Here is a 72,089-nt window from a genome sequence, read left to right as displayed (position 1 = left end):
TGTTTAGTCTACCCATGATCACTTGATATATGAAAAACTGATTAAATCTCACTTTATTTGTGTGGAAAGTATTGTGTAGTTGTGTTCATATAATTCCTGAATTTGACTTGGCAGGTAGATTTCCAAATATTTTTTGTGGTCTAAATTTATTTTTAAATGGAATTTCACTTTGTATCACTTGCTGCTAAACTTTGTAGGTAATATATAAAAATGCTGATGATTTATTTGGATTTACTTTGTATTCTGCAACAATGCTAAAGTTATGAATTGTTTGTAATACTTTCTTTACTTGATTCTTTAGGATTCTCTGTGTATACCATCACATCATCTGCAATAATATGATGGCATATTGCATATTTATATTAGCAATTATAATTCCTTTAATATTTTTTTCTTATCTTATTGCCAAAGGTATTATTTCTAATACAATTTCAAAGACAGTAATACCATTACTATTCAATGTGATAGTGGGCAATCTTTTTTCATCTTATTGGGAATGGTACTAATTTGTCCCCATTACATATGATGCTTGCTGCTGATTTTAAATAGATGCTACTTATCAATTTAAGGAAAACTTTATTTATTCCTATACTCTTTAGTGTTTTTAATAGGAAAGGGTGTTGGATTTTGTCAAACGCTTTGTTTACATCTATTGAGATAATCATGTGATTTTTGTTAGTGTGATTATTGATATAGTTAATTATGCTAAGTGTTTTCCTAATATTGAGCCTGCTATAAATCTTACTAGGTCATGATATATTATCTTGGGAATGACTTGTTGTAATGGCTTTGCTAATATTTTATTTTTTCATCAATATTTCATCAATATTCACTAGGGAAATTGGTCTATAATTTCCATTCTCTGTTTTGACTCTACCTGGTTTTGTATTCAGCATCATATCTGTTTCATAAAAGGAATTAGGAAGGATGACTTTTTTCCCTATTTTCCCAAATATTTTGCATAGTATTGAAATTAGTTGTCCTTTAGATGTTTGGTAGAATTCACATGTAAATCCATCTGGCCCTGGAGGTTTTTTCTTAGGGAGCTAATTAATAGGTTCTATTTCTTTTTCTTTTTCTTTTTTTTTCCCCCTAAAATGGGGCTATTTAAGTAATTTGTTTCCTCTTCTGTTAAACTGGGAAATCTATATTTTCGTAGATATTCCTCCATTTCACTTGGATAATCAGATTTATTGAAATATATTGAGCAAAATAACTCCAAATCATTGCTCCAATTTCCTCTTCATTTTTGATACTAACAATTTGATTTTCTTCTGCCTTTTTTCTTATCACATTAACTAAAGATTTGTCTATTTTGTTGGCTTTTTCATAAAACAAAATCTTACTTTTATTTATTAATTCAATAATTTTCTCACTTTCAATATTATTTTAAAAGGTTTTTATTTTCAAAACATATGTATGGATAATTTGACAACACTGACCCATGCATAGCCTTGGGTTTCAGATTTTCTCCTCCTTCTTCCCACCCCACCCCAGATGAAAGCAATTCAATATATTGTTAAACATGTCAAAATATGTGTTAAATACAATATGTATAAACATAGTTACATAATTCTCTTTCTACACAAGAAAATTCAGATCAAAAAAAAAGTGAGAAAGAAAACAAAATGTAATTGAACAAAAACAAAAAGAGTGAGAATGTTATTTTGTGATCCACATTCAGTGCCTACAGTTCTGTCTCTGTCTAGGTATAAATAAATGGCTCTCTTCATGACAAGATCATTGGAACTAGCAACAATCATCTCATTGTTGAAAAGAGTCACATTCATCAGAATTGATCTTTGTATAATATTGATGTTGTCCTTTACATTGATCTCCTGATTCTGTTCATCTCACTTAACATTATTCCATGTGAATCTCTCCAGGTCTTTCTCAATTGATGCTCCTGTTCATTTCTTATAGGAAAATAGTATTCTATAACATTTATATACCATAACATATTCAACCATTCTCTAAATGATGGGCATCCTTTCTGTTTCCAGTTTCTTGCCATTACAAAAAAAGGCTGCCACAAGTATTTTGGCATATATGGGTCCCTGTAGGTCCTTTTCCTTTTCTTAACATATCTTTGGGATATAGTACCAAAAGAAACACTGCTGGTGCAAAGAGAGACACAGTTTGATAACTTTTTGACCATAGTTTCAAATTTTCTCTCCAGAATGGCTGGATCCATTCACAATTCCAGCAACAATGTATTAGTGTCCAGGTTTTCCCACATCCCCTTCAACATTCATCCTTGTCTTTTCCTGTCATCTTAGCCAATCTGTGTACAGAGCCAGAATTTTAGAGAAGTACATTTGAAACAAGGTATTAACATAGAGGAATTGATGAGACAATGGTTATCTAGTTTGCATATATACTTAGTAATTAGCATTGTGATGTAATGGTTCTCTAAGTTTACATATAATCAGTATGCTGTTATGATGTAATTACAATAAGGTATATAAGAGCCAACAAGGAGTAGTAGGGAGACATTCCATCTCCCACCAACTTTGTGTATCTTCTGTTTCCCATTCCTCCACTGAGACCAAGATCCATATAAAGGTCCCTCAGAAAGCTATCCTGGCCCCATGCTATGGAGACAGACTGTGAAGGAGATAAAGACTTTGCACTTTATTTCTGACTATTGTGGCAATTATTCTGTGGAAACAAAGGCCCATTCGGAGGACCTTCAGAGAGCTAGCAAGAAATGTGTAGTGATATCTCAGCATTGTCTAAATTTGCATTTTTCTGATCAATAGTGATTTAGAGCAGCTTCTGATATGATTAGAAATAGTTTTTATTTCTTTATTGAAAAGTATCTGTTCATATTCTTTCACCATTTATCAATTGGAGAATGGCTTGGATTGGTTTCTTAAAAATTTGAGTCGCTATAATAAATATTTTAGAAATAAGGCCTTTACCAGAACGCTTAAAGGTAAAAATGCTTTCCCAATTTATTGTTTCCTTCTAATCTTGTCTCTATTAATTGTATTGGTACAAAAACTTTTTATTTAATATAATCCAAATTGCCTATCTGGTGTTCAATTATGAGTTGCAATTTGTCTTTGGACACAAATTCCTTCTATACAGATCTGAGTTAAACTATCCTATGTTCTCATAATTTGATTATAATATTACTCTTTATATCAAAATTATGAACCTATTTAGATCTTATCTTGGTATGTGGTGCTAGTTGTGGGTCGAGTCCTAATTTCTTCCATATTAGTTTCCAGTTTTCCCCAGCAGTTTTCTCAAATAGTGAATTCTTATCCCAAAAGCTAGAGCCTTTGGGTTTTTCAAAGACTAGGTTGCTATGGTTATTGCCTATTTTATCCTGTGATCTTAACCTATTCTACAGATTGACTACTCTGATCCTTAGCCAGTACGAAATGTTTTTGATATCCACTGCTTTATAATATAATTTTAAGTCTGGCCCAGATAGGGCACATTAGCATTTTTTTTTTCATTAATTCCCTTGAAATTCTTGACCTTTTGTTCTTCCAGATGAACTTTGTTGCTATTTTTTTTTTCTAGATCTGTAAAATAATTTCTTGTGAGTTTGATTTGTATGACACTAAATAAGATTAACTTAGTAAGTAGTATTGTCATTTTTTATTATATTTGCTCAGCCTAAAATGAGCACTTGATATTTTTTCAATTCATTATATATGACTTCATTTGTGTGGAAAGTGTTTTCTGGTTGTGTTCATATAGTTCCTAAGTTTCCCTTGATAGATAGATTCTCAAACATTTTATGCTATTGACAGTTTTTTTAATAGTTTTTATTTACTAGATATATTAATTTTTCAGCATTGACAATAGCCAAACCTTTTGTTCTAATTTTTCACTTCCTTCCCCCCCCCCCAGATGGCAGGCTGACCAATACATGTTCAATATGTTAAAGTATAAATTAAATACAATATATGTATACATGACCAAACAATTGTTTTGCTGTACAAAAAGAATAGGACTTTGAAATAGTGTACAATTAGCCTGTGAAGGAAATCCAAAATGAAGGCAGACAAATTTAGAGGGATTGGGAATTTTATGTAGTCGTTCATAGTCATCTCCCAGAATTCTTTTGCTGGGTGTAGCTGGTTCAGTTCATGACTGCTCTATCAGAACTGATTTAGTTCATCTCATTTTTTGAAAATGGCCACATCCATCAGAATTAATCATAATATAGTATTGTTGTTGAAGTATACAACGATCTCCTGGTCCTACTCATTTTACTCAGCATCAGTTCATGCAAGTCTCTCCAGGCCTTTCTGAAATCATCCTGTTTGTCATTTCTTACAGAACAATAATATTCCATAATATTCACATACCACAATTTATTCAGCCATTCATCAATTGATGGGCATGCACATAGTTTCCAGTTTCTGGCCACTACAAAAAGAAGGCTTCCACAAACATTCTTGCACATGCAGGTCCCTTTCCCTTCTTTAAAATCTCTTTGGGATATAAGCCCAGTAGTAACACTACTGGATCAAAGGGTATGCACAGTTTGATAAGTTTTTGAGCATAATTCCAAATTGCTCTCCAGAATGGTTGGATTCTTTCACAACTCCACCAATAATGTATCAGTACCCCTGTTTTTTCACATCCCCTCCAACATCCTGCATTGTCTTTCCCTGTCATTCTAGCCAATCTGACAAGTATGTAGTGGTATCTCAGAGTTGTCTTAATTTGCATTTCTCTGATTAATAATGACTTGGAGCATCTTTTCATATGGCTAGAAATGGTTTCAATTTCTTCATCTGAGAATTGTCTGTTCATATCCTTTGACCATTTATCAATTGGTTTGATTTCTAATAAATTAGAATCAATTCTCTACATTTTTTGGAAATGAGGTTCTGAGGGGAACCTTTGACTGTAAAAATATTTTCCCAGTTTCTTGTTTCCCTTTTAATCTTATCTGTATTAGTTTTGTTTATACAAAAACTTTTCAATTTGCTATAATTAAAGTTTTTACTTTGTGATCAATAATGATCTATAGTTCTTCTTTGCATATAAATCCATTCCTCTTCCAAAGGTCTGAGAGGTAAACTATTTTATGTTCCTCTAATTTATTTATAATCTCATTCTTTATGCCTAAATCATGGACCCATTTTGACTTGAGCTTGTTTTATGGTGTTAAGTATGTGTAAATGCCTAGTTTCTGCCATATTAATTTCCAATTTTCCCAGCAATTTTTGTCAAACTTTGCATTCTTATGCCAAAAGCTGAGGTCCTTGGGTTTACTGACAGTTATTTTGAATGGAATTTCTTTTTATATCACTTGCTGCTGGACTTTGTTGGTAATATATAAAAATTATGATGATTTATGTGCATTTATTTTGTATCCTGCAACTTTGCTAAAGACTTGGATTGTTCCTAATAGTTCTTTTTAGTTTATTCCCTATGGTTCTCTAATTATACATTTCATCATCTGCAAAGAGTAATAATTTAATTTCCTCATGATTTACCATAATTCATTTCATCTCTTTTGCTTCTCTTATTACCAAAGCTAACATTTCCAATACAATATTGAGTAGTATTGGCCTTGTTTCACTCCATATTTTATTGGGAATTGTTCTAGTTTGTCCCCATTAGATATGATGCTTGCTGATGGTTTTAAATATATGCTACTAATCATTTTAAGGAAAAATCCATTTATTCCTATACAATGCTTTTAAGAGGAATGGGTGTTAAACTTTTTTTTATTTTTCTGCATATATTGAGATAATCATATGCTTTCTGCTAGTTAAGTTATTGATATAATGGATTATGTTGACAGTTTTCCTAATATTGAACCAGCTCTGCATTCCTGGTATAAATCCTATTTGGTCATATTGTATTATCCAGGGAATGACTTTCTGTAATCCTGTTACTAATATTTTATTTAAGATTTTTGAATCAGTTACATTAGGGAAATTAGTCTATAATCTTCTTTATTTTTTTATTAATTTTGTAATTATGAATTTTTTGAGAGTGTATATGCATGAGTAATTTTTATGACATTATCCCTTGTGTTCATTTTTCCAAATTTTCCCCTCCCTCCCTTTACTCCTTCCCCTAGATGACAGGCAATCCCATACATTTTACATGTGTTACAGTATAACCTAGATAAAATATATGTGTGTAAATCCAATTTTCTTGTTGCACGATAAGTATTGGATTTCAAAGGTATAAGTAACCTGGGTAGATAGAGAGTACTGCTAATATTTTACATTCAATTCCCAGTGTTCCATCTCTGGGTGTAGTTGTTTCTGTCTATCATTGATCAGCTGGAAGTGAGTTGGATCTTCTTTATGTTGAAGATATCCACTAGCATCAGAATACATCTTCATACAGTATTGTTGTTGAAGTATGTAGTGATCTTCTGGTTCTGCTCATTTCACTCAACATCAGTTCATGCAACTCTCTCCAAGCCTTTCTGAATTCATCCTGCTGGTCATTTCTTTCTTTCTTTCTTTCTTTCTTTTTTTTAATTCATTTTTCCAAATTATCCCCCCCCTCCTTCCACTCCCTCCCCCCGATGACAGACAACCCCATACATTTTACATGTGTTACAATAAAACCTAGATACAACATATGTGTGTAAATACCATTTTCTTGTTGCACGTTAAGTATTAGATTCCGAAGGTATAAGTAACCTGGGTAGATAGACAGTAGTGCTAACAATTTACATTCACTTCCCAGTGTTCCTTCTCTGGGTGTAGTTATTTCTTTCCATCATTGATCAACTGGAAGTGAGTTGGATCTTCTTTATGTTGAAGATATCCACTTCCATTAGAATATATCTTCATACAGCATTGAAGTGTACAGCGATCTTCTGGTTCTATTCATTTCACTCAGGATCAGTTGATGTAAGTCTCTCCAAGCTCTCTGTATTCCTACTGCTGGTCATTTCTTACAGATCAATAGTATTTCATAATCTTTATATGCCATAATTTACCCAACCATTCTCCAATTGATGGGCATCCATTCAACTTCCAGTTTCTATCTACAACAAAAAGAGCTGCCAGAAACATTTTGGCACATACAGGTCCCTTTCCCCTCTTTAGTATTTCTTTGGGATATCAGTTCAATAGTAGCACTGCTGGATAAAAGGGTATGCAGAGTTTGATAACTTTTTGGGCATAGTTCCAAATTGCTCTCCAGAATGGCTGCATTCTTTCACAACTACACCAACAATGTATCAGTGTCCCAGTTTTTCCACATCCCCTCCAACATTCATCATTATTTGTTCCTGTCATCTTAGCCAATCTGACAGGTGTATAGTGGTATCTCAGAGTTGTCTTAATTTGTATTTCTCTGATCAGTACTGATTTGGAACACTTTTTCATATGAATGGATATAGTTTCAATTTCATCATCTGAGAATTGTCTGTTCATATCCTTTGACCATTTATCAATTGGAAAATGGTCTGATTTCTTATAAATTAGGGTCAGTTCTCTATATATTTTGGAAATGAGAGCTTTGTCAGAATCTTTAACTGTAAAAATATTTTCCCAATTTGTTACTTCCCTTCTAATCTTGTTTGCATTAGTATTGTTTCTACAGAAACTTTTTTGTTTGATGTAATCAAAATCTTCTATTTTGTGACCAATAATGTTCTCTAGTTCTTCTCTAGGTATAAATTCCTTCCTCCTCCACAAATCTGAGAGGTAGACTATCCTCTGTTCCTCTAATCTATTTATGATCTCATTCTTTATGCCTAAATCATGGACCCATTTTGATCTTATCTTGGTATATGGTGTTAAGTGTGGATCCATATCTAATTTCTGCCATACGAATTTCCAGTTTTCCCAACAGTTTGTTTTTCAAATAATGAATTTTTATCCCTAATGTTGGTATCTTTGGGTTTATCAAACACTAGATTGCTGTAGTTATACCCTTTTTTGTCCTTTGTACCTAATCTGTTCCACTGATCAACCGGTCTACTTCTTAGCCAATACAAAATGGTTTTGGTGACTGCTGCTATATATTATAGCTTTAGATCAAGTATACCTAGACCACCTTCATCTGACTTTTTTTTTCATTAGTTCCCTTGCAATTCTCGACCTTTTATTCTTCCATATGAACTTTGTTGTTATTTTTTATGGGTCACTAAAATAGTTTCTTGGGAGTCTGATTGGTATAGCACTAAATAAATAGATTAATTTGGGGAGTATTGTCATCTTTATTATATTTGCTCGGCCTATCCACAGGCACTGGATGTTTTTCCAATTATTTAAATCTGACTTTATTTTTGTGGCAAGTGCCTTGTAATTTTGTTCATATAATTCCTGACTTTTCTTTGGTAGATGTTTCCCAAATATTTTATGCTCTCGACATTTGTTTGGAATGGAATGTCTCTTTGTATCTCTTGCTGTTGCAATTTATTGGTGATGTATAAAAATGCTGAGGATTTATGTGGATTTATTTTGTACCCAGCAACTTTGCTAAAGTAGTGAATTATTTCTAATATTGTTTTATTAGAATCTCTGGGGTTTTCTAAGTATACCATCATATCATCTGCAAAGAGTGACAGTTTGATTTCCTCATTACCTACTCCTATTCCTTTAATCTCTTTCTAGACTCTTATTGCTGAGACTAGCATATCTAATCTATTACAATATTGAATAGTAATGGTGATAGTGGAAACCCTTGTTTCACTTCTGATCTTTCTGGGAAAGGTTCCAGTTTATTTCCATTACATATTATGCTTACTGATGGTCTTAAATATATGCTCTTGAGTATTCTAAGGAATAGTCCATTTATTTCTATACCCTCAACTGTTTTTAGTAAGAATGGATGTTGGATTTTATCAAATGCTTTTTCTTCATCTATTGAGATGATCATATTGTTTTTATTAATTTGATTATTAGTATGGTCAATTATACTTATAGTCTTCCTAATATTAAATCATCCCTGCATTCCTGATATAAATCCTACTTGATCATAGTGTATTATCCTGGGGATGATTTTCTGAAATCTTTTTGCTAATATCTTATTAAAGATTTTAGCATCAATATTCCTTAAGGAAATTGGTCTATAGTTTTCTTTCTCAGTTTTCGATCTACCTGGTTTAGGTATCAGTACACATGTCTGTGTCATAAAAGGAGTTTGGCAGGACTCCTTCATCACCTATTTTTTGAAAAAGTTTATATAACATTGGGGCTAGTTGTTCTTTAATTGTTTGGTAAAATTCACATGTAAATCCATCCAGTCCTAGGGATTTTTTTTCCTGGGGAGTTGATTAATAGCTTGTTCTATTTCTTTTTCCGAAATGGGATTATTTAAGCAATTTATCTCCTCCTCTGTTATTCTAGAAAGCCTATATTTTTGAAAGTAGTCATCCATTTCACTTAAGTTATCAAATTTATTCGCAAATATTTGGGCAAAGTAACTCCTTATTATTTCTCTAATTTCCTCTTCATTGGTAGAAAGATCCCCCTTGTCATTTTGAAGACTAACAATTTGATTTTTCTCTTTCCGTTTTCTGATCAGATTTACCAAAGGTTTATCTATTTTATTGTCTTTTTCATAAAAGCAACTTTTGGTTGTATTTGTTAATTCAATAGTTTTTTTTTTTTTTTTTTTTTTTACTTTCAATATTATTGATTTCTCCTTTTAATTTTAGTATTTCAAGTTTAGTTTTTGGTTGGGGATTTTTAATTTTTCTAGCTTTTTAAGTTGCAGGCACAATTCATTAATCTTCTCTTTCTCTGTTTTGTTCAAATAAGCCTCTAAAGATATAAAATTTCACCTTATTACCACTTTAGATGCATACCACAAATTTTTTTATGATCTCATCATTATCATTATCTTGGGTGAAATTATTAATTGTTTCTCTAATTTGCTGTTTCACCCAGTCATTTTTTAAGATGATATTGTTCAGTTTCCAATTACTTTTTGATCTATTTACCCCTAACTTCTTATTGAATGTAGTTTTTATTGCATTGTGATCTGAAAAGAAGGCATTTACTATTTCTGCCTTCCTGCATTTAATTTTGTGATCTTTATGTCCTAATATATGGTCAATTTTTGTATAGGCTCCTTTCTATCACCCTTCAGTTTTCTCCAAAGGTCTCTAAAGTTCTATTTACCTTTTTAATTTCTTTCTTATTTGTTTTGTGGTTTGATTTGTCTAAATCTGAGAGTGCAAGGTTGAGATCTCCCACTATTATAGTTCTACTGTCTATTTCTTCTTGCAACTCTCTTAACTTTTCCTTTAGGAAGTTAGATGCTATACCACTTGGTGCATATATATTTAGTATTGATATGGCTTCATTGTCTATGCTACCTTTAGCAGGATATAGTTTCCTTCCTTATCTCTTTTAATTAGATCAATTTCTGCTTTTGCTTGATCTGAGATAAGGATGGCAACCCCTGCTTTTTTTGGCTTTACCTGAAGCATGATAGATTCTGCTCCAACCTTTTACCTTTACTCTATATGTATCTCCCTGCTTTAAGTGTGTTTCCTGTAAACAACATATTGTAGGGTTCTGACTTTTGATCCAGTCTCCTCTCTGCCTTTGTTTAATGGGAGAGTTCATCCCATTCACATTTACAGTTAAAATGACTAATTCTGTATTTCCTGCAATCATATTATCTCCAGATTATGTTTTTTTTTCCCCCTTGACCCCTGAAAAACAAATATGTCAATTATTTACTCTTTGAGCCTACTCTGATGAGAGTAAGATTCACACAATATTTTTCCCCCTCTCTAAATTCCCTCAGATTTGGTTGATTTTCTTTGCCTCTTCCTGGGATGTATTTTTCCTCTGTTTATCTCTTCTTCCTCTTTTTCTGATACTATCCCCTTCCCTTTTCTACTTCCCTTTTTTAATATTATATCAGTAAAATCAAATTATCCATGTGGACTTTCTGTATATCCACAGCAGAGATACAGTTCTCAAGAAATCTTTTTACCTTTTTCTGCTTCTCTTCAGTCTTGTACATGTGGATCAAATTTTTTTGTTTAAGTCTGTTTTGTTTTGTTTTTTTTTTCCTTAGAAACAAATGGAATTCCTCTGTTTCATTAAATGACCATCTTCTTCCATGGAAGAAAATGCTAAACTTACCTGGGTAGTTTATTCTTGGTTGCAATACTTGCTCTTTTTCCTTTCGGAATATCAGGTTCCAGACCCTTCGAGCCTTTAATGTGGAGGCAGCCAGATCTTGAATGACCCTTATAGTGACACTTTGATATTTAAATTGTTTTGTCCTAGCTACTTGTAATATGGTAGTTATGCAGCTTAGGCACAATGTTCCGTGGAGTTCTTTTTTTAGGGTCTTTTTCAGAAAGTGTTTGATGAATTCTTTCCATGCCTATTTTCCCTTCTATTTCTATTATCTCTGGACAGATATCTTTGATGATTTCCTGTAAAATAGAATCTAGGATCTTTTTTTTGTCATAGTTTTCAGGAAATCCAATGATACTCAGATTATCTCTCCTAGATGTAATTTCATGTCTGTAGATTTTCCCAGTAAATATGTGATGTTATTCTCCAGCTTTACATTTTATTTTTTTTGTTTTGTTTGACTGATTCTTGGGTTCTCAATGAATTATTCATTTTTATTTGTTCAGTCCTGATTTTTAATGAGTTAGTTTCTTCATTCACATTTTTAGTTCTTTTTGTGTATGCCCAATTGAGTTTTTAAAATAATTATTTTGCTCTGTTGAATTTTTTTCCATTTCACTATTTTTTTAAGTAAGTTATTTTCTTTTTCCAATTCAGAAATCCTACTTTCCTGTGATTTTTTAACCTTTTCTAATTCACAAATTTTGTTTCCCTGCACATCCTGTGAATTCTTTATTTTTTCCAACTCAAATTTCAGGACATTGTTATTCTCTATCATAGCTTCTTTTTCCTTTCCCCATTTTTCTTCAAACTCTCTTAACTTTTTAATAGTCTCTTCTAGTTGAGAGTTATGTGATGGTGGGCAAGTATCATTCCCCTTTAGAGTGTTTTCTGCAGACTCTCTGTTGTTAGCTTCTTTGGGGTTGGATACCTGCTCTTTCTCTGTGTAGAAAGTGTCACTTGTTCTCTTACTCTCTTCTTACTCCTTATTAAAAATCTATTGGGGTTTGCCCTTGGGGCAAGAAGTTTATTTATTTATTTATCAACTTCCACTCAGACTGGGATGCTGTAGAATGCAACAACCCTGTGCCTGAAGTAAGAGAGAGCTCTGGGAGAGGGTGTATCTTCTCTGCCATCTTGGCTCTGCCCCCTTCTTTCTCTTTTTTAATCCTACCTGATTTAGATATTAGTACCATATCTGTATCATAAAAGGAATTTGGTTGGACTCTTTTCCCTATTTTTTCAAATAGTTTATATAGTATTGGAATTATTTGTTCTTTGAATATTTGCCAGAATTTGTAAATCCATCTGGCCTTGGAGATTTTTTTTCTTAGGGAGTTGATTAATAGCCTGTTCTATTTCTTTTTATAAAATGGGGTTATTTAAGTAATTTATTTAGTCTTCTATTAACCTGGAAAATCTATATTTTTGTAGATATTCCTCTATGTCATTTAGGTTATTAAAATTTTTGGCATATAGTTGGGCAAAATAATTCCTAATTATTGCTTGAATTTCCTACTTCATTAGTTGAAAGTTCTCCCTTTTCATTTTTGAGACTAACAATTTGACTTTACCCTTTCCATTTTTTAATCAAATTAACTAAAGGTTCATGTAATTTTTTTCATAAAACCAACTCTTAATTTTATGTATTAATTCAAATTTTCTTATTTTTGATTTTATTAATCTCCCTTTTTATTTTAAGAATTTCATATTTGGTATTTAATTGATTTTCAATTTGTTCTTTGTCTTGCTTTTTTAATTGTAAGCCCAATTCATCGATTTTCTCCTTCTCTATTTTATGCAAATAAGCATCTAGAGGTATAAAATTTCCCCCTGTAGCCACTTTGTCTTTTTCTCACAAAATTTGATATGGTATCTTATTATTGTCATTCTGTTGGATGTAATTATTGATTGTGACTGTGTGTTTATTCTATTCATCCTTTAGAATTAGATTTAATTTACAATTAACTATATCTGCCTTTCTTCATTTGATTTTGAGCTTTTTATGTTCTAACTCATGGTCAATTTTTCTATAATTTCCATGAACCACTGAAAAAAAAGCAAACACCTTTCTGTCTCCATTCACAATTTCCCTTTTCCCCACTCCTCAGTATTTTGCTTTTCATAACCACCTTCCTCAAACAGCCCTCTCTCTTTAGAGTCCTTTCCCTTTTTTTGTACATTTCCTCTAGTAATCTTTTTTCCCTTCTATTAGTCTTTCCCATTCTTTTCTCCCTTTCCCTCCCACTTCCCTATAAGGTGAGACAAATTTCTCTGATACGTGTGATATTCTCCCTTAGAGCCAAATCTGATGAAAGTAAGATACACAATACACGATACCTTCCCTTCTTTTCCTTAATTATAATTGATATTATTTGCCTCTTCGTGAGATGTAATTTTCCTTATTTTACTTTGTTTTACCTCTCTTTCTGGTACTTTCTACCTTTTTACCTCTACTTTTTTTTTTCATATCATCATAATAAAATCAAATTAAACCCTAATTCTCTATGTATACTCATAAAAGAAATATAGTTCTCAAGAGATCTTTTCTTTTTTATTTTTTTATACTTTTTTTGAGTTCTGTGTTTGGATATTTTTTTCAGTATTGATCTTTTCATTAGAAATAGGTGAATATCATTGGATGTCCATCTTCTTCTCTGAAAGGTAATGCTCATGTTACCGGGATGGCTTATTCTTGGCTGTAATCCAAGTTCCTTTGCCTTTAGGAATATCAGGTTCTAGACCTTTAAGGTGGCAGCTGATAGGTCTTGTGTAATCCTGATTGTGGCTCCTCAGTATCTGAATTGTTTATTTCTAGCTGTTTGTAATATCTTTTTCTTGATGCAATAGTTCTGAAATTTAACCACAATATTCCTTGGGGATTTAATTTTGGAGTATTTTTTAGGAGGTGATCAGTGAATTATTTCTATGGCTATTTTGCTTTCTGATTCTAAAATATTAGGACAGTTTTCTTTTATGATTTCATGTAAGAAAATGTCTAGGTTCTTTTTGTCATCATGGCTTTCAAGAAGTACAATAATCCTTAGATTGTCTATCTTAGATCTATTTTTCCATGTCAGTTGTTTTTACTAGGAGATATTTCAAATTTTCTTCTATTTTTTATTTTTTATTTTATTTTTGTTTGACTGCTTCTTGAATTCTGAGTCATACACTTCCATTTGCTCAATTCTAATTTTAACATATTATTTTATTTTTACCTTTTTTTAGCTCCTTTTGTAATCGACCAATTGAAATTTTTTGTTCATTTCATTATTTTTCCATTTCACAAACTTTCTTTTTTAGTGAATTGGGGTCTTTTTCAAATCTCTTTTGTAGGGCATTATATGCTTTTTCCATTCTTTCTTGCAATGATCTTATTTGATTTCCCTATTTTTCTTCTAACTCTTTTAAGATCCTTTATGCAATCTTCCAAGAAAGCCTGGTGAAGTGGGGAGCATGTCATGTCTCCCTTTGGGGCTTTATCTGGAGTTGCTTTGCCATTAGGAAACTCAGGTTGTGAGGTCTGTCCTCTCTCTCTTCATTAAAGCAGTTTATGGCAAGAGTTTTTTTTTTTTTTGTTTTTTTTTTAATTCATCTTTAAGGCTTCAGTCTATTCAATGCAAAAAAGTCACAGCAGTTTTAATTTGCCATGAGGTAGTTCTGCTGATTGATTACCAGTGCTGGGTAACATGGGCTAGGTCTATCATTCTTCTATGGCTCAGTAGTTTAAAATTTGCCTTTTGTAGCAAATCTGCCAAATCACCTGTTTCCAGCCAGCACAGAGCAGCCTGAGGATCACAGAAGCTTCCCTAGTGGGTGGAAGCAGCAACTGACTCCCCACCTCAGCTCCTTGTTCTGGTCTCCCCATGCTCTGGTCTCTGCAGACTGCCCCACTGTTCTTTTGAATCAGACTACTTCTGAAGTTCTTCCAATATATTTGGATTATTTTATTCCAAAACCAATTTAAGAGACTTAATCTACTGTTGGTTTGAGAGAAGGTAAGAGAACATCACAGAAAGTCATCTCTGCTCTCTGCAATCTTGGCTCTGTCTCCTTTCAGTTTTATTAAACTCCCCTTTTATTTTCTGAATTTCAAATTTGGTTATTTAATTGTAGGTTTTTAATTTGTTTTCTTTCTACTTTTTTTGAGTTGTGTGACTAATTCATTGATTTTTTTCTTTCTCCATTTAATGCAAGTAATCATCTAGAAATATGTTTTCTTTTAATAACTTCTTTGACTTCATCTCATAAATTCTAGTATGTTGTCTAATTATTTTCATTTTATTGGATTAAATCATTAATTCTGTCTATGACTGTTTGATTCTAATACTCATTCTTTAGGATTTGATTGTTTAGTTTCCAAGTAATTTTTAGTCTTTTTTTCCCCTGGTCTTTTATTTCATGTACTTTTTTATTACATGATTTTCTGGGAAAAAATGCACTTACTATTTTTCTACCTTTCTGAATTTGATTTTGAGGTTTTTATGCCCTAATACATGGTTGAATGTTGTGCAGGTTCCATGTGTTGCTGAGAAAAAGTATATTCCTTTCTGTCTACTTTCACTTTTCTCCAAAGGTCCATCAAACCTAAATTTTCTAAAATTCCATTTACCTCCTTAATTTCTGTCTCATATATTTTGTTGATCCAATTTATTTAGTTCTGAGAAAGTCAGGTAGAGATCCCCTCTAGTAGAGTTTTCTTCTTGCAGCTCTCTCAACTTCTCCTCTGGGAATCTGGATGCTATACTATCTGTTAAATATATGTTTAGGATTGATATTACTCCATTATTTATGATACCTTTTAGTAGAATGAAGTTTCTTTCCTTATCTCTTTCAATTAGACCTATTTTGCTTTTTCTTGATCTGAGATCAAAATGGCTACCCCTGAATATTTATTTCAGTTGATGTATAATATATTCTTCTCCAGCCTTTTACTTTTACTCTGAATGTACCACTTTGCTTTAAATGTGTTTCTCATAAACTAAATATTGTATGGTTATGGCTTTTAATCCAGTCTTCAATTGCTTCTCTTTTATGGGAGACTTCATCCCATTCATATTCACAATTGAAATTTCTAATTTTGTATTTCTTGCCATATTGTTTTTCCCCAGCTATTCTTTTCTCTTCCTTTCCCACCTTTGCCTCCTCCCCAATATTTTGCTTTTGACCATCCCTCACTTAAGTAGCCATTCCTTTTTACAGGCCCTCCCCCTTTCTTATCCCTTTCACCTTCTATTTCTGTTCTCCCTTGTATTAGTCTCTCCTTTCCTTTCTCCTTTTCCCTATTATGAAACAGGGTGAGAAAAGCTTCTTTGTGAAGCTAAATGTGTCTGATATTCTATCTTTGAACCAACTCTGATGAGAAAAAGATTTACATAATGCTTATCCTCCTTCCTTCCATCCCTCAGTTATAACAGGTCTTTTTTGCTTCTTCATGTGATGTAATTAATCCGATTTTAAGTCCATTTTCTTCTTCTTCCAATAGAACCACCTTTCTTCCTTCAGTTTACTTTTTATATCATCACAATAAAATCAAATTATATATGCAGGCTCTAAGTGTATCCATAATAGAGATGCAGATCTCAAGAGTTAAACACAGCATCTTGACATATAGGAATATAAACTTTTTTAACTTTTTTTTTACTGAATCTTTTTATTTACAAAACATATGCATGGGCCATTTTTCAACATTGACTTTTACAAAGCCTTCTGTTCCAAAATATCTGCTTCATCCCCCCATGTAAGAACCCTTTAAATGGGTGGCACCACAGTGCAGCAGGAGATTGAGTGCCCCAGGAAGTAATCTCTGTGGATATTAGTACTGCCCTGTAGGTGGGATCTTGGCCACATTAAGATAGCTTTGTAATGGGTGACGACTCTCTCGCTGATTGGCTGTATGTGTGACATCACAGGCCCTATATAAGCCCACTGCAGACAGCGGTTGCTCTCTTTAACCTTGCTCCCTGAGCCAATCAGATGGATAGTCGAGAGAGGTAAGGAGTTTGATAGTGAACACGTGAGACTTCTGACCAGGTGTTCACTAGGGAACCAACAAGTCAGGGCATCAAGTCAGGGCATTATGTGAGTAGGTATAATAAAGGCTTTTAAGAATACACGTGGCTGTTATTGAGCGTGCTATAGGTTATTAAACTATAGATTCAAGAGATTGTGGCCAGAGACCTTTGAAGGCCTCAGAGGAGACGAGCCGGGTAGAGCTGACACTGCAAAGGTCAGTGGTTAAAGGTACTCTGTTGGGCCTAGGGCAGACTAGTAATTGTAACTGCCAGGAGGGCATGTTACACCCCCATCCCTTCCCCTATATGACAGGTTGTCTAATACACATTAAATGTGTTAAAATATATGTTAAATCCAATATATGTATACATATTGCAGAAGGAAAATTGGATCAATAAGGAAAAAAAAACTAAGAAAGAAAGCCAAATGCAAGCAAACAACAGAAAGTATGTGAATGCTATGCTGTGATCCACACTAAGGTCCCATGGTTCTCTATTGGGTGTAGATGGTTCTCTTCATCACTGAACAATTAGAATTGATTTGAATTATTTCATTATTGAAGAGAGCCACATCAATCAGAATTGATCATAAAATAGTCTTGTTGGTTTAGTGTATAATGATCCCCTGGTTTATCATTTCACTTAGCATCAGTTCATGTAAGTCCCTCCTGGCCTCTCTGAAATCATCCTACTACTAGTTTCTTACAGAACCATAATATTCCATAACATTTATAGATTATAACTTATTCAGCTGTTCTCCTATTGATGGGCATCCATTCAGTTTCCACTTCTTGCCATTACAAAAAAGGGCTGCCATAAACATATTTGCACATGTGGGTCCATTTCCCTCCTTTAAGATCTCTTTAGGATATAAGCAGAGTCAAAGTGTATGCACAGTTTAATAGCTTTTTCAGCATAGTTCCAAATTGCTCTCCAGAATGGTTGGATACATTTACAGTTCCTCTAACAATGTATTAGTGTCCCAATTTTCACACATTCCCTCCAATATTCATCATTTTTGTTTCCTATCACCTTAGCCAATCTGACAGGTGTGTAGTGATATCTCAGAATTGTCTTTAATTTCCATTTCTCTGATCAATAGTGATTTGGAGCATCTTTTCATATTACTAGACATACTTTCAATTTCTTCATCTGAAAATTGAGTGTTCATATCCTTTGACCATTCACCAATTGGAGGATGGTTTGAATTCTTATAAAGTTGAATTAATTCGCACTATATTTTAGAAATGAGGTCTTTCTCAGAAACTTTGAATGGAAAAATGTCTTCCCAATTCATTACTTCCATTCTGCTTTTCTCTGCATTAGTTTTGTTTGACCTTAGTATAATCAAAATGATCTATTTTGAGATCAATAATGATCACTAATTTTTATTTGGTCACAAATTCCTTCCTCCTCGATATATCTGAGGGTAAACTATCCTATGTTCTACTAATTTGTTTGTAATATAATTCTTTATGTCTAGATCATGAATCCATTTTGACCTTATCTTGGCATATGGTGTTAGGTGTGGGTCAATGCCTAGTTTCTGCCATACTAGTGTCCAATTTTCCCAGCAGTTTTTGGCAAATAATGAATTTTTATCACAAAAGCTGGGGTCCTTGTGTCTGTCAAATATTAGATTGCTATAGTCATTGACTATTTTGTTCCGTGAACCTAATCTATTAAATGGATTGACTACTCTTTTTCTTAACCAGTGACAATGTTTTTTAAGGACTGCTGCTTTATAATATGGTTTTAGATCTGGTATGACTAGTCCATCTTTGTATGTTTTTTTTTAAATTAATTCCCTTGAAATTCTTGACCTTTTGTTCTTCCAGATGAATATTGTTATTATTATTTCTAGGTCAGTAAAATAATTTATTGGGAGTTTGATTGGTATAATACTTAATAAGCAGATTAGTAGATTAGTTTAGCTAAGACTGTTATCTTTATTATATTCCCTCAATCTATTCAAGACCACTTGATATTTTCCCCATTTTTTAGATTTGACTTTTTTTGTGTGGAAAGTGTTTTCTACACTCTTTGCAGATGATATGATGGTATACTTAGAAAACCCCAGAGATTCCAATAAAAAGTTATTAGAAATAATTCACAACTTTAGCAAAGTTGCTGGGTACAAAATAAATCCACATAAATCCTCAGCATTTTTATACATTACCAACAAAATACAACAGCAAGAGATACAAAGAGAAATTCCATTAAAAACAAATGTTGAGAATATAAAATATTTGGGAATCCATATACCAAAGAAAAGTCAGGAATTATATGAGCAAAATTATAAAACACTTGCCACAAAAATAAAGTCAGATTTAAATAATTGGAAAGACATTCAGTGCTCTTGGATAGGCCAAGCTAATATAATAAAGATGACAATACTCCCCAAACTAATCTATTTATTTAGTGCTATACCAATCAGACTTCCAAGAAAATATTTTAATGACCTAGGAAAAATAACAACAAAATTCATATGGAAGAATAAAAGGTCGAGAATTGCAAGGGAACTAATGAAAAAAAAAAGTCAGATGAAGGTGGTCTGGTGTACCTGATCTAAAGCTATAATATATAGCAGCAGTCACCAAAACCATTTGGTATTGGCTAAGAAAAAGACTAATCAATCAGTGGAACAGATTAGGTACAAAGGACAAGAAAGGGTATGTCTATAGCAATCTAGTGTTTGACAAACCTAAGGATACCAACATTAGGGATAATAATTCATTATTTGAAAATAACTGTTGGGAAAACTGGAAATTAGTATGGCAGAAATTAGATATGGATCCACACTTAACACCATATACCAAGATAAGATCAAAATGGGTCCAAGATTTAGGCCTAAAGAATGAGATCATAAATAGATTAGAGGAACAGAGGATAGTCTATCTCTCACACCTTTGGCGGAGGAAGGAATTTATGACCAGAGGAGAACTAGAGATCATTATCGATCACAAAATAGAAGATTTTGATTACATCAAACAAAAAGGTTTCTGTACAAACAATACTAATGCAAACAAGATTAGAAGGGAAGTAACAAATTGGGAAAATATTTTTACAGTTAAAGGTTCTGATAAAGTCTCATTTCTAAAATATATAGAGAACTGACCCTAATTTATAAGAAATCAAACCATTCTCCAATTGATAAATAGTCAAAGATATGAACAGACAATTCTCAGATGATGAAATTGAAATTACATCCACTCATATGAAAGAGTGTTCCAAATCACTACTGATCAGAGAAATGCAAATTAACACAACTCTGAGATACCACTATACACCTGATTGGCTAAGATGACAGGAACAAATAATGATGAATGTTGGAGGGGATGTGGGAAAACTGGGACACTGATGCATTGTTGGTGGAGTTGTGAAAGAATCAAGCCATTCTGGAGAGCAATTTGGAGCTATGCCCAAAAAGTTATCAAACTGTGCATACCCTTTGACCCAGCATTGCTGTTATTAGGATTATATCCCAAAGAAATACTAAAGAGCAGAAAGGGACCAGTATGTGCCAAAATGTTTGTGGCAGCTCTTTTTGTTGTAGCTAGAAACTGGAAGTTGAATGGATGTCCATCAATTGGAGAATGGTTGGGTAAATTGTTGTATATGAAGGTTATGGAATATTATTGCTCTGTAAGAAATGACCAGCAGGAGGAATACAGAGAGGCTTGGAGAGACTTACATCAACTGTTGCTGAGTGAAATGAGCAGAACCAGAAGATCACTATACACTTCAACAACAATACTGTATGAGGATGTATTCTGATGGAAGAGGAAATCTTCAACATAAAGAAGATCCAACTCACTTCCAGTTGATGAATGATGGACAGAAACAACTACACCCAGAGAAGGAAAACAGAGAAGTGAATGTAAACTGTTAGCACTACTGTCTATCTACCCAGGTTACTTATACCTTCGGAAGCTAATAATTAATGTGCAACAAGAAAATGGTATTTACACACATATATTGTATCTAGGTTATATTATAACACATGTAAAATGTATGGGATTATCTGTCATCGGGGGGAGGGAGTGGAGGGAGGAAAGGAATAATTTGGAAAAATGAATTTAAAAAAAAAGTGTTCCAAATCACTACTGATCAGAGAAATGCAAATTAAGACAACTCTGAGATACCACTATACACTTGATTGGCTAAGGTGACAGGAACAAATAATGATGAATGTTGGAGGGGATGTGGGAAAACTGGGACACTGATGCATTGTTGGTGGAGCTGTGAAAGAATCCAGCCATTCTGGAGAGCAATTTGGAACTATGCCCAAAAAGTTATCAAAATATGCATACCCTTTGACCCATCATTGTTACTACTGGGCTTATATCCCAAAGAAATACTAAAGAGAGGAAAGGGACCTGTATATGCCAAAATGTTTGTGGCAGCTCTTTTCATAGTGGCTAGAAACTGGAAATTGAATGGATGCCCATCAATTGGAGAATGGTTGGGTAATTATGGTATGTGAAGGTTATGGAATATTATTGCTCTGTATGAAATGACAAGCAGGACAAATACAGAGAGGTTTGGAGAGACTTACATAAACTGACGCTGAGTGAAATGAACAGAACCAGAAGATCACTATACACTTCAACAACAATGCTGTATGAAAATATATTCTGATGGAATCGGATATCTTCAACATAAAGAAGATCCAACTCACTTCCAGTTGATGAATGATGGACAGAAACAACTACACCCAGAGAAGGAAAACAGAGAAGTGAATGTAAACTGTTAGCACTACTGTTTATCTACCCAGGTTACTTATACCTTCAGAATCTAATACTTAATGTACAAGAAAATTGGATTTACGCACATATTGTATCTAGGTTATACTGTAACACATGTAAAATGTATGGGATTGCCTGTTATCTAGGGGAGGTAGTAGAGGGAGGGAGGGGAAAATTTGGAAAAATGAATACAAGGGATAATGTTATAATAAATAAATAAATAAATAAATAAATGAATAAATGAATAATTAGCATGTAAATAAATAAATAAAAATTTTAAAACATTTTAAAAATTATATTAAAAAATTAAATTTAATTTTAAAAAAGGAAAGTGTTTTGTAGTTTTGCTCACATAGTTCCTGACTTTTCCTGAGCAGATAGATTCCCAGAGATTTAATATTATTTTTAGTTATTTTAAGTGGAATTTTTCTTTATTGCTCTTCCTGTTGGGTTTTATTAGTGATGTATAAAAATCCTGATGATTTATGTGGATTTATTTTATATCCTGCAACTTTGCTAAAGTGGATTATTTCTAATAGTTTTTTTTTTTTTTTTCCTAGTTGATTCTCTAGGGTTCTCTTAGTGTACCATCATATCATTTGCAATGAGTGGTACTTTGGTTTTCTCATGACCTACTCTAATTCTTTTAACCTCTTTCCCTTCTGTTATTGCTATAGCTAGTATTTCTAATACAATATTGAATAGCAATGGTGATCATGGACAAACTTGTTTTATCCCTGATCTCACTGGGAATGATTCCAGTTTATCCCCATTACATATGATCCTTGCTGATAGTTTTAAATATCTGATACTTACTATTTTAAGGAAGAGTCTGTTTATTCATATGCTTGAAAGTGTTTTTAATAGGAAAAAGTATTGAATTTTATCAAATATTTTTATGCATCTATTGATATAATCAAATGTTTTTTGTTAATTTAGTTATTGATAAAGTCAATTAAGCCAATCAGTTTTCTAAATTTGAACTGGCCCTACATTGCTGTTATAAATGCTACCTGATTATGCTGTATTATCCTGGAGCTGATTTTCTGTAATCTTTGTTAATATTTTATTTAAATTTTTGCATCAATGTTCATTAGGGAGTTTGGTCTATTATTTACTTTCTCTGTTTTCATCCTACCTGGTTTAGGTATCTGTATCATGTCTGTGCCATAAAAGGAATTTGCTAGAAGTGCTTCATTCCCTAATTTTTTAAATAGTTTATATAGTATTAAAGTTATTGCTCTTTGGTAGAATTCACATGTAAATCCATTTGGTCTGAGAGATTTTTTCTTAAGAAGTTGATTAATAGCTTGTTCTATTTCTTTTTCTAAAATGGGATTATTTAAGTAATTTATTTCCTCTTCTATTAATCTGGGCAATCTATATTTTATAGATATTTCTCCATTTTGCTTAGGTTATGAAATATAATGTCATAAGGTTGTGTAAAATAATTCATAATTATTGCACTAATTTCTTCTTCAGTGGTGGAAAGTTCTCTCTTTTCACTTTTGAGACTAACGATTTGATTTTCTTCTTTCATTTTTCTAATCAAATTAACTAAAGGTGTATATATTTTGTTTTTTGTATTTTTTTATAAAACCAATTCTTAGTTTCTTTATTAATTCAATTACTTTTTACTTTTAATGTTTGGTATTTGATTGGGGGAATGTTAATTTGTTGTTTTTCTTTTTTTTTTTGTTTGTTTGTTTGTTTTGTTTTGTTTTGTTTTCAGTTGCAAGCCTGATTTATTGATCCTATCTTTCTCTATTTTATTCAAGTAAGCATCTAGAGATATGAAATTTCCCCTTATTATCATTTTGGCTGCATCCCATATATTTTGATGTGTTGTCTCATTATTGCCATTCTCTTGGATGAAATTATTACTGTGTGTATGATTTGCTGTTTCATACATTCATTATTTAGAATGAGATTATTTAGTTTCCAATTATTTTTGGTCTATTTTCACCTGGCCTTTTATTAAGAGTAATTTTTATTGCATTGTGATCTGAAAAAAAAAAATGCTTTTTACCATTTTTGTCTTTCTGTATTTGATTTTTATATTTGGTCATAAATTCCTTGCTCTTCCACAGGTCTGAGAGGTAAACAATCCTATGTTCTTCTAATTTATTTATAAGCTCATTCATTATGTCTAGATCATGAACCCATTTTGAACTTATTTTGGCATATTGTGTTAAGTGTGGGTCAATGCTTAGTTTCTGCCATACTAATTTCCACTTTTCCCAACAGTTTTTGACAAATAGTAAATTCTTATCCCAAAATATGGGGTCTTTGGGTTCGTCAAACACTAGATTATTAAAATTATTGACTTTTTTGTCTTTGAACCTAACCTGTTCCACAAATCAACTAGTCAAATTCTTCATTTTTTGCATAGGTTTCATGAAATGCTAAGAAGAAATTGTACTCCTTTATTTCTCCTTTAAATTTTATCCAAAAGTCTGTCATACCTAACTTTTCTAATATTCTATTTGCCTCTTTAATCTCTTTCTTATTTATTTTGTGGTTTGATTTATCTAATTCTGAGAGAGAAAGTTTGAGATCTCCCACTATTATAGTTTTGCTGTCTATTTCATTTTGTAACTCTCTTAACTTCTCTGTTAGGAATTTAGATGATTGACCACTTGGTACATATGTGTTCAGTACTAATCTTCCTTCATTATCTCTGCTACCCTTTAGCAAGATAGAGTTTCCATCCTTATCTCTTTTAATTAGATCAATGTTTGCTTGTGCTTGACCTGGAAGTGATTCAGCACATACAACAGCACAGCTATGCAACTGCATTCTGCTTTTGCCTGGGGCAGTCACACTTCTTGGGTAGCCTTTAATCTGCACAACAAAGAGGCTATGTCAGTGTCAGTCACAAATCTGCATAGCAAGAGGGCTCTGCCCAGGGCAAGAGAACTTCCATGCTGCTGTGCTTTGGAGGCAGAAATGCTTCCAGTGAGGGATTTTACTGCTCCAAACACAGCAGGATTCTGCTTGGGGCAGCAACAGTTTCACTGGTCAGCCACTAGCTCCAGGGCAGCCACTGATTAACAGAGGAGGAAGTAAATTGCTTAAATAGTCCAATTTTAGAAAAATAAATAGAACAAGCTATAAATCAACTCCCTAAGAAAAAATCCCCAGGATCAGAGGGATTTACACATGAATTCTACTAAACATTTAAAGTACAATTAGCCCCAATGCTATATAAACTATTTGAAAAAATAGGGAATGAAGGAATCCACCAAATTCTTTTTATGACACAGACATGGTACTGATGGCTAAAACAAGTAGTTTGAAAACAGAGAAAGAAAATTATTGACCAATCTCCCTAATGAATATTGTTGCTAAAGTCTTAAATAAAATATTTACAAAAAGATTACAGTAAATCATCCCCAGGATAATATACCACAACCAAGTAGGATTTATACCAGGAAAGCAGGGCTGGCTAAATATTAAAAAAAAAAAAAAAAAAAAAAAAAAAAAAAAAAAGAAATAAAACAAAAACAAACTATAAGCATAATTGACTGTATCAATTACCAAATTTACAAACACCATATGATCATCTCAATAGATGCAGAAAAAACATTTGATAAAATCCAACATCCATTTCTATTAAGAACACTTGAGAGTATAGGAATAAGAGGACTTTTCCTTAAAATGATCAGTAGCATCTATTTAAAACCATCAGTAAGCACCATATGTAATGGGGATAAACTGGAACCATTCCCAATAATATCAGGAGTGCAACAAGGTTGCCCACTATCACCATTACTATTCAATATTATATTAGAAATGCTATCTTCAGCAATAAGAGTTGAGAAAGAGATTAAAAATAATTAGAGTAAGTAAGGAGGAAACCAAATTATCACTCTTTGCAAATGATATGATGCTTAAGGAAACCTAGAGATTCTACTAAAAAAGCTATTAGAAATAATCCACAAGTTTAGCACAATCACAGGATACAAAAAAACCCCACAAAGGTCATCAGCACTCTTATATATCACTATCAAAACCCAACAGTTAAAGTTACAAAGAGAAATTCCATTTAAAATAACTGCCAAAAGTATAAAATATTTGGAAATCTATCTACCAAACGAAAGTCAGTAATTATATGTACAAAATTACAAAAAAAAAAAAAAAAATGTCCACATAAGTAAAGTCAGATTTAACCAATTAGAAAAATATTAAGTGCTCTTTGATAGGATGAGTAAATATAATAAAGATGGCAATACTACCTAAACTAATTAATTTATTTAGTTCTATAGCAATCAGACTCCCCCCCCAAAAAAAAACAAACAAAAAAAAATTTAATAACCTAGAAAAAAAGTAACAACATAATTCATCTATAAAAATAAAAGGTCAAGACTTTAAAGTGACCTAATGGAAAAAAATAGTCAAATGAAGGTGGCCTAGATGTACCAGATCTAAAACTATATTACAAAGCATTGGTCACCAAAGCCATTTGCTATTGGCGAAGAATTTGACTAGTTGATTTGTGGAACAGGTTAGGTTCAAAGACAAAAAAGTCAATAATTTTAATAATCTAGTGTTTGACAAACCCAAAGACCCCATATTTTGGGATAAGAATTTACTATTTGTCAAAAACTGTTGGGAAAAGTGGAAATTAGTATGGCAGAAACTAGGCATTGACCCACACTTAATCCAATATGCCAAAATAAGTTCAAAATGGGTTCATGATCTAGACATAATGAATGAGCTTATAAATAAATTAGAAGAACATAGGATAGTTTACCTCTCAGACCTGTGGAGGAACAAGGAATTTATGACAAAAGAAGAACTAGAGATCATTACTGATCACAAACTAGGGAACTTTGAGTATATCAAATTGAAAAGCTTAGGTAGAAACAAAATTAATGCAGACAATATTAGAAGTAATACTAAACTGAAAAAATATATTTTTTACAATCAATGTTTCTGATAAAGGCCTCATTTTCAAAATATATAAAGAATTAATTCTGTAAGAAATCAAGCCATTCTCCAGTTGATATATGGTCAAAGGATATGAACAGACAATTTTCAAATGAAGAAATTGAAACTATTTCTAGCCATATGAAAAGATGATCCAAGTCATTATTACTCAAAGAAATGCAAATTAAGACAATGCTGAGATACCACTATATAACTGTCAGATTGGCTAGGATGACAGGAAAAGATAATGCTGAATTTTGGAGGGGATGTGGGAAAACTGGGACACTGATACCTTATTGATGGGATTGTATATCCATCCAACCATTCTGGAGAGAAATTTGGAACTATGCTCAAGAAATTATCAAACTGGGCATATCCTTTGATCCTGTATTGTTTCAACTGGGCTTATACTCCAAATTAATTTTAAAGAAGGGAAAGGGACCTGTATGTTCAAAAATGTTTATGGTAGCCCTCTTTGTAGTGGACAAAAACTGGAAACTACGTGGATGCCCATCAATTGGAGAATGGCTGAATAAATTTTAGTATATGAATGTTATGGAATATTCTTGTTCTGTAAGAAATGACCAGCAGGATGATTTCAGTAAGGACAAGAGAGACTTACATGAACTGATGCTGAGTGAAATGAGTAGGATGAAGAGATTTCAACAAAATATTTCAACAAAATACTATATGATGATCAATTCTGATGGACATGGCTCTCTTCAACTATAAGATGAATCAAATCAATTCCATTTTGAATTTTAGTGAATTATTTCTTTCATTAACTGTTTTTTACTTCTTTTTGTATGTGTTCAAGTGAATTTTTAAATGAGTTGTTTTTGTGATTTTTTTTTCTATTTCACAAATTCTGTTGTTAAGGAGTTATTTTCTTTTTCTCTTTCACAAATTCTATTTTTTTCTGGGAGTTGTTTTCTTTTTCCACTTTATTAAATCTATCTTTTAATGAGTTATATGTCTTTTCCAAACCCTCTTGTAAAGTTTTCATATCCTTTTCCCATTTTTTTTTTATTTACCTCTCTTTTAAGATCCTTTTAAAAAATTTCTTCTTGGAGAACCTTGTGTGATGGGGACCAAGTTATATCACCTTTCAGAGTTTCATCTGGAGACAATTTGCTTTTAGTCTACTCAGGGTTTGAAATCTGTTCTTTTTCAACATCAAAATTGTTTATATTCAGAGTTCTCTTTGCTTTTTTACTCATTTTGGAAAAGGTTAAGGTCTGTTTTTTGGGCGAGGGAGGTTTTCCAAACTTTCTCTACAAGTAGTACAGGCTGTGCTGAGTCTTTTGACTCTCTACAGATGTTGGGTGGGCGTGGCCAAGTCCTATGAGATTCTGATATTTTGGAGTTTATTATTTAACTTTTGTATTTTTGTTGGATCTTTCATAATTTCTCTACTGTTCTACTGACTTGCAACCAGGGCCGAATAGCCAACACTGCTGCAAATTCCTCCCTATATATTCTTCCCCATGCAGAGGCTGCTCCACCCCACAGAGTCTGCACCACCCTGTGGACACCACCCTGGCTCTGCATTGTTTGTGCTGCCATCTGTGTTCAGCCTGATTGTGCTTGGCCTGCCTCCCTCCATTTCCAATTGAAACAGATCTTTTCTGACTTCCGGCCAAGATGGCGGCGTGGAGGCAGACAGCTGCTTGAGCTCCTCGTTTTCTCTCAGAACTTACTTCATGACAAGCCTCTGACTTAATGCTTGACCCAGAAAGAAATCCACAAATTATCACCAAGAGAAGACACCCTTGAAAGTCGCCAGAAAAGGTCTGTGTTTCCTCGGGGGAGGGTCAATCAGACTGGACACAGACTGAGGGCAGGCAGCCAGAGCAAGAGAGGCAGCTCACACAGCTCAGACCGGAGGGGGAGGGGTGTGATCTCAGCCGTTTCTGTGAAAGTGCTTTTGCCCCAGTGTGGATGCTCCGTCTTGGCAGCAAGCCAGGAGCGGCGGAGAGGTTGTAAACACCGGAGGTGAAGATTAAAACCCCAGAAAGCCAGCGTCTCTCAGAACCCGGCCACCCCCAACCCCCACCTGGACTGACTCGGTGCGTTCTCGGAGCCTCAGAGCGCAGACTCAGTACAGTTATTGCTGTTCTGTTAGTGGCTCTCTGCTGCCCCACCCCCAGTCTGTAGAGGAAGCCCATTAATACCATCCAGCCCCATCCCCCACATAACAGATCAATTATTTCTCTTGTCAGTTTGTTTTCTTTGATTCCTACTCTGACAAAATGAACAAAAAATTAAAAAGGGCTCTAACCATTGACAGCTTCTGTGTGGAGAGGGAGCAGATTTCAAATGCTGAGGAGACTAGGAACAGACTGTCCCCAGATGTATCCCCTGGGAGGGATATAAGCTGCTCCTCAATACAAAAGAACCTCATAGAGGAAATCAAAAAGGCTCTCACAAGAGAGCTGGAAGAGAAATGGGAAAAGGAAAGGGAAGCTTGGCAAGAGAGCCTGGAGAAGTCATCCCATGCATTCAAAGACAGAGTGGATAAAGAAATCAAATCATTGAGAAACAAGATTAGTGAGCTGGAAAAGGTAAACAACTCCAAGGAAAACAGGATTAGTGAGCTGGAAAAGGTAAACAACTCCAAGGAAAACAGGATTAGTGAGCTGGAAAAAGAAATCAGCTCTCTAAAAAATAAAATGGATAATATGGAAAAAAAATTCCATAGAAGATAAAAACTCAATTGGACAATTACAAAGAGATATAAAAAAAGTGAGTGAAGAAAATACATCATTGAAAATTAGACTGGAACAAGTGGAAATGAATGACTCAAGGAGAAACCAAGAGGGAGTCCAGCAAAACCAGAGAAATGAAACAATTGAAAAGACTGTCAAGTACCTTACCAGAAAGACAACAGACCTGGAAAACAGATCCAGGAGAGACAATTTGAGAATAATCGGACTCCCTGAAAAATGGGAGGAAAAAGAGAGCTTGGACACCATTTTCAAGGAAATTATCAAAGAGAAATGCCCAGACATTTTGGAAACAGAGGGTAAAATAGACATTGAAAAAATTCATCGATCACCTACTGAAAGGGACCCTAAAATCAAAACGCCAAGAAATATAGTGGCCAAGTTCAAGAACCATCAGACAAAGGAAAAGATATTAGAAGCTGCTAGAAAAAAACAATTCAGATATGGAGGATCCACAGTAAGGATAACCCAGGAACTAGCAGCGTCCACATTAAAAGAACGCAGGGCCTGGAACATGATATTCCGAAAGGCTAAGGAACTTGGTGTGCAGCCAAGAATAACTTACCCAGCAAGAATGAGCATCGTTTTCCAGGGAAGAAGATGGACATTTAACGAAATAAATGAATTCCATCTATTTTTGATGAAAAAAACAGACCTACATAAAAGGTTTGATCTTCAAATACAGAACTCAAGAGATTTCTAAAAAGGTAAAAAGAAATCTTGAGAACTATACTTCTGTCAAAAAATTATGTAAAGAACATATGTACAATTTGTCTTAGAAACTAGTGGTGGAAAGGAGATTATATCATAAAAAAGTGTAAAGTGGTGGTACTACATCTCATGAAGAGGCAAAGGTAACCTATTATATCTGAGAGAAAGAAAGGAGGGAGATGAACATAACGTGTATCAATAGACATATTCTATTTATGGTGAAACTTCTTCCACTTCATTGAAAAGTGAAAGGGAAGGAGTAAGCTAATGGGAAGGGAATACAGTAATTTCGAGGAAAAGGGGTAAAATAAGGGGAGGACCTTTAAGGTGGGGGAGGGATCCTAAAAAGGGAGGGCTGTGAAAAGCAAGTGGTGTTCACCAGTTTAATACTGGATAGGAGGGTAAAAGGGAAGGAAAGGGGAAAAGCATAAGCAGGGGTTAATAGGATGGCAAGCAATATAGAATTAGTCCTTCTAACCATAAATGTGAATGGGGCAAACTGCCTCATAAAGAGGAAGCAGTTAGCAGACTGGATTAAAAGTCAGAATCCTACTATATGTTGTTTACAGGAAACACACCTGAAACAGGATGAGACATTCAAACTAAAAGTAAAAGGGTGGAGCAGAATCTATTATGCTTCAGGCAAAACCAAAAAAGCAGGAGTAGCCATCCTCATCTCAGATCAAGCAAAAACAAAAATTGATCTAATTAAAAGAGATAAGGAAGAGCATTATATCCTGCTAAAGGGAAGCATCAATAATGAAGCAGTATCAATATTAAACATGTATGCACCAAGTGGTGCAGCATCTAAATTCTTAAAAGAGAAATTAAGAGAGCTGCAAGAGGAAATAGATAGCAAAACTATAATAGCGGGAGATCTCAACCTTGCACTCTCAGAATTAGATAAATCAAACCACAAAATAAATAAGAAAGAAGTCAAAGAGGTAAATAGAATACTAGAAAAGTTTGATCTGATACATCTTTGGCAAAAGCTAAATGGAGACAGAAAGGAATATACTTTCTTCTCAGCAGTTCATGGAACCTATACAAAAATTGATCATATACTAGGGCATAAAAACCTCAAAATCAAATGCAATAAGGCAGAAATTGTAAATGCATCCTTTTCAGACCATAATACAATCAAAATAACATTTAATAAAAAGCCAGGGGAAAATAGACCAAACAATAATTGGAAACTAAATAATCTTATACTAAAGAATGATTGGGTAAAACAGCAAATCATAGACATAATTAATATCTTCACCCAAGAAAATGACAATAATGAGACATCATACCAAAATGTGTGGGATACAGCCAAAGCAGTAATAAGGGGAAGTTTTATATCTCTACATGCCTACTTGCATAAAATAGAGAAAGAGAGGGCCAACGAATTGGGCTTACAACTAAAATTGCTAGAAAAGGAACAAATTAAAAACCCGCAGACAAATACAAAACTTGAAATTCTAAAAATAAAAGGTGAGATTAATAAAATTGAAAGTAAAAAAACTATTGAATTAATTAATAAAACTAAGAGTTGGTTTTATGAAAAAACCAACAAAATAGACAAACCCTTAGTAAATCTGATTAAAAAAAGGAAAGAGAAAAAGCAAATTGATAGTCTTGAAAATGAAAAGGGTGAACTCACCACTAATGAAGAGGAAATTAGAACAATAGTTAGGAGCTACTTTGCTCAACTTTACGCTGATAAATTCGATAACTTAAATGAAATGGAAGAATACCTTCAAAAATATAGCTTGCCCAGATTAACAGAGGAAGAAGTAAGTAGTCTAAGTAGTCCCATCTCAGAAAAAGAAATAGACCAAGCTATTAACCAACTTCCTAAGAAGAAGTCCCCAGGACCAGATGGATTTACAGGTGAATTCTACCAAACATTTAAAGAACAACTAACTCCAATGCTATGTAAACTATTTGAAAAAATAGGGATTGAAGGAGTCCTACCAAATTCCTTCTATGACACAGACATGGTACTGATACCTAAACCAGGTAGATCAAAAACTGAGAAAGAAAACTATAGACCAATTTCCTTAATGAATATTGATGCTAAAATCTTAAATAAGATATTAGCAAATAGACTTCAGAAAATCATCCCCAGGATAATACACTATGACCAAGTGGGATTTATACCAGGAATGCAGGGCTGGTTTAATATTAGGAAAACTATTAGTATAATTGACCATATTAATAATCAAATTAATAAAAACCATATGATCATCTCAATAGATGCAGAAAAGGCATTTGATAAAATCCAACATCCATTCCTACTAAAAACGCTTGAGAGTATAGCAATAAATGGACTATTCCTTAAAATAATAAGGAGCATATATTTAAAACCTTCAGTAAACATCATATGTAATGGTGATAAACTAGAACCTTTCCCTGTAAGATCAGGAGTGAAACAAGGTTGCCCACTATCACCATTACTATTCAATATAGTACTAGAAACTCTAGCCTGGGCAATAAGAGCCGAGAAAGAGATCCAAGGAATTAGAGTAGGAAATGAAGAAATCAAATTGTCACTTTTTGCAGATGACATGATGGTATACTTAGAGAACCCCAAAGACTCTGCTAAAAAGCTATTAGAAATAATTCATAATTTTAGTAAAGTTGCAGGATACAAAATAAATCCACATAAATCCTCAGGATTTTTATACATTACCAACACAACCCAACAGCAAGAGATACAAAGAGAAATTCCATTCAAAATAACAGTCGATAGTATAAAATATTTGGGAATATATCTACCAAAGGAGAGTCAGGAATTATATGAGCAAAATTACAAAACACTTGCCACAAAAATAAAGTCAGATTTAAGTAATTGGAAAGACATTCAGTGTTCTTGGATAGGCCGAGCGAATATAATAAAGATGACAATACTCCCCAAACCAATCTATTTATTTAGTGCTATACCAATCAGACTCCCAAGAAACTATTTTAATGACCTAGAAAAAATAACAACAAAATTCATATGGAAGAATAAAAGGTCGAGAATTGCAAGGGAACTAATGAAAAAAAAGTCAGAGGAAGGTGGTCTAAGTGTACCTGATTTAAAGCTATATTATAAAGCAACAGTCACCAAAACCATTTGGTATTGGCTAAGAAATAGACTAGTTGATCAGTGGCATAGGTTAGGTTCACAGGGCAAGATAGTGAATAAAAATAGCAATCTAATCTTTGACAAACCCAAAGATCCCAAATTTTGGGATAAGAATTCATTATTTGACAAAAACTGCTGGGAAAACTGGAAATTAGTATGGCAGAAACTAGGCATGGACCCACATTTAACACCACATACTAAGATAAGATCAAAATGGGTCCAAGATTTAGGCATAAAGAACGAAATCATAAATAAATTGGAGGAACATGGGATGGTTTACCTCTCAGACTTGTGGAGGAGGAAGGAGTTTGTGTCCAAGGGAGAACTAGAGACCATTATTGATCACAAAATAGAACATTTTGATTACACCAAATTAAAAAGTTTCTGCACAAACAAAACTAATGCAAACAAGATTAGAAGGGAAGTAACAAATTGGGAAAAATTTTTTACAGTTAAAGGTTCTGATAAAGGCCTCATCTCCAAAATATACAGAGAATTGACTTTAATTTATAAGAAATCAAGCCATTCTCCAATTGATAAATGGTCAAAGGATATGAACAGACAATTTTCAGATGATGAAATTAAAACTATTTCCACTCATATGAAAGAGTGTTCCAAATCACTATTGATCAGAGAAATGCAAATTAAGACAACTCTGAGGTATCATTACACACCTGTCAGATTGGCTAAGATGACAGGAACAAATAACGATGAATGTTGAAGGGGCTGTGGGAAAACTGAGACACTGATGCATTGTTGGTGGAGTTGTGAAAGAATCCAACCATTCTGGAGAGAAATCTGGAATTATGCCCAAAAAGTTATCAAAAGGTGCATACCCTTTGACCCACTCATACTACTACTGGGCTTATACCCCAAGGAACTACTAAAGAAGGGAAAGGGTCCTGTATGTGCCAAAATATTCGTGGCAGCCCTTTTCATAGTGGCTAGAAGCTGGAAGATGAATGGATGTCCATCAATTGGAGAATGGTTGAGTAAATTATGGTATATGAATGTTATGGAATATTATTGTTCTATAATAAATGACCAACAGGAGGAATACAGAGAGGCTTGGAGAGACTTACATCAACTGATGCTGAGTGAAACGAGCAGAACCAGAAGATCATTATACACTTCAACAATGATACTGTACGAGGATGTATGCTGATGGAAGTGGATTTCTTCAACATAGAGAAGAGCTAATCCAATTCCAATTGATTAATGATGGACAGAACCAGCTACATCCAGAAAAGTAACACTGGGAAATGAATGTAAACTGTTATTTTTACCTTCTGAATCCAATTCTTCCTGTGCAACAAAAAATTCGGTTCTACACACATATATTGTATCTAGAATATACTGTTATATATTTAACATATATAAGACTGCTTGCCATCTGGGGGAGGGGGTTGGGGGAGGAAGGGAAAAAATCTGAATAGAAGTAAGTGCAAGGGATAATGTTGTAAAAAATTACCCATGCATATGTACTGTCAAAAAAATGTTATAATTATAAAATAAAATAAAAATTAAAAAAAAAAAAAGAAAGAAACAGATATTTTCTGGCAATCCTTGAAATTATTTTCTGCTTGTAATTTGTTTCACTCCTAATATTTATGGATTCTACCAGTTCAGAACTAATTCAGAGGATGGATTTGCTAATTAGTCTGAGGGTTGTGGGAGGTCAGAAAGAAAAGTGTGTCTTTTCTGCCATCTTGGCTCCAGCCCCCAACTTTTTAACTTTTAAAACAAATTTATTTATTTTTTCTTTACTTTTTACCTTGTTATGCTTTTATTTTCTGTATTTGGCGATCAAATTTTCTATTTAACTTTGCTCTTTTCATCTGAAATGAATGAAATAATACTCAGGGTTTTTTTTTCTGGATAGATGATTCTTGGCTGCAATATGTTCATTTTACTTTTAGAATATTTAATTCCATGCTAGGTCCTGGGTAATCCTGATTTGTGAGTCCTTGATATTTGAATTCTTTTCTTCTGTGTACTTGCAGTATTTTCTTCTTGATGTAATAATTCTAAAATTTAGCTATAAAGTTCTTTGCAGTTTTTATTTTGAGGTCTCTTTAGCAGGTGGTCAATTAATTATTTTGATGGCTATTTTACTCTGTGGTTCTAGGATATCATGGCGGTTTTCCTTGATGATTTCTGAAACATGATGTCTACACTCTTTTTCTCATCATAGTTTTCAGGAATTCCAATAATTTTAAAATCATCTCTGCTAGATCTATTTCCAGATCAATTGTTTTTCCAACTTCTATATATTTTTTTCTATTTTATCATGTTTTTGGTTTTGTTTGACTTATTTTTGACTTTTCATTGAGTTATTTACTTCCATTTGTTCAAATCTAATTTTAGTGAATTATTTTCTTCAATTAGCTTTTTATTTATTTATTTTTTTTCATTTTGCCAATTGAACTTTTAAATAAGATGTTTTGTTCATTGGATTTTTTTTCCATTTTGCAAATTCAGTTTTTCAGCAAATTGATTTCTTTTTCAAATTTAATTTTTAAGGAATTATATGCCTTTTTCTTTTCCTCAAATCAATTTTTAAGGAATTTTGTTCAGATAAGTTCTATTTTTCCTTTTCCATATCCATTTCCAAACATCTTATTTTCTTTACTCATTTTTTCTAACTCCCTTTTAGGATCTTTCTTGACTTCTTCCAAGAGAACATTTTGAAATAGGTATCTGCTCATCACCATTTTGGCTTTATCTGGAGACAATATGCCTTTAGGATCATCAATCTTTGAAGTGTATTCTTGTCTCTCTCCACAAAAGCTTTCTATCATCAGAGCTCTTTTGAATTTTTGCTCATTTAAAAAAAATGAGCTCTGCTATTAAGGTAAAGGTGTGACAGCCACTTTAGATTGCACTATACCCAGTGCTGCTGACTGATTTCTGGTTCTGGGTCCTGCATTTTTGGGCATTCAGAGGCTCACTATTTTGAATTTTCTTTGGATATTTCACAGCTAATGTGCTGTTTTACTGGCTTGTAATTACAACAACATAGCCTAGGAGCTTCCCCAGGAGATTCCCTGTGGAGGATGCCACAATGCTGGCTCCTTGCCCCAGCTCCCTCCACTATTTCTGTGTTCAGTTCCTCCCCCTCACCACCTGATTGATACAGACCTTTTCTGACATTCCTCCAGAGTATCTTCCACTGGAAATTTGTTACATTCTTTATCTTTTTTGGTTCTGTTACTCCAAAAGCTGTTCAGAGGCTTGATGTGGTGTTGATCTAAGAGACACTAAAAGGAGCTCAGATAAACATGTGTCTAATCTTTGCCATCTTGCCTCTTATTTGCTTGCATTTTCAAAAAATGGTTTAAATTTAACTTTAGTGGTTAATTTGTTGCACTGGAGAGGACTCATAATAGTATTAATGGAAATGGTTAATCTGAAATTATAATTCCCAAGGTCCTAAGATTTAGAATAATTTATATATGGTTAGGAAATAATTTCAACCTATCAATTTGATTGCAGTCAGGGTATGAAAGTCAGTATCAGCCTAGAGAGAAAGTTAGAGAGAGAAACAGAGTCACAGAATGAGAGACAGAGAGAGACACAAAGAGACAGAGAGAGACAAAGAGACAGACAGAAAGAAGGGAGGGATGGAGTGCACTATGGGAAAATTCAAATTGCCAGTTGGCATTGAAGCCCCATATAAGCTATATTCTAATAAGATCTTTCTCAGAGACATTGGATACTAAAGACTTCCTTTGCTAAATCACCAGTGTACAACTTTCCCATTAAATTCATGCTCCATTAATTTTGTTCATGCAGAAACACATTAATTACATGTAATTGAAATTGTCTAGTTTATCCATTGTGATGTCCTCAATCCCTTATTTAGGTACGAATTATCCTCTTACCCAGAGTTATGAAAGGTACCTTCATTCAGTTTTCTTTTCATTTTATAGACATGATCTCTACAAATGTCCACCATCCCCAAATGTATCATGGTTTTCCAATAATTCATGTTGAATATGGATTTTTTCTTTAAGTAGTTTAAGTTCTTGAATTAATGAAAGATGAGACTATAATTAAAAAAAAAAACATTAAATATTCCACTAAATGAATCTTTACAAGGCAAAGATAGTACAAGGGTAGTAATTACTGGAGAAATAGTCCCTAGATAATTTGTCATTTAATAAACTTGTCAAAATAAATAAACACTAGTTATGATAAATGAAAATAAAATGGATAACAATTGCTCAATTTGCTATATTAGTATATATTCTTCTGGTAAACAATATGCAAATCTTCTTATACAATATTAAGTTCTGCAAATATGGTTTGGAACTTTGGTTCAAATGAAATATTTGTAAAACTACTTACCACAATGCTTGGAACATAGTACCAGCTTAATAAATGCTTATTACTTTTATTCCCCTACTCTCCATTCCAATTGAAACTGAGATATAGGGGTGGTGAAGAAGTACATATCCCAGTTCAAACCATGTTTCATATCCCATCTGGATATCCATCCCAACCACCTTTTTGTCTTCTAGACCATCATCAAGGTGATATTCTTACTGCTCCAGCTTTTGTCCAGGAAATGATAGAATGGAAAGGGTATATTAAATCATCTGTGCTAAGGCTTTTCTAAATCAGTGATTTCTCCTTATAGTATATTTTTGTGAAGCCTACTCCCCTATAGATATTGTTTGACAGACCAGCATGTAACATCCTGAAAGTTAGGAAGTGTTTCAATTTCACATTTGTATTACTAATGCTTAGTACCATGCCTGATAAGCATCTAATAAATACTTTTCATTTAAGAAATTTTTAATTAAATGCAAATAATTAAACTCATAGATGTATTTGACTTAGTAGGAATTTATTTCTTATTCTACCAAACCATGATTTTTCAGAAATAACTTTGATTGATTTCAATAAAATGTCCATTTTCCTCTTTTCTCCTCTCTTCTTCTTTTTCCTTCTCCTTCTTCTTCTTCCTTCTTCATCTTCTTCTAGCTTTCTTCTTTTTCTAGTTTGCTTTCTAGATTAGATAGTTTTTTATCATCTGCTCATCTTTTCAAAGAATCAATTTTTAGTTTTGAAGATAATTAAAAATATTTCTATAAAAGTCATGCTGTGAAAGAAGACAATGATCTCCTCCTCCCTGGGGGGGAGGGGGGAAAAAACCTCCTCATAATAAGAAAAATAAAGTATGATTCCATCTGTATTCAGATACAATTGATTCTTTTTCTGGGTACAGATAGCATTTTTTCTGTCCTAAGTCCTTCAGGTAGTTGTGAATCATTATATTGCTGAGAATACCAGTCATACACAGCTGATCATATCCCCACATTACTATTAATTTGTAGACAATAAATTTCATTTTCTTTTTTTTCTTTTTTTAATTAATTTTTATAATTGTAACATTTTCTTTGATAGTACATATGCATAGGTAATTTTTTTTACAACATTATCCCTTGTACTCCCTTCTGTTCCGAAATTTTCTCCTCCTTTCCTCCACCCCCTTCCCTAGATGGCAGGCATTCCCATACATATTAAATATCTTATAGTATATCCTAGGTACAATATATATGTGCAGAACCGAATTTTGTTGTTGTTGTTGCAAAGGAAGAATTGTATTCGGAAGCTAAAAATAATCTGGGAAGAAAAACAAAACAAAACAAAAAAACAAACAAAAAAACAATGCTCACAGTTTACACTCATTTCCCAGTGTTCCTTTTCTGGATGTAGCTGATTCTGTCCATCATTGATCAATTGGAATTGGATTAGCTCTTCTCTATGTTGAAGATATCCACTTCCATCAGAATACATCCTCATACAGTATCATTATTGAAGTGTATAATGATCCCCTAGTTCTGCTCGTTTCACTCAGCATCAGTTGATGTAAGTCTCTCCAAGCCTCTCTGTATTCCTCCTGTTGGTCATTTATTACAGAACAATAATATTCCATAACATTCATATACCATAATTTACTCAACCATTCTCCAATTGATGGACATCCATTCATCTTCCAGCTTCTAGCCACTATGAAAAGGGCTGCCACAAACATTTTGGCACATACAGGTCCCTTTCCGTTCTTGAGTATTTCCTTGGGATATAAGTCCAGTAGTAGCACTGCTGGGTCAAAGGGTATGCGCCTTTTGATAACTTTTTGGGCATAATTCCAGATTGCTCTCCAGAATGGTTGGATTCTTTCACAACTCCACAAACAATGCATCAGTGTCCCAGTTTTCTGACAGCCCCTCCAGCATTCATCGTTATTTGTTCCTGTCATCTTAGCCAATCTGACAGGTGTGTAGTGATATCTCAGAGTTGTCTTAATTTGCATTTCTCTGATCAGTAGTGATTTGGAACACTCTTTCATATGAGTGGAAATAGTTTTAATTTCATCATCTGAAAATTGTCTGTTCATATCCTTTGACCATTTATCAATTGGAGAATGGCTTGATTTCTTATAAATTAAAGTCAGTTCTCTGTATATTTTGGAGATGAGGCCTTTATCAGAACCTTTAACTGTAAAATGTTTTCCCAATTTGTTACTTCCCTTCTAATCTTGTTTGCATTAGTTTTGTTTGTGCAGAAACTTTTTAATTTGGTTTAATCAAAATTTTCTATTTTGTGATCAATAATGGTCTGTAATTCTCCCTTAGACACAAACTCCTTCCTCCTCCACAAGTCTGAAAGGTAAACCATCCCATGTTCCTCCAATTTATTTATGATTTTGTTTTTTATGCCTAAATCTTGGATCCATTTTGATCTTATCTTAGTATGTGGTGTTAAATGTGGGTCCATGCCTAGTTTTTGCCATTACATTTAATTTTCTTTGAGTTCCTGGAGAACTTCCCAGATTTTTCTTAGAACATCCTGCTTAATTTTCCCACAAAATAATTATGTTTCATCATAATCACATGCCATAATTTAATTGGCCATTAACCAATTGAAGAGGATCCCTTGAATTTCCAATTATTTTCTCTGAAAAGAGAGTTGATATATTTTTTCTACATACAGGACCTTTTCCTTTAAAAAAATATTTTTTGAATTCGTACCTATTATTGGTATTGTTAGGTCAAAAGATATTTACAATTTTATAGCCCTTTTTTGTTCATAATGTCTATAATCTTTTTTCTGTTTTTCATTTATCTGTTTTGCCTTTAATTTTAAGATATGTAGCTAGTTGGGTTAATGAATAGAATATGTGTGTCAAAGTAATTAAAAAATGTTTTAAAAAAAATGTTTAATTTCTGCTTCTGACACTTACTAGCTATCTTGAACTTGAGTAATCCCCTTACCATTTTCAACTCAAATGGGGATAATAATGCACCTCTTCCACACTGTTTCTAAGAAAATCAACTGATATAACTCTACAAAGCATTTTGCAGGTCTTAAAGCAGTACAAAAATGTTAGAATTATTTTTGAGTTTTTTTTTCTTTTGTGGAAAGAATAGGCTCTCTTTTTTTCAGTTTGCTAATTCATTGATTCTCTAATTTTAGTATTTAGTAACATTAAATTCACTAATATATAATGCTGTATCTAATAATTTATGATACTTTTAGGATTATATTTCTAAAAAATGTTTTATTACAAGCACATCCCCCAGAGAAAAGATCCCTTAGATTCAAGGAATGCTATAAGACTGTACCCATCCCAAAACACAGCTCAGTATGCTCATAATAACAGGTTCTCCTTAATTAGTTAACTAGAAGTTGCAGGTAGTTTAAAATAAACCATTCATGAAATACTATAGCAAGAAAAATAGCCATGAAACATTTTTTCCAGAAACTTGATGTAGATACTGATTACACTGGGCCTGCTTCCCACTAGTAATTTCCAAGAAATTATTTCTCCTTTGGTCAAAAATCCTGAATTTTTTTTAGTTAGATTTTTAAATTTCATTGTCTGAATTGCTATCTAATCTTAATCACTGAAAGGGGGTAGTCTCAGTCAAACTGAGACTTGTTGAAGACCTTATCTTAAAAACATGGTGGTCTCCCATTTGATCTAGGACCACCCCCAGTAGTTTTGATGCATATGCTGTCACTGGACCCAGATAACTCTGGAGAGAAAAGTGAGGCAGGTCACTTTGCAAAGCCCTCTCTCATTTAAATCCAATTCACTTGTATGACATCACATCACCTTCCTAATGTCATTTTGAGAACAAAGAACAACAATAGATATCCTGAAGGCATTTTAAACTCTATTTTCTGTGGTTGTCTTTGCCTCCAATCCCTTTTCCATACCCAAAACTTACTTATTTCTGTCAAAGGCATTACAATCTCTCCAATATCCCAGATTCATAACTTCAGCATTATCTTGGACTCCTCTTTTTGCCTCACTTCACATACCCAATCATTTATAAATCCTGTTATTTATAGTAACATGTGACTCTTAATCTTTACTAAAACATCTAACATCTTAGTTCAGACCCTTATAACCCCACTAGGTTTATTCCAACCACTACCTAATTGCTCTCCCTGATTTATGTGTCTCACTACTTGAGTCCATTGAACACAATGCTGCCAAAGTAATTGTCCTTATACAAGTATCTGACCATGTGACTCTAGTATTCAGTAAAGTCAAAAGTGTTTCTATTCCTCTGGAAAGAGGTCAAATTTTTGAGACTCTTGCAGATTTCTGAGTACTAATGACTTTTCTGAAAAAAAGTAAATAAGTGCACAAAATAAGCACATAGTATTATAAAGGTAACTAATTATCCTTAAATGCAATTACTGATTTAAAAAAAAAATACTTTTTGTTATACTAATACATAAATCTTTATTAATGCATAAAATAAGGAGATGAGGCATTTAAATAGTTACATGCACACATATATGTATAGGTATATATGTATATGTGTAAACTATATATAAAGACTTATCCAGGTGAAGACTAGTTTTGCTTACCATAAATAGCTTGTTACATTTTCCTTTCTTCCAGTACATTCCCCACTCACCAATTAATCTTTTAATTTCATCATGTGTATGTGTGTGTGTGTGTGTGTGTGTGTGTGTGTGTGTGTGTGTGAGAGAGAGAGAGAGAGAGAGAGAGAGAGAGAGAGAGAGAGAGAGAGAGAGAGAGAGAGAGAGAGATTGAATTGGGGTTAAGTGACTTGCCCAGGATCACACAACTAGTAAGTTTTAAGTCTCTAATGGCAAATTTGAATTCAGGTCCCCTGACTCCAGGAGTACTTTATCCATTGTACCATTTACCTGATCCAACGTCATCTTTTTTTAAAAGATATTATCCCATCATATTCAACTCACATCTGTGCCCTCTGTCTATATATCTATTCCTTCTCACTGCCATAATAATGAGAAAGTTCTAAATAAGTTACAAGAATCATCCTCCCCTAGAAAGGAATTGGGGACCAAAGAAAAAGTTGGAGATCATTATTGATTACAAATATATGATTTTGATCATATTAAATTAAAAATTTGGGGGGGGATTTTGGGGATTAAGTGGTCACACAGCTAGAAGGTGTAAAGTGCCTAAGGTCAGATTTGAACTCAGATCCTCCTGACTTCAGGGCTGGTTCTCTAAGTGTTTTAGTACCTAGCTGCCCCTAAAAAGTTTTTTGTTTTGTTTTGTTTTGTTTTGTTTTGTTTTTTTACACAATCAAAACTAATGCAGGTAGGATTAGAATGGAAGCAATAAACTAGGAAAACATTTTTACATTCAAGAGTTCTCATAAAGGTTTCAATTCTAAAATATATAGAAAATTGATTCAAATTTATAAATATTTAGACCATTATCCAATTGATAAATGGTCAAAGGATATGAATAGACAATTTTCAGATGAAGAAATAGAAACTATTTTTAGTCATATCAAAAGGTGCTCTAAATCATTATTGATCTTAGAAATGCAAATTAAGACAACTCTGAGATACCACTACTCACCACTCAGATTGCCTACAATGAAAGGGAAAAAAAAATGACTAGGTTATAAGGGATGTGGGGAAACTGGGACACTAATACATTGGTGATGAATTTGTAAACTAATCCAACTATTTGGGAGAGCAATTTAAAACTATGAAAATGTGCATATCATTTGATCTAGCAGTGTATCTACCTGGCCTATATCCCAAAGAGATTTCAAAAGAGGAAAAGAGATTCACATGTGCAAAATGTTTGTGGCAGCCCTTTTAGTATTTGCAAGAAACTGGTTACTAAGTATATGTCCATCAGCTGGAGAATGGTTGAAAAAGTTATGGTATATGAATGTCATAGAATATTATTATTCTGTTAGAATCAATAAACAGGATGATTTTAGAGAGGCCTGAAGAGACTTATATGAACCGATGCTAAGTGAAATGAACAGAACCAGGAGACCATTGTACATGGCAACAACAAGACTATACAATGATCGATTCTGATGGATATAGCTCTTCTCAACAATGAAATTATTCAGAGCAGTTCCAATTGTTCAATAATGATGAGAGCCATCTACACCCAGAGAGAGAACTGTGGGAATTGAGTGTAGATCACAACATAGGATTTTCACTGTTGTTTTTTTGTTGTTTGCTTGCATTTTATTTTCTTTCTCATTTTTTCCAGTTTGATTTGATTGTTCTTATGCAGCAAGATCATTGTATGAATATGAATGCATATATTGGATTTAACATATTTCTACCATGTTTAACATATACATTGGACTACTTGCCATCTAGCAGATGGGGTGGGGAAAGGGGGGAAATTGGAACACAAAGTTTGGCTAGGGTTAAAATCAAAGAATTATCTATGCATTTGTTTTGAAAAGTAAACTCTAATAAAAGAAAAAAAAAAAAAGAATTATCCTCCGTGTGGGAATATAAACAGATAAACTTATTAAGATCATTATTTTATCACTTTCCTGATTATTACTTTATGCTTCTCCAGAAGCCTTCAGCACTCTTGCTGATTCACAGTTCACCTCCTCCTATCTCTGGGTCTTATGCTGGGACTGAGGCTGATGCCTGAGGAAGGGCTATGCTCATTTGGGCAGCACTATAATTGCATGCTGGGACTCTACCTTGCTTCCACAGACTTTTTCTGCTGACCTTCCAAATCCTCTTGGGTGTATTTGGGTTGAGAGGTCCAGAAACCTCCAGCACTACTAGATTTAGAAGTCCCACTTTGCTGATAGTGTGGTCTGGACTAGGCCTGTACTAGTATATCCTGCCTGGGGCTATAGGCTGGACTGGTATCCTGGTATCCATTTGGACATAATTCCCAGTTGCTTTCCAGAATGGTTGAATTAGTCCCCAACTCCGCCAACAACACATTAGTGCTCCAAGTTCACAAATCTTCTCCAACATATTTTATTTTTTTCTTATATGTCTTAATAAGAAATCTGATGAATATGAAGTGATACTTCAACACTGTTTGAATTTAAATTTCTCTACTCAATAATGATTCAGGCAATTGTCTTTGATTACAGAAAACTTTAATTTCTATATCCTAAAATTGTATATTCATCTTTTTTGACCATTTATCAATTTTGGAAAGATTTGTATTCTTATAAATTTGACTCAGTTTTCTATACATTTGAGAAATGAAACCTTTATCAGAAACACTGGCTATAAAAATTATTACCTGGTTTTCTGTTTTCTTCTAATCTTGTTTTCATTCGATATGATTGTGCAAAAACTTTATTTTGTTAAAATAAAAATTAATCATATTGCATTTCTTCATAATCTTTATCTCTTGCTGGGTCATAGATTTTTTCCCTTCTCCATAGATCTGGCAAGTAAACAATACTTTGCTTTCCCAATTTGCTTATTGTATATACTCATTTTTGATCTTCATTGGGAGAGGGTGTCTGATGTAGGTCCACAACTTATTTCTGCCTTACTAATTTTTTTTTTTTTTTTGTTTTCCCAGCAATTTTATTTTTTCCAAATGGAGGGTTTTTATCTCAGCAGCTGGAATCTTTGGCTTTATCAAATAGTAGACTATATATTCATTTACCACCATGTCTTGTACACATAATGTATTCCATTTATCTTAGCCAGTGTCAATAGTTTTGATGATGGCCACTTTGTAAAATATAGTTTTATATTTGATTTAGTAATGCAACCTTCCTTTGCATTTTTTCTTTTCTTCCTTGTTATTCTTGACCTTTTATTTTTCCAGATCAATTTTGTTATTTTTTTATAGATCTATGAAATAATTTCAGTTAGTTCAATTAGTATGACACTGAATAAGTAAATTGATTTGAGTAGAATTGACATTTTATTATATAGAACAGCCTGTCCATGAGTGATTGGACTTTCTCCAGTTATTCATATCTGAAATTATTTTTGTGTGAAACGTGTTTTGTAATGGTATTTGTATAATGTTATATAATTCCTAGGTTTTTCTTAGCATATAGACTCCAAGATGTTTTATATTATATGCATTTTAATGCAATTTCTCTATCTATTGTTATTAGACTTTGTTGATACTATACAGACATGCTGATTATTTGTATAGATTGAATTTATATTTTGCAAGGTCACAAAAGTGAATTATTTTGCAGTATTTTTAATTAAATCTTTAGGATTCTCTATATCATCATCTTTAAAGAAATATATTTTTGTTTCTTTCTTGCATATTCTACTTTCTTGAATTTATTTTTCTTCTGTTATTGTTAAAACTAACATTTCTAGTACAATATTGAATGATAATGGTGATAGTGATCACCATTATTTCATGCTTGATCACATTGAGAAATTGACCACCTTATCCCCATCAAATACAATGCTTGTTGATAATTTTAGATAAATACTATTTGCCACTTTAAGGAAAAGTTCATTTATTCCAATGTTTTACAATGCTTTTTATTAGAAATTAATAATGCATTGTATAAAAAAAAACACCAAAAATGTTTTCTATATCTATTGAAATAATTATATTTCACTTAGTTTTCTTAGTGTTGTAGTAAATTATGCTGATAGTTTTTCTGATATTGAACCTGCATTTAATTTTGAGATTTTGTGTTCTAATATATGGTCAATTTTTACATAGCTTCCATGAACTGCTGAGAAGAAAGTATACTCCTTTCTATCACCATTCAGTTTTCTCCAAAGATCATACCTACTTTTTCTAATGTTCTATTTACCTCTTTAATTTTTCTTATTTGTTTTGTGGTTTTATTTATCTAATTCTGAGAGTACAAGGTTGAGATTTCCCACTATTATACTTTTGCTGTCTATTTCTTCTTGCAACTCTCTTAACTTTCCTTTAGGAAGTTAGATGCTACAGCACTTGGTGCATATATGTTTAGTATTGATATGGCTTCATTGTCTATGCTACCCTTTAGCAGGATACAGTTTCCTTCCTTATCTCTTTTAATTAGATCAATTTCTGCTTTTGCTTGATCTGAGATAAGGATGGCTACCCCTGCTTTTTTTTTTTTTTTACTTCACCTGAAACATAATAGATTCTGCTCCCACCTTTTACCTTTACTCTGTATGTATCTCCCTGCTTTAAATATGTTTCCTGTAAACAACATACTGTAGGGTTCTGACTTTTGATCCAGTCTGCTATCCGCCTCTGCTTAAGGGGAGAGTTCATCCCATTCACATTTACAGTTAAAATTACTAATTCTGTATTTTCTGCCACCATAATATAACCAGATTATGATTTCTTTTTCCCTTGCTCCCCCTGAATCCCTTCCCAAGTATTACACTTTTGGGCCCTGCTTGCATCACACAGCCCTCCCTCTTTAGTATCCCTCCCTTCTCCCTTTAGATCCCTTCCCCCCTTTTTTGTACCTTGCCCTTATTACTCTTTTCCTTTTCCCTTTTTCTCTCCCACTTTTTAATGAGGTGAGAGAGAATTCTCTGTAAAACAAATATGTCAATTATTTTCTCTTTGAGCCAACTCTGATGAGAGTAAGATTCACAGAATGTTCCTCCTCCTCTCTAATTTCCCTAAGATATGACAGGTTTTCTTTGCCTCTTCGTAGGATGTAGTTTCCTTCTTTTTATCTCCCCTTTTCCATTGTTCTGATACTATCACCTGCCATTTTTATTTCCCTTTTTTATGTTATATCAGTAAAAATCAAATTATAAATGTGGACTTTATGTATACCCACAACAGAAATGTAGATTTCAAGAGTTCCTTTTACCTTTTTCTGCTTCTCTTGGTTGGAGATCAAACTTTTTGTTTAGATCTGTTTGTTTGTTTTTTTCCTCAGAAACAAATGAAATATATCTGTTTCATTAAATGTCCATCTTCTTCTGTGGAAGAAAATGCTCAACTTATCTATGTAGTTTATTTGTGGTTGCATTCCAAGTTCTTTTCCCTTTCAGTATATCAGATTCCAGGCCGACCCCCAACCAAAAATTAAACCTGAAATACAAAAATTAAAAGGAGAAATCAATAATATTGAAAGCAAAAAAAACTATTGAATTAATAAATAAAACCAAGAGTTGGTTTAATGAAAAAGCCAATAAAATGGATAAATCTTTGGTAAATCTGATAAGAAAAAAGAAAGAGGAAAATCAAATTGTTAGTCTTACAAATGAAAAGGGGGATCTTTCCACCAATGAAGAGGAAATTAGAGAAACAATGAGTTACTTTGCCCAACTAAATGCCAATAAATTTGATAACTTAAGTGAAATGGATGACTTCCTCCAAAAATATAGGCTTCCTAGATTAACAGAGGAGGAGATAAATTGCTTAAATAGTCCCATTTCAGAAAAAGAAATAGAACAAGCTATTAATTAACTCCCCAGGAAAAAATACCCAGGACCAGATGGATTTACATGTGAATTCTACCAAACAGTTAAAGAACAACTAGCCCCAATGCTATATAAACTATTTGAAAAAATCGGGGATGAAGGAGTCCTACAAAACTCCTTTTATGACACAGACATGGTACTGATACCTAAACCAGGTCGATCGAAAACTGAGAAAGAAAATTATAGACCAATTTCCTTAATGAATATTGATGCTAAAATCTTAAATAAGTTATTAGCAAAAAGACTTCAGAAAATCATCCCCAGGATAATACACTATGATCAAGTAGGATTTATACCAGGAATGGTTCTCAGAAACTCAGAGTGCAGACTCAGCGCAGCCATCGCTGTTCTGTTAGTGGCTCTCTGCTGCCCTACCCTCAGTCTGTAGAGGAAGCCCATTAACACCATCCAGCTCCATCCCCCCCAAAACAGACCAATTGTTTCTCTTGTCAGTTTGTTTTCTTCCATTCTGCTCTTGACAAAATGAACAAAAAATTCAAAAGGGCTCTAACCATTGACAGCTTCTGTGTGGAGAGAGAGCTCCTCAAAAACTGAGGAGACTAAAAACAGACTGTCCCCAGAGGAATCCCCTAAGGGGGATATGAGCTGCTCCTCAATACAAAAGAATCTCATAGAAGATATCAAAAAGGCTCTCACAAGAGAGCTAGAAGAGAAATGGGAAAAGGAAAGGGAAGCTTGGCAAGAGAGCCTGGAGAAGTCATTCCACGCATTTAAAGACAGAGTGGATAAAGAAAACAAATCATTGAGAAATAAAATCAGTGAATTAGAAAAGGCAAACAACTCCAAGGAAAACAGGATTAGTGAGCTGGATAAAGAAATCAGCTCTCTAAAAAATAAAATGGATAAAATGAAAAAAAAAAAAAAAACTCCATAGAAAATTTAAAAAAAAAATTGGACAATTACAAAAAGATATTAAAAAAGTGAGTGAAGAAAATACATCATTGAAAATTAGACTCGAACAAGTAGAAATGAATGACTCAAGGAGAAACCAAGAGGTAGTCAAGCAAAACCATAGAAATGATACAATTGAAAAGAATGTCAAGTACCTTACTGGAAAGACAACAGACCTGGAAAACATCCAGGAGAGACAATTTGAGAATTATCGTAATCCCTGAAAAATTTGAGGAAAAAAGGAGCTTGGACACTATTTTTGAGGAAATTATCAAAGAGAACTGCCCAGACGTTTTAGAAACAGAGGGTAAAATAGACATTGAAAAAATTCATCTATCACCTACTGAAAGGGACCCTAAAATTAAAACGCCAAGAAATATAATGGACAAGTTCAAGAACCATCAGAGAAAGGAAAAAATATTGGAAGCTGCTAGAAAAAATCAATTCAGATATGGAGGAGCCACAATAAGGATAACCCAGGATCTAGCAGCATCTACATAAAAAGAACGAAGGGCCTGGAATATGATATTGTGAAAGGCTAAGGAACTTGGTATGCAGCCAAGAATAACTTACCCAGCAAGAATGAGCATCATTTTCCAGGGAAGAAGATGAACATTTAATGAAATAAATGAATTCCATCTATTCTTGATGAAAAAACCAGACCTACATAAAATGTTTGATCTTCAAATACAGAACTCAAGAGATTTCTAAAAAGGTAAAAAGAAATCTTGAGAACTATACTTCTGCCAAAAAAATATGTAAAGAACATATGTACAATTGTCTTAGAAACTAGAGGTGGAAAGGAAATTATATCATAAAAAAAGTGTAAAGTGGTGGTACTACATCTCATGAAAAAGGTAACCTATTATATGTGAGAGAAAGAAAAGAGGGTGATGAACATAGTGTGTATCAATAGACATATTCAATTTCTGGTGAAACTTCTTCCACTTCTTTGAAAAGTGAAAGGGAAGGAGTAAGCTAAGGGGAAAGGAACACAGAATTTCAAGGAAAAGGGGTAAAATAAGGGGAGGATCTTTAAGGTGGGGGAGGGATCCTAAAAAGGGAGGGCTATGAAAAGCAAGTGGTGTTCACAAGTTTAATACTGGGTAGGGGGGTAAGAGGGAAGGAAAGGGGAAAAGCATAAGCAGGGGTTAGTAGGATGGCAAGCAATATAGAATTAGTCCTTCTAACCATAAATGTGAATGGGGCAAACTGCCTCATAAAGAGGAAGCAGTTAGCAGATTGAATTAAAAGTCAGAATCCTACTATATGTTGTTTACAGGAAACACACCTGAAACAGGGTGATACATTCAAACTAAAAGTAAAAGGGTGGAGCAGAATCTATTATGCATCAGGCAAAACCAAAAAAGCAGGAGTAGCCATCCTCATCTCAGATCAAGCAAAAACAAAAATTGATCTAATTAAAAGAGATAAGGAAGGGCATTATATCCTGCTAAAGGGTAGCATCAATAATGAAGCAGTATCAATATTAAACATATATGCACCAAGTGGTGCAGCATCTAAATTCTTAAAAGAGAAATTAAGAGAGCTGCAAGAGGAAATAGATAGCAAAACTATAATAGCGGGAGATCTCAACCTTGCACTATCAGAATTAGATAAATCAAACCACAAAATAAATAAGAAAGAAGTCAAAGAGGTAAATAGAATACTAGAAAAGTTTGATCTGATACATCTTTGGCAAAAGCTAAATGGAGACAGAAAGGAGTATACTTTCTTCTCAGCAGTTCATGGAACCTATACAAAAATTGATCATATGCTAGGGCATAAAAACCTCAAAATCAAATGCAGTAAGGCAGAAATATTAAATGCATCCTTTTCAGACCACAATGCAACCAAAATTACATTTAATAAAAAGCCAGGAGAAAATAGACCAAAAAATAATTGGAAACTAAATAAACTTATACTAAAGAATGATTGGGTAAAACAGCAAATCATAGACATAATTAATAACTTCACCCAAGAAAATGACAATAATGAGACATCATACCAAAATTGTGGGATACAGCCAAAGCAGTAATACGGGAAATTTTATATCTCTACAGGCCTACTTGCATAAAATAGAGAAAGAGAGGGCCAACGAATTGGGCTTACAAGTAAAATTGCTAGAAAAAGAACAAATTAAAAACCCCCAGACAAACACAAAACTTGAAATTCAAAAAAAAAAAAAAAGGTGAGATTAATAAAATTGAAAGTAAAAAAACTATTGAATTAATTAATAAAACTAAGAGTTGGTTCTATGAAAAAACCAACAAAATAGACAAACCCTTAGTAAACCTCATTAAAAAAAGGAAAGAGAAAAAGCAAATTGTTAGTCTTGAAAATGAAAAGGGAGAACTCACCACTAATGAAGAGGAAATTAGAACAATAGGATATATTATGCTCAACTTTATGCCAATAAATTTGTTAACTTAAATTAAATGGAAGAATACCTTCAAAAATATAGCTTGCCCAGATTAACAGAGGAAGAAATAAATAGTCTAAATAGTTCCATCTCCGAAAAAGAAATAGAGCAAGCTATTAACCAACTTCCTAAGAAATAGTCCGCAGGACCAGATGGATTTACATATGAATTCTACCAAACATTTAAAGAACAACTAACTCCAATGCTATGTAAACTATTTGAAAAAATAGGGATTGAAGGAGTCCTACCAAATTCCTTCTATGACACAGATATGGTACTGATACCTAAACCAGGTAGGTTGAAAACAAAGAAACAAAATTATAGACAAATTCCCTTAATGAATATTGATGCTAAAATCTTGAATAAGATATTAGCAAATAGACTTCAGAAAATCATCCCTAGGATAATAGACTATGATCAAGTAGGATTTATACCAGGAATGCAGGGCTGGTTTAATATTAGGAAAACTATTAGTATAATTGACCATATTAATAATCAAATTAATAAAAACCATATGATCATCTCAATAGATGCAGAAAAAGCATTTGACAAAATCCAACATCCATTCCTACTAAAAACTCTTGAGAGTATAAGAATAAATGGACTATTCCTTAAAATAATAAGGAGCATATATTTAAAACCTTCAGTAAACATCATATGATAAACTAGAACCTTTCCCTGTAAGATCAGGAGTGAAACAAGGTTGCCCACTATCACCATTACTATTCAATATAGTACTAGAAGCGCTAGCCTCGGCAATAAGATCCAAGAAAGAGATTCAAGGAATTAGAGTAGGAAATGAGGAAATCAAATTATCACTTTTCACAGATGACATGATTGTATACTTAGAGAACCCCAAAGACTCTGCTAAAAAGCTATTAGAAATAATTCATAATTTTAGCAAAGTTGCAGGATACAAAATAAATCCACATAAATCCTCAGCATTTTCATATATTACCAACACAATCCAACAGCAAGAGATACAAAGAGAAATTCCATTCAAAATAATGGTCGATTGTATAAAATATTTGGGAATATATCTACCAAAGGAGAGTCAGGAATTATATGAGCAAAATTACAAAACACTTGCCACAAAAATAAAGTCAGATTTAAATAATTGGAAAGACATTCAGTGCTCTTGGATAGGCCGAGCGAATATAATAAAGATGACAATACTCCCCAAACTAATCTATTTATTTAGTGCTATACCAATCAGACTTCCAAGAAATTATTTTAATAACCTAGAAAAAATAACAACAGAATTCATATGGAAGAATATAAGGTCGAGAATTTCAAGGGAAGTAATGAAAAAAAAAATTAAGTGAAGGTCGTCTAGCTGTACCTGATCTAGAACTGTATTATAAAGCAACAGTCACCAAAACCATTTGGTATTGGCTAAGAAATAGACTAGTTGATCAGTGGCATAGGTTAGGTTCACAGGGCAAGATAGTGAATAAAAATAGCAATCTAGTGTTTGACAAACCCAAAGATCCCAACTTTTGGCATAAGAATTCATTATTTGACAAAAACTGCTGGGAAAACTGGAAATTAGTATGGCAGAAACTAGGCATGGACCCACATTTAACAGCACATACTAAGATAAGATCAAAATGGGTCCAAGATTTAAGCATAAAGAATGAAATCATAAATAAATTGGAGGAACATGGGATGGTTTACCTCTCAGACTTGTGGAGGAGGAAGGAGTTTGTATCCAAGGGAGAACTAGAGACCATTATTGATCACAAAATAGAAAATTTTGATTAAACCAAATTAAAAAGTTTCTGCACAAACAAAACTAATGCAAACAAGATTAGAAGGGAAGTAACAAATTGGGAAAACATTTTACAGTTAAAGGTTCTGATAAAGGCCTCATCTCCAAAATATACAGAGAATTGACTTTAATTTATAAGAAATCAAGCCATTCCCCAGTTGATAAATGGTCAAAGGATATGAACAGACAATTTTCAGATGATGAAATTAAAACTATTTCCACTCATATGAAAGAGTGTTCCAAATCACTATTGATCAGAGAAATGCAAATTAAGACAACTCTGAGATATCATTACACACCTGTCAGATTGGCTAAGATGATAGGAACACATAACAATGAATGTTGGAGGGGCTGTCAGAAAACTGGGACACTGATGCATTGTTTGTGGAGTTGTGAAAGAATCCAACCATTCTGGAGAGAAATCTGGAATTATGCCCAAAAAGTTATCAAAAGGTGCATACCCTTTGACCCAGCCATACTACTACTGGGCTTATATCTCAAGGAAATACTCAAGAACGGAAAGGGACCTGTATGTGCCAAAATGTTTGTGGCAGCCCTTTTCATAGTGGCTAGAAGCTGGAAGATGAATGGATGTCCATCAATTGGAGAATGGTTGAGTAAATTATGGTATATGAATGTTATGGAATATTATTGTTCTGTAATAAATGACCAACAGGAGGAATACAGAGAGGCTTGGAGAGACTTACATCAACTGATGCTGAGTGAAACGAGCAGAACTAGGGGATCATTATACACTTCAACAATGATACTGTATGAGGATGTATGCTGATGTAAGTGAATATCTTCAACATAGAGAAGAGCTAATCCAATTCCAATTGATCAATGATGGATAGAATCAGCTACATCCAGAAAAAGAACACTGCAAAATGAGTGTAAACTGTTAATTTTACCTTCTGAATCCAATTTTTCTTGTGCAACAAGAGAACTGTACTGATCTGCATACATATATTGTATCTAGGAAATACTTTACCATGTTTAACATGTATATGACTACCTGCCATTTAGGGGAGGGGGTCGAGGGAGGGATGGGAAAAGTTGTAACAGAAGTGAGTGCAAGGAACAATGGTGTAAAAATTACCCATGATTTTGTTCTGTCAATAAAAAGCTATAATTAAAATAAATAAATAAATAAAAATTAAAAAAAAAAAAAAAAAAGATTTTTAATAGTCTCTTCTGGGAGAGCCTTTTGTGTTGAGGACCAACAATTGTCTGGAGACTGTCTGCTATTAGTCTCCTTGAGATTGAAACCTGCTTTCTTTCTGTATGGAAGCTATCAATCGTCCTTTTAATTTTTTTATTCATTTTTTAAAGCCTGTAGGGTCTACCTTCAGGGATAGGAGGTTACCAGCTTCCTCAGCAGAACAGCGATAGGTATATATACGGCCTGCCAAATGGCTACAAGAAGTGGACAGTATGGGATTGTTCTGGGAAATTGGTCCCCAACAGAAGTGACTCAGGTCTGCACAGCCCAGATGTGGGGATGCCCTATTAAGAATGCCACTGTACAGATTAATGACTTCTTGAGGCAAGAGTGTGAGCAGTGAATGTGTCACTAACCCAATCCAAAGCCACTGTAAGGCTGTGGGTTTTAGCAGTTGACCAGCTGAATAGCCCTGCTCAGACCAGAAGTGTCTCTGCCCCAGAAGCACAGTCTTGCTATGGAGGTTCTGTTGCCCCATGCTGAGCCCCCCACTGTGCAGATTAAAGGCTGAACCGGGCTGCACCTCCCTGTTGTGTAGATTTGCAGCTGCTGTGGCCGTGGTTCAGTGTGCAGCTGCACAGTTGTGCTGATCTATGCTGAGTCACTTCGGTTTGGAGGGGATACAGTTCTGGCATTTTGAGAGTACCCCATACCTCCCTCTCTAATCTCTGTGCTGGTCTGCTGCTTTACGATCAAGGCAAAGCAAACAGCCTATGGCATGGTCATTTCCACTGATATTCTAGCCACAGAGCTACCCCTGTCCCTGGTCCGCTCAGGACAAGCAGACTTTCCTATATACCTGCTATATTCCTGGGATTTTTCCTTAAAGAGTTGATTAATAGTTTGTTCTATTTCTTTTTCTGAAATTGGACAATTTAAGCAATTTACTTCCTCCTCTGTTAATCTGGGAAGCCTATATTTTTGGAGGTAGTCATCCATTTCACCTAGGTTATCAAATTTATTAGCATAAAGTTGGGCAAAGTAACTCTTATTATTGCCTATTTTACCTCTGGTACTATTACCTCTGGGTAGTTTTTTTGATGATTTCTTGTAAAATAGTATCTAGGCTCTTTTTTCATCATAATTTTTGGGAAGTCCAATAATCCTCAGATTGACTCTCCTAGATGTATTTTCCAGGTATGTCATTTTGGTAAGTAGATAGTTGACATTTTTTTCCAGATTTTCATTTTTTTGGTTTTGCTTGACTGATTCTTGGTGTCTCAATGAGTCATTCATTTCTATTTGTTCAGTTCTGATTTTTAATGAGTTATTTTCTTCATTAGCTTTTTTAAAAATTTCTCTTTTTGTATGTGTCCATTTGAGTTTTGAAATGACTTGTTTTGCTCTATGTAATTTTTTTTTCCATTTCACTAAATTTGTTTTTTAGTGTTATTTTCTTTTTCCAATTCACAAATCCTACTTTCTTGGGAATTCTTTATCTTTTTCAATTCACAGATTTTACTTTTCTGAGATTTATTTACCTTTTCCAATTCCCTAATTTTGTTTCCCTTCACTTCCTTTGAATTCTTTACCTTTTCCAATTCACATTTCAGGAAGTTGTTTACATTTTCTAATTCACATTTCAGAATATTATTATTCTCTTGCATAGCTTCTCTTTCCTTTCCCCATTTTTCTTCTAATTCTCTTTTTAGATTTTTAATAGTCTGTTCTAGGAGAGTGTTATTTAGTGTATTGTCTGGAGGCTGTTTGCTGTTAGTCTCCTCAGGATTGGAACCCCCCTATTTTTCTGCATAGAAACTGTAAATCATTTTCTTCATTTTTTTTACGCATTTTTTAAAAAGAGTTCAGGGTCTGCCTTCAGGGCAAGGATATTATCAGCTTCCTCTGCAGAACAAGGATGGGTATATGAACAATATCTGTCCTCTCAGTGGGCTGCAATGAACGGCTGAGCTGCAGGAGGGCTCTGAGAAGAGCTCCATGAGGACAGGAGTATGCCTGGATATTATAGGCCAGGCTGTGTAAGTGCCCTGTGAGGAGCCCTGCTGTGAGCATTAGTAACCACCTTGGGGCTATAGGTTAAGGAGCAAATGTATCAGTGCCTTCACCAAAAACACCTGCTTTGAGTATTAGCAGTTGTCCTATCTTTCACCACACTGGAAGTGACTCTGCCTGGGGAGTACAGTCAAGCTGGGGAAATTCCACTACATAGGCCAGACCTCTCACGGTGTAGTTGAGAGGCTACCTGGCTGTGCCCCTGCTGTGTCTGACTGCCCCTCAACATGAGCCCCAAGGTGCAGAATGTTGTGAAAAGATGTGTTTTGGGCTGCACTGAGTCACTTCTGGTCCTCGGTGGGTGCAGCCAGATCCTCTCAAGCTTTGGCGTCCCTCAGAGTCCCAGTACCATAGGCTCCAACTTCTTTGCTCCTCCACTACTCTACCACTGAAGCAAAGCAGTCAGGCTATGGCAGAGAACTCTATGAAAACCTTCCAACTGCAGAGGCTACCCTGCTCCCATTGCTATCCCTTCTCTGCAATGTTCTACTCCCACCACCTCAGGTCAAACCTTTTATGGCGATATTCCAGATTCTTTTCTGCTGGTAAGTTGCTATACTTCCAATCTTCATGGGTTTTACCAGTCAAGCCCTATTTTTGAGGCTGAATTAAATAGTTGGTAGAAAGGGAATGCTAGCACTTAAAAAGTTCTATCTGGCTTCTCCGCCATCTTGGCTCTGCCTCTTGCACCAATATTTATTAAGAAAATTGGTTTACAATTTCCTTTTTCTATTTTGAACCTTTCTGCTTCAGATTATCAGTACCATATCTGTGTCTCTGTGTCATATAAGAAATTTCTTGGACTTCTTCTACCCTTGTTTTTTTTTTTTTTTTTTTTTTTTTTTTGTTTGTTTTGTTTTGTTTTGTTTGTTTGTTTGGTTGGTTTTTCCCCTCCAAATTGTGTATATAATATTGGAATTAGTTTTTTTTTTTTTTTTTGTTTTGTTTTGTTTTTTTTTAATGTTTGGTACAATTTGCTTGTAAATCCATTTTGCTCTGGAGATATTTTTTTTCTCATGGAGTTCATTGATGGCTTCTTCAGTTTCTTGAAAGATGATGTCTTGCAAGATATATGTCAAGACAACTAGAGATGGCTCCAGTGTAGTGGGAGACTTTGGCCTTTTTAAGTTGAGGTTTTTCTATATCTCAGGTTTCTTGAGGCAATGCCCATTCAGTGAGTAAGGCTATGTAAGTGATGAGGCAAAGAATGGCCTTTTCTGCCTACTTTAAAAAAACAGTACCCTGGAGATGAAATATATTTGAATGTGGAAGAGATCAAAAACAATGAGGATAGTATATTACAATGTGATTTTTTATAAATCGTGTTGATTTTAAGGCAATGTTAGGAATATATTTGATAAAAGGATGGTATAAACCAAAGACTTCAAAAGTTTAGAATTCTAAAAAGAAAGAAAAAAGTTTAGAATAATTTTCTCAATTTGGTTACTACTCTATCAAGAATGATTGACTTGGTATAGCTAACCATAAAGACAAAAGAGTTTTGTTTTGTTTTGTTTTTATTAGACTGTTTCAGTTTTATGAGTAAGCTTTAAGTATATGCTTACATGAACAGAACCTCAAATTCTTGTTCCCACATAAAAATAGCTCCTAATATATTTTACTACAGATTCTATGTAATATTCTATTGTCTTAGTATGCAAACATATGACACAGTTTTTGCACATATTAAATAATTAATGAATAAATGTAGGTTTTAGTCTAGTTATTTACATTTCACAGGTTATTTTATCATAAATATTGACTTCTTTTTTAAACATTAAAATCTGCACGGATTTTTTTTTTCAGGCTACATTGTCAATTACTAGTTAGTATTTTAATGGTTTAAAATAATAATGTTTTTTGTTAATATTGAGGTTTCTTCCAGAGATTTGCTTAAATAGTGGGAAAATCCAGCTGAATAAACAATCCATATAGGGAGAACTTTGAAAAAAAAAAAGCAATTTATATTATTTAATACTGACCCAAATTATTTGTTGGCTAATCTAAAATAATCTAAATTCTGTGCACTCACTGCAATCATTTTTAAAATTTCTTCACAGCACAACACAGGCATGTTAACAAGATTTACCAAATCACATGTCACTTTTTATTTTTAATTTATTTCTATGGTGTAGTGCAAGATTTTCAATTTATCTTAATGTGACACTTTGAGTTACCTAATTTTCTTTGTGGTACTAATTCAAAATCACAAAACCGATATTGGATGTCTATTTGTATAATTGTATTTTGAATCCCACAGATTCTATTTATTAAGTTTTCTATTATATATTAATATTCTCAAAAAGGTTAGTAATTGGAAATGGAAAAATGAGTAGTGTAGTAAGAACAATATAATAATGTAAATTGTAATAAACATTGAAATGACTTATCTCACCTCTACTGGCCAAATGTTTTCAGTATCCTTTCACCTAAATTTTAGGAATTTTGTTTTTGTTCCATTTATGATGAATTAATAGTAAGGAAAAACATTGTTAAAATAGTCAGACAGTAAGAAAATGGTAATAGATGCTGTACTAAACAAAATTATTTTTCAAATATTCAAATTATCGTAAATGGCATTCTGCCACTAATGAATCTATGAACATATGACTTGTATCGGTATAGAATAATTAGAAAAGTTTACAATAAAAAAAATTCCAAGTTAACTGTTTTGATTAAATTTAAATCAAATAATTTCTTTATATTTTTTTCACCAATGGCATTATGAGCTCTAGAGCAATTATACAATACAATATATACAATATACAATATAGTAGGTGTTTACAAACTTTTTGGTTGATTTGCAGAAAATTATAAGAAAAAGGTTACTAAATAAATGAAAGGTATATAGCTGTTCAAACCAATACTGGTAAATCATGGGTTATTTTATACAATGGAATTAAATAGTAGTAAATATTGACTTGTATTATCTATATTAACATTTCCAAGGCACTTGGCAATAATAGGAAGACAATTTCTATTTTCTTAATTATCAAAAAGTAACTTTGATTGATATTAGTAAGTTTAAATTGATAATGTTTTAAAACTTTTATTTTTTTAAATTATATGTCAAATGTCTATATGTCATGCCTATGTAATATTAGAGCTTTTGTAGCAATACAATTTGCGCACTGAATTGAGTATTATTTGAAAGAACAAAAAGTTCCAACTACTTATTAACCAACTTAATAGAAAAGTGTATATTTATTTTTCTCTAGGTTTAATTAGTGAGAAGGAGAATTTATGTGACTAGTACATTAAAAAGGTTGGTGATTTTATCAAGAGATGCTTTATGTAAAATTATTTTTGTGAAATAACTGTGGCATAAAATACAAAACCTTGCTTTTAAAATAGTACAGAAGAATTTTAACAGGGCAAGAAATGCTAGAAAATAAAGTGTCTTCAAAATTAGGGTTGGAATATACAGATTTATAAATGTTATTTTAATTGTATGGCGGTAGATGAAAACATATTTTGCATTTATATGAAATAATTTGCATGTTTATACCAAAACTGGATATTTTCCCACATTAGGTTATGATTATGCAAATAAGATTTGGTATCAGATTTTTATATTTTCCATTGAAAAGAGTGATGAGAAGATCCCATAGGAATAATATACATACATTTGACATTTTTCATATAAGATGGCATATGTAACCAAACAAAATTCATAAAATATAACAGTCATATTTATTTTGGAGTTTCATTAAGCTTCTAAATTACAGTGTTTTTCTTATCCTGCAAAAATCCCTATTCACTGTAAAATTCTTCATTAGTACTTCAAAATATTCTAAATATGGCTTTGAAACCCTTTTTTTCCCCCCTGTTGAACTTGCTAACAAGATTACCTACTGATTTATCTATCTATCTATATATTTATCTCTCTATTTATACATATATCTATATCTATCTATCTATCTATCTATCTATCTATCTATCTATCTATTTCTGTAATATAATTTTCATTCTCCATTTCAATTGATCATAATATTGAAATATTCTTACTCTCTCCTTGAAATATAGAAAATAATTCAATAGCAGAGTTTGGGAAGCAAGATCAAGGGAAGAGAATCAGAGGGAAGACAGAGATGTGTGGGTGGGGATCTAAGTCAAAGGTTAAGCCATCAGAAATTCCTAGTATCCATGTTGGGTTTTGTAGCCAATCATTTTAATTTAAGCATGCTAATGAATAACCTACAGAACCCAATCTATAAGTAGAAGTGTGATTTATTCATGATTTGTGCAGAACTTTAATGTTAATTTGTTATACCATCAATATTTTATAAGAATTATATTAAGTTTGAAGCTTATTCTCTCTAGGAATTAGGGTAATATAGGTGGAATGTGACTTGAGGAATTGGGCATAATGTTTGCATTTCTGTTTTTATGATATGTTTGCAGTAAATACACTTCATCAAATCTTTAAAAAATACCCCCAAAAAACTCAGTTTTAATCAACTGCAAGCTTATTATGTGTTAGAATTACAGCATGTTCACCAAACCAAAACTAAACAAAATTCCCCAGAAATCTGAATGAGAAGAGTAAAACAAATAAGTATTGCTATGGTTTCTGTGATGTGTTGGGAACTGTGCTAAGCTTTTACAAATATTATTTCATATGATTATCATGATAAGCCCAAGAATTAATTGAGTGCTCTCATTTCCCCTTTCCCTTCCTAAGGCAGTGATAGCCAAGGCCATGATATCTGGAGAGGAACAGCAAGAGCTCTCCACAGTAGCAGAAAGATATAATGAAGATGAAATCTTCAAAGAATTCTTTTGTACCTGAAGTAGTTTGCCAGATTTTAAGGAAAGAACCTATCATCTGTAACTGACATCTGAGTCCTATCCAGAGCATTGCAAAGAGTAATAAAGGGGAAATGATGAATAATCAAAGACTTTTCAAGGAAATTGTGTACAAGTTCCCTAAATTTCATGACATGTGATTTCTGTAATTTTTCCTTGTAAAGACTTCTAGAACATTTAGAGGTAGAATATTCTGCCTTTGGGGAATTTTGAGGAAGAAAAGAATCTGAAATCATGAGGAAACAACAGAATTTTTATCATTTTGCATATTTTGGGGAAACTTCTTGGACTTAAATGACAACTCTATTCCAATGCCTCATTGTGATGTGGAGATGATCCAGGATTCTTGATGGCTGTGTCAGTATAAACTTTGATGGTTCTACTAAGCCTGAAATACTTTATGTCTTTGTCTACAATGTATCATCATCTAGCTTAATTTAAAATGCAGGGGTCAATTGGGGAATTTGAGATTTTTCAGGAACAACAAATTTCAAAGATCATTGAAGAGCAGAGGGCATTATCTTCATTGGTGGAAGGATTATCTTATTGCCAAAATTTGTGACTCCTTGAAATAAGTTTAGAACAACTTTTTCATTTCTTGGAATTTAAAAGAAAATGTCTCCAAGGAGTTAAAATTAAATCTTAATTTTTGCCTTAAGTACTTTGCTGCAATAATCTATTCAATAAATTGCTCTTTAGCAATGGTATTAAATCCACACATTTATTTAGTAATTTAAGATTTAAGAATCATTTTCACAGCAGTGCTATAAGGTTGTCAATATGAGTAATATCGTCATTCCCATTTGACTGAGGAAACATACATATAAGGCTATTAAAGATACTTGTTTAGATTCATAGAGGTGAACCTGAGCCCATGACTGCTACTATTTTTGGTATACCACTTCCTCTCTGAAATGATATAATAGAAAGAAATGAGAACAGTGAGTAATGAAGCTTCTACTTCTGGCTCTACCAGAAATTAGGTATATGATCTAACATGTGAAAACAAAGACTTATCTCTCTGGGAATAAGTGTACTCTTTTGTCAAATGAGGAGACTAGATGAAATGATGGCTACCTTTTCCAGATACAAAATTATGTGACTTGAAGGAATGAAAATAAAATAACTTTCAGTTACCATGTTCCAGTTCTCAAATTCACAAGAATAACTAAAATCAATGAAACTTAAATGTTGGAAGTGTTTTCAAAGAACCTTTTTGAAAGTATTTTTATTAATATGCAATAGAAGTTACAAAAATTTGTACTATTTGGTTCGTTATTCCATTTTTGAGGATTGTCCTCTCAACAATTGTAGGTTATAGAAAAACAATACAAAAAAGTTGTTTTCATAGCATTATTATGAATAACTGCAAATAACCCCTGAAGAAAAAAATACCTAACCATAAGAGAATAATTAAATAAGTTGTAGTATATATATGCAGAAATTTGGTTGACTCAAAACTATGAAAGGTTTAAAGAAATCTAGACCATTAAAAATAATGGAAAATGAAAAAAGCCAAAGTAAAAATGTGTGACTCTGGACAAGTCACTTAACCCTTATTGCCTCAATGAAAAATAAAAAAAATAATAATGAATGGGTAAAAAATTCTGATTTAAAGGCTCTTAGTGGAAGTGATAGAAAAGTTCTATTTTCTGCAGTCAAATTATTTGCCTCTAAATAGTTACTAAGCAACTTTAATTAGTTTTATTATTTAATATTGTTTAAGCAAATCATTTAGATTTTTTAAAAAAATTTAAACTTTTTTAAAAAATTAAATGCTGTTATTTCTCTCTGCTTCAAGAAACTGAAGCAAATAGGTAAAATGATTTTACCAGAGTCACACAGTTAATAACTGAGGTTGATTTGAAATCAGGTCTTCCTGACTCCAGGACTAGAGTTCTATTCATTGTAGCATATAGTTGGAGAAGCATAATATCCAAATTACAAGAGATGATATTTGTTCTATAATCTGCCTTAATTAGACAAGATCTGCAGTAATTTGCTAAAGAACAGCTTGGTATAATATATAAGGCATGGAAATGCAGCCAGGTAAGATTGGATCCAAATTCTAACATATAGCACTTTATAAATATTATCTCCTATGTTACTCTTAATAGACTGAAGATAGGTGTTATTATTATCCTGATTTTACAGATGAGGAAACTGAGGCAGGGAGAGGTTAAAATATTAAGATCTTAACCAAGATCACACAGCTAATAAGTGACCAAAAATTAATTTGAATTCAGGTCTTCCTGATTCCAAGTTCAGTATCTATTACACTCCAAAATTGTGTTGGGAGGCTATTCTCTTCATATTCCCAAATAACAAGTTTAGCTAAGTTACATGAGGTACTTAAATCTCAATGTCCTCATTGATAAAATGAAACTATCAGTACTTGCTCTATTACATGAAACCATACATAAGTTATTTAAGTTGATACATGATGTCATTAGAAAAATATAACATCAAATCATAAATTATCTAACTGGGAATTTAAAACCTGTCTTTTGGAATGTATACATTTAATGTTTTTGTGTTTTTCACCTGCAAAGTATATAGCCAGTAAAGAATTTTAGAATGAGTTTCACTGAATGATGTACCTGTCTTATGTGTCATAGCATTATTAGAAAGAAAACAAATAAACTCCCAAAATAGAGTCCATAAGAGTACAGTTATATAAAATATCATTTTGAAATGTTATTTGCTATACATAGGTTATAATATTCAATACCTTGTAGGTAACCAGAATCATCATCTGTATATTCTGATCATACAAGCAAATATCACTAAGCATGATGTGTGGTCCTTTTGTTCTCATGTACAGCTATTGTAATTTAATAACCCTGGCTTCCACTATGGTTCACCTTGCTCAATGTGTTATGGAAACGCCACCCAACAGGGGTCACATTTACATGCTCTACTGAAAAAAGAACTTTTAGTTTAAAGTGCTCTAATAGTTCAGAGCCTGCTGCGAAACATATGTGGAGAGACATTAACCACCTACATGTGTTAGGAATGTAAGGAAGACTGAAAGACTGTTGTTGTACAAACTGGCCAAATAATTGAAACTTAATGAGAAGGTTCTCCAGGCAGAAAATGACCTCTTGTTGCAGTGTCACTGAATTTCCACTTTCTATCCAGTAGCTCTAAAAAATGAATGACTAAGAGTACAAAGATCAGTCCAAATCCCACTGAGCAGCATTTTTTACTAAGCGCTGATTACCTTCTAGGTGTTCTTTTTGCCATTTAGGTATTCAAAGTAGCTTTTGCTGAGTTCAGTTGGAAATTTGTAGGCTTCTGATAAGGGAAATACAGGAAACTTTAATGGAAACAAAACTTTTATTCTGCTAAAATACACTTGGTTTAGTTTGGAACTTTACAGATTTCTTATTAGATTAAAGAAGAAAAACTCATCATTCAGTGGAAGTTGGAATGCTGAGCTTAGTTATTTTGACAAGGCTGACCTAGGTGAAAAGTGTAATATATGCAAAGATTTTTCTTTCATTATTTCTGTCCCCCTTTTCCAGACACTCAATGTATTCAGGATTATGCTTAGATTCCCAGAACTTCCTACTTCAATATCTGGTAACAAATCTTCCTGATTGTCACCTTGCTCTCTGAACCAGTAATTCTCAAAGTGTGGCCTGAGAGCATCTGACTCTACAAGATCCTCTCAGGGAGATTATGAATTAAAGCTATTGACTTAATAATACAAAGAAATTTTAATCTATATAGGGTAAATATCAATAGATAATGCAATAATAAAGACTCTAGCGGAGAGCAATTCTCAATATGATTAAGAATGTAAAAGAAATCTGAGCTAAAAAATGAAACAAAACAAAACAAAATAAAGTGGAAAATATGAGCAATCCTACTCTGAATATTTTGTTTTATTATTGTTTATATAATATAATTCCTTCCTACTTATACAGAATTATTCCCAATTTTTCTTCAAATAAAACCTCCATTATTAGCAACATTCATTCACCTTATTATTGTTTCCCTAAAAATTCCATGTTCATGTCCATGGTTGTCATAACAAAGAGAATGGTAAACATGAGTTCAAAAGATTCATTTTGAATACTGCCCAGTTGCTTATTAATTAGGTGATACTGGCAAAATCACTTACTTAACTTCTCTCAGTCTTAGTTTCCTTAATCTATCAAGTCATGTCACAAACAGTTGTCACAGAAGGCAGCCATTTTTTTTTCCATAAGAGAGAGAATCTCCTTCATCTATCTTTACCTAAATAATTGTGCATAAAATAATATTATAGCTTTATTAAGGGCTTACTAGGTTCCATTTACTCCACTGTAATAAACAATGGGAAAACAATGAATATTTTTTTAATAATTCTAATAAGAGAGACCACATGCCAATTGCTGGGCCCATATATGAAATATATAGGATTAATTGGAAGTGATAATTAGATAATAATAATTTTTTGCAATGTAATGTTACATTTTACAATTAAGAAAAAAGGCCAGTTGGGTCACTTAAGTAATGTTCCCAGAGTCACAGTCAATTAAGTATTTGAAGTTAGATTTGAATTCAGTTCTTCTAGATTTTAGACCAACCACTCTATCCACTGTACCACCTAGCTGCCTCCATGTAAATGCTAGTGATTATTAGTTGTCTCCAATTTTTTTATGTATTCATTTGCCCCTATGTAGAAGCCTTATACTATGTAGAAGCTCTACCACCATATTCTTTATTCAGCTCAAATTAAACCTCTTCCACTTTATTCCAAAGCACTCTGAATTTATTTTACTCTTTTATCTGATGACTTATTTTCTTATCAACCACATTTATGAGCAAGCTTATTGAACTATTATAATATCCTAATGCCCTTACAGACTAAGTCGTGTAAAACTATATGTAACAATAAATATGATTTAGACTGCTGTATTGAAGAACTTAAAAGCATAAAAAGAACTTGTCTCATCTGTTTTTCCCGGTCTATTTTTCTACTCTACTATTAGCACTCAGGAAGTCCTACTATAATGTTATTTTATGTACAGTTATCTAGGTAAAGACAGGTGAAGGAGATTCTCTCTCTCTTATGGAGTAAAGTGGCTGCCTTCTGTGACAACTATTTGTGACTTACTTCAAGTTTCAAGCTATTAGCATAAATATACACTTCTGGGATTAAATGAAATATGTTAGCTACAGTATGATATCATTTTTATTTGCAAAGTTGGCATTTATTTGGGGATAATTAAAAAGAAAAAAAAAAAAAATCAAAAGCACTTTTAAAGCTCCCTCTACTGGTTTAGTGTTGGGAATACAAAGAAAGATAGTTCCAGATTTCAAGGAGCTTACAGTCTATTGGAGGTGACAAGATATGTATATATATATATATATATATATATATATATATATATATATATATACACATAAACACAACAAAATTGAGTGATATTTGAAGTCATTCCCCACATAAGATGTGTTTTTCTTATTACTATCTCCCTTTTCATGTCTTTCCTTCCTTTCACATTGTTTCGAAAACCATTTTTTATCACATTTATCTTTTTTTTTTAATTCTGAAATTATCTCCAATTCATCCTTTATATATCTTGCTTGTCTGTTTTTTTTGCCTATTTTCTTCCATATAATATTTTTTTCTCATAGGAATTATATTTTAGTTTTTGGTGAATTCTTTTGTTTATTTTTGCATTTCTTTCTATCTTCACCACTTTAGTAAAGTGCCTAGCAATGGAAAATCTTAAATGTTTCTTGATTTACCTCATATGCTGTCATAATTTTCAACTATTACTTATAAGAAAATTGTTACCAAATCTGTATCTTCAGATTTAAATTCTGAGTTCTTTTTTTTTAATTTTCAATTTTAATCAAGAATTTCCAACTATACACACTATATCATTCATTACTAATTATACTTAACATTTATATAGCAATATAAGGATTACACAATACATATATTATCTCATTTTAGCCTCATGGAATTTTAAGGTATACGATATTATGTATTAAAATATTATTTTATATTATAGATTAAAAAAACATTCTGAGAAAGATTTAGTCACATATCTATTTTGATTTAAAACACATTATGCTTTTTTCCCCTAAAAGTTAGGTTTGCAAACTTTTTTTTCCCTTATTTGTATAAATGGTGTCATAATTTTTGTAAATATCTATGGTTATTCTTCCCGTTCCTCCTTACTCAATTAATCTTGTCAGTAATTCATTTGAAACATATTGAACAGACCCCTTCTTTTCCTTGCTAGCTCAGATACATAGGATATTATATAACTACCAATTAAAAAATAATCCTAGTTTACATTTATATTTGTTTTATATACTGTAATCAACTTTTATCCTCATAACATTTCAAAGTAAATGAATCAGGCATATTTCTTCTGATATACATGAGGAAACAGTCTTAGAAGTGCTGACTTGTCTGGAATCTTACATTTAATAATCAGTAGAGCAGGAAAATTCAAGTATTGTTCTTACTTTAGATATTATGTACTTTCTCCAAAGGATATCTTTCTAGGATTATAGTGAACTACTCACTTTCTAAAATTCTGTGTTCTAAGATAAGTGGTTCAATTTAGTGTTCTTCAAACACATCTCTATTTTTGTTCATACTTTTTTTTTTCAGCCTACAATGTCATCACAAAATTTTCTCCATCTATCCTCATATAACTTGAAGATGCAGCTCAATCCTTCATTGTCCCCATGAAGTCTTTCCAGTTTAGTCTAAAGTTTTTTCCACTTCTCTAAATTTTTACATCACTCATCTATATAACATCGATTTGGCAATTAGCTATTACTTTATATTTTCTTCTCTTTGACTCATTTCTTTGTTCATTAGCATATTTATAATGTTTAGTTATTGATGCTAATTTTGAACCTATATGTAAGGACTACTGGTAGAAATGATACTTGAAATTACCTTTTCCTTTTCTATTTTGCAGGAATCAAAAGCAACAAGACAATTATTCTTTTATACACATAAATGCTGGGTTTGTATGCAAATTAAGTGATACTAAAATTTTAAGAGAATCAAAAATCAGAAATACCTATAACAATTTTCCATTTTTGTATCAGCAGAAAACTTATGAATATTATCTTTATATGGTTATAGAAAAAATGAAAAATAATGAGCTTTTACTACCAAGCATTTCTTTGTATAAGAAAAGTTCCACCTTCACAATTAAAATAAATGTCCTTAACATTTCTGGCTATGAGACATTGTAAGAATGGAATGTTCTCATTAAAAGGAATATATACTTCTGTTTCATGAATAATCAATGTGTTTATTAAGCTGAGCTCAGCATTTTGCTAAGCACTGGCATTAGTCATGTAGTTACCTATCTTCTACAAGGGGACTTTACAAAACATATTTTGTTAGCCATAAGATGTCACATGGTACAAATAATTTGCCATATCTCAGTTTCTTATATTTTAGTAACTTATATTTTAGATACAATAATAAACTATTTCAGCCAATCCACCAGGGATACATATGCTTCTAAACATATTCAGACCATTTTCTTTTTTGTTTTGAAGTCAAAGTGAATTGCAGTGATTCAGCATTTGAAATTAGCTCATACTCTCCCAAAACAGGTTGTTGAGAGGCTGCAGTTTTCCCATTTAACTATCCTTTCCTAGTCTCACACCCGGGCAAGAGTTGGCTCAGCTGCACGCTGCTTCAATCATTACCTTTGTATTTCCCAGGGAGTAACTACTTATAGCCCCAGCATTTGGATTTGCCATCAATTCAGATTCCATAGAGGAGGATTTTGAGCTATATTACAGCCATTTAATGATTCTATGCTTTAACTTGAAATATAAGGCAATCGGCATTGTTTAAAAGCCCTGATTATTTAAAAAAACATATATTTTTTTAAACATGCATCCTACTCCTTCAAATGTAGTTCCCAAAACCATTTTAATAAAGTCCAAGGATTTAATAGCAAAGGGAGTTAGAACCTAGACTATTTAAAAACAATATTTTTTTTGGCTTTCATGTGGCGCTTATATTTTGGCAATATATCTATTGTCATCATATCTTCAATATTCTGTTTTTTAGGGGGGAATAAAAATGGGAGTGGATAGAGTACAATATCTTATTATTATTACCCACAAAGATATTGAATGTTTTAGTTTGGTGTGAAACACATTAATTAATTCTAATAAAATGGTGCAATAATCTTTCTAAAATTATTTAGTTTCCTTAATATCTGTAAAATTTAAAAATATAATTTTGGTAGATATACATTTACATTAATATATTGTGTATTTTTTATTCACAATGATTAAATTTTAATAATTTACCTATTTTTAAATTATTTAATCTTATTTTCTTCATTTGTATATTATTTAGAAATCCTATTTTTTGTTATAAAGAATAATGCTTTTCTGCTTTAATGGTAACTCCAGTAAGCTAAAGAATGACTAAAAGATGGAAATGAGGATGATTTGAATTCCTGTAATATGAGAAACAATTGAAGAAAAAATAACAGAGTTGTTCAGTATGGAAAAAAGAACATTCAAAGGGTGTCTGATAACTGTGTTCATGTATGTTCTGAATCCTATTCATCAAGGGGACAACCCTTGTCTGGAGTGATAACTTGAAGTTTGAAACTGATAATAAAGGTAAAAATAGATTTCAGCATCTGGGACTCAAGGAAAGATCAGCAATGAAAGTCCATGAAATAATTATTTCCAGAATAGTCTCAAAGAATTAAATGTAAAATATAGAAAACTGAGTAGCAATTAAAATTTTGGAGTAGTTTTTGAATAAACCAATCTTATCTATAACAATAAATTTGTCTTATATGCAAAAAAATTACAATCGCAAAAATTCAAAACCACATAAACAACAACCCAAATCTGTATATAAAAGTCAGAAACTACACACGTCTACAAAGTCATTGTGCTGATCTTGTTGTTCATATTCCTGGGAAAATTGGACAGTTTACCACCACCATTCCAGGTAAGTGAATCCCTTTCCCATGAATTGTTTTAGGAGATTCTGAACATCATCCAGCAACAAAAGGTACTAGAGGGGCAGCTAGGTGGTGCAGTGAAGAGAGCACCAGCCCTGAATTCAGGAGGACCCGAGTTCAAATCTGGTCTCAGACACTTAACACTTCCTAGCTGTGTGACCCTGGGTAAGTCACTTAACCCCAGCCTCAGGAAAAAAAAAAAGAAAAAGAAAAAAAAAAAAAAAACATAAGGTACTAGAAACTCAGGTCCTTTCTTGAGCTGACCTAACATTCAAAGTACACTGTCATAAGATGGGCTGAACATATTGTTTAAATGCCAAATATACCTTTGACTAAAATATTATTTTATGGAGAATACACACAAGGAAAACTCTCAAATGAAGGTCAGAAGAAGCAAGACAAGGACTCTCAAAATTTCTCTGAAGAACTTTGGAATGAATTGTAACTCATGAAAGACACTTATACAGTACTGCCCAACCTGGCATGCCCACATTAAAGAAAGCACTAAGCTCTATGAATAAAACAGAATTTCAGTAATCCAAAAAAAAACTATTAAATGTAAAAATTTGGAAACATTTCAACTCCAAATCTTCATTTGGACTATGTGTGCTTGACTTGTAGAATTTTTGAGTTCCTTTTGGTCTGATCAGCCAAAGTCAGAAATATTGTACCTTTATCCAAAGATAATATTATCATTTTGGTCCCATACAATCATGACAGATAAAAAGCATGTATGTATATGCATATGTATGTATGTATGTATGTATGCATGTATATATATGAGTTTGTGTATGTATCTGGGTATGCTTTGTACGGATATGTGTTTTTGTTTTTTTTTCTTCTGCTCTCAAAGTTCCAAACCATAAACCTATTCCATGGGCTGACAAAAAGACAATATAATCAATCTCATTAGCTTGTACTCTAGCATCAAACCTTGGAGTCCAATACCTCCATTGTAAGGATTCAGTTTTCCTTTTTTTCATGGGGTGAATGGAATTACGATACTGATTGTGGTCAATCAGTGACCATCTAGGTGATTTAGTCAGAAATCTGAAAACCTGAGTTCATATCCAGACTCTGATATGAGCTGTGTGACACTGGGCAAGTTGAAATTTTAAACACTAGATGACTCATTTTTCTCAATTGTAAAAATAATAGTGGCACTTATCTCAGAAGTGGTATGATTAAATGGGATATTTAAAAAGCATTTATGACTGACATAACATAGATATTATGTAAATGTTTATTCTCCATTCATTCTCAAATCAAGTAAAGAAAAAGGAAGGCAACTGATGAAAGGGGGGATAAAGAAAGAATAAATTTTAAATAATTCTTAAGTGTTTACATATCTGATTGAAAGAAAACTGCACAGAAAATATAAGAGGAAGACCTTTAGTACTGAAAGTTCAAGGGAGAAAACAAAAGAAAAATAATAGTAGCTCAAGCATATAAACTAACAGATTGGGGCATAAAGCCAAAGGGGGAAAAATATCAGTATCAATAAAGAGTTCAAAATATAATTTAGAATTACTAATAAATGAAGAAAAATGATTCAGCATTCCTCAAGGAAATCTCCAGGATCTCCTGAAAATATTGGAAAATAGCAATAAAAATAAAAATGACACAAAAGAGAATTCAAACTTGATAAAGTAGATATTAAGAAAATATTTAAAAGTCAGATTGGTTAAATTGGTCAATTCGTTAAAATTGGAAAAATATTAAATGCTCTTGGATAGGGCAAGCAAATACAATAATGATGACAATACTACCTAAACTAATCCATTTATTTAGTGCTACACCAATCAGACTTCCAAAAAACTATTTTAATGACCTAGAAAAAATAACAACAAAATTAATATGGAAGAACAAAAGGTCGAGAATTTCAAAGGAATTAATGAAAAAAATAATCAAATGAAGGTGGCCTAGCTGTACCTGATCTAAAACTATATTATAAAGCAGAAG

The sequence above is a fragment of the Sminthopsis crassicaudata genome, chromosome 1, assembly GCF_048593235.1.
Source record: "Sminthopsis crassicaudata isolate SCR6 chromosome 1, ASM4859323v1, whole genome shotgun sequence".
NCBI lineage: Eukaryota > Metazoa > Chordata > Mammalia > Dasyuromorphia > Dasyuridae > Sminthopsis > Sminthopsis crassicaudata.
Note: the sequence above shows the minus strand (reverse complement) of the source record.